The 71405-nt window shown below is 41.3% G+C and overlaps 7 protein-coding genes across 7 annotated transcripts in view; 2 read left to right on the forward strand and 5 right to left on the reverse strand.

The window, feature by feature from the left end:
• The window catches only part of LOC137834068 (uncharacterized), a 2370-nt gene extending 1463 nt beyond the window's left edge, over positions 1-907 (reverse strand). The window contains exon 1 of the mRNA XM_068642134.1: positions 1-907. This exon is cut by the window's left edge and continues 1463 nt beyond it. Coding sequence (XP_068498235.1) covers positions 1-907 — 907 coding nt within the window.
• A 974-nt stretch (positions 908-1881) lies between these two features.
• LOC137834069 (uncharacterized) lies at positions 1882-3621 on the reverse strand. The gene has a single exon (XM_068642135.1). It carries the CDS (start codon positions 3619-3621, stop codon positions 1882-1884), a length of 1740 nt encoding a protein of 579 aa, XP_068498236.1.
• A 4018-nt stretch (positions 3622-7639) lies between these two features.
• Positions 7640-10525, forward strand: LOC137834070 (uncharacterized). Its single transcript, XM_068642136.1, has 2 exons — positions 7640-10093; positions 10349-10525. Exons 1-2 carry the CDS (start codon positions 7640-7642, stop codon positions 10523-10525), a joined length of 2631 nt encoding a protein of 876 aa, XP_068498237.1.
• A 586-nt stretch (positions 10526-11111) lies between these two features.
• On the forward strand, positions 11112-13076 carry LOC137834071 (uncharacterized). The gene is made up of 3 exons (XM_068642137.1): positions 11112-11918; positions 12324-12551; positions 12651-13076. Exons 1-3 carry the CDS (start codon positions 11112-11114, stop codon positions 13074-13076), a joined length of 1461 nt encoding a protein of 486 aa, XP_068498238.1.
• A 26782-nt stretch (positions 13077-39858) lies between these two features.
• LOC137834072 (uncharacterized) lies at positions 39859-40767 on the reverse strand. The gene has a single exon (XM_068642138.1). It carries the CDS (start codon positions 40765-40767, stop codon positions 39859-39861), a length of 909 nt encoding a protein of 302 aa, XP_068498239.1.
• Positions 40768-41766: 999 nt separating this feature from the next.
• LOC137834073 (uncharacterized) lies at positions 41767-42405 on the reverse strand. Its single transcript, XM_068642139.1, has one exon. The coding sequence runs from the start codon at positions 42403-42405 to the stop codon at positions 41767-41769; it is 639 nt and encodes a 212-aa protein (XP_068498240.1).
• Positions 42406-43008: 603 nt separating this feature from the next.
• Positions 43009-44421, reverse strand: LOC137834074 (uncharacterized). Its single transcript, XM_068642140.1, has one exon. The coding sequence runs from the start codon at positions 44419-44421 to the stop codon at positions 43009-43011; it is 1413 nt and encodes a 470-aa protein (XP_068498241.1).
• Between the last annotated feature and the right edge of the window lie 26984 nt (positions 44422-71405).

A 71405-nucleotide genomic window follows, 5' to 3' on the forward strand; every position in this document is an offset into this window, starting at 1 on the left:
TGGCGAGCAAGTCGGCTCTGGCATTTTGTTCTCTCGGCACGTGGATAAACTCAAACTCTGCGAAGGACACCTTCAAGGTGTGCACATACTCAAGGTATGCAGCCATCTGTGGGTCTTTGGCCTGGAATTCTCCCATTACCTGCCTGGTGACCAACAGGGAATCGGTTTTGGCCACTAAACTTCTCGCTCCCATCTCTCTTGCCAGCAACATACCGGCGATCAGGGCCTCGTCCTGGTTGTTGCTGGCTTTGAAGGCGAAACGTAGAGACTGCTCGATCAGCACTCCGTTTGGGCCTTCTAGGATAACCCCCGCGCCACTCCCCTGTTGGTTGGAGGAACCATCCACCGACATGACCCATCGAAAAACCGAGCCCTCCGATGGTGCAGCGCCCGACGACAACTCGACGACAAAGTCCGCAAACACCTGCCCCTTGATCGGTCCTCGGGGCTCGTATCTGATATCGAACTCAGATAACTCTACGACCCACTTTACCATTCTCCCGGCCACATCTGGCTTCTTCCGCACCTTCTGGATGGGGAGATCAGTCATTACTACGACTGTGAAGCTGTGAAAGTAGTGGCATAGCCTCCTCGCCATCTCCGCTAGAGCTGCCTTCTCCAGGGCTTGATACCTTACTTCAGGACCTTGCAGCACCTTACTTACGAAATAAATAGGTCTCTGGACCTGGTCTTGCTCTTGGACCAGAACTGAACTGACCGCCCTCTCCGTTACAGCAAAGTACAAACGGAGAGGGGCGCCCACCTGTGGCTTGCACAGTACCGGCGGGCTTGCCAAATATTCCTTTAGCTTAACGAATGCCTCCTCACATTCTTCAGTCCAAACGAACCTACTATTCCGCTTGAGACATTGGAAGTAAGGATGACCCTTCTCTCCTCCAGCGGACATGAATCACGACAATGCCGTCAGCCGACCAGTGAGTTGCTGCACCTCCTTCACCGACGTTGGGCTCCTCATTGCCATGATCGCTGCACATTTCTCGGGATTCGCCTCGATCCCCCGCTCTGTTAAGAGGAAACCTAAAAACTTCCCCGCTTCCACACCAAAAATACATTTCTCTGGGTTGAGCTTCAACCTGTACTTGGCGATTGTTGTAAATAATTCCTCCAGATCAATGACATGTTGCTCCTTCCCCCGTGAGGTCACCACCATGTCATCGACATAAGCCTGCACGTTCCTCCCCAGCATCGGCGAGAGCACTCTATCCATCAACCTCTGATAGGTGGCTCCCGCATTCTTCAACCCGAACGACATTACCTTATAACAGTAACAAGACCGCTCGATCATGAACGCGGTCTTGCACTCGTCCAACGGATGCATCCTGATCTGGTTATAGCCCGAAAATGCATCCAAGAAACTCATAAGCTGGCATCCTGACGCGCTATCCACCAGGGCGTCTATGCTGGGCAGGGGATAGGAGTCCTTGGGGCATGCCTTGTTGAGATCGGTGAAATCCACGCACATCCTCCACTTGCCGTTTGACTTCTTCACCAGCACCACATTGGCCAGCCACTCTGGGTACTAGATTTCTCTGATATGCCCCGCGGCCAAGAGTTTGTGGGTTTCCTCGTGGATCACCTGCCTCCTCCTTCTTTGGCGCACCGGTCGGACCTGAGGGTCCATTGCAAGACGATGGCAGAGGAAATCCGGGTCAATACCTGGCATGTTTGAGGCTGACCATGCGAACGCATCCATATTCTTCTCAATCACCCCGGAGATCTGCTGTCGCGTGTCCTCGCTGAGCGGTCCTCCCAGCTTGAACCTTTTTCCCCCGATCTCTGTCTCCACCCACCCCTCAGCCGGGTGGGGTCTTCTTTCACTGGCGATGACCGCCCTCGCGATCCCAGACTCGCGAGGCGCGATCACGCTTTCTCTCTCAGCTTTATCTTGGGCATTCCCCGAGCCCCGAGCACCGCTTCCTCCATCTCCACGTCGCCCTGTGTGCCTCTTACCAATGTTGCGACCTCCGCTCGCCTCTCGTCCACTCCCGGCGGCGGCGTTGAGGTAACATGGCACACATTTCTCCGCTGCTTGAGGCTGTTCTCGTAGCAGCGGCGGGCTTCCTTTTGGTCCGATTTAATGGTGATCACCACTCCTTCCATCGATGGCAGCTTCAACTTCATGTGCCTCGTCGACGGTACGGCTCCCAACTTGTTGAGCGTCGGCCTTCCCAACAGTATGTTGTAAGCGGATGGAGCATTGACCACCAAGTACTTAATTTTCTCGGTGCGGGCCACGATACCATCCGTGAATGTAGTCCTTAGCTCTACATAGCCTCGCACCTCCACCTGGTCCCCTGCGAAGCCATACAAGCACCCCGGATATGGCTTCAGATGGTCAGGGGACAACTGCAGCTTGCTGAACGTCGGCCAAAACATTACGTCTGCCGAGCTTCCCTGGTCCACGAGGACCCTGTGCACCTTCCTCCCTGTCGTGACGAGGGAGATAACTATTGGATCGTTGTCGTGAGGCACAACGTCCTGGAGATCTGCCTTGGTGAAGACAGTGTCGACGTCGGGGGAGTGATCTTCCTCCACCGAGTCGACTGCCATTACCGAGCGCGCGTACCTCTTTCTCTGAGAGGCCGTACACCTTCCTCCAGAGAAACCTCCCGCGATCGTGTGCACCTCCCTGTGCACCAACACTTCGTGCTGCGGATCCTTTGCTGGTGCCCCCGATGCTCGATCACCTTGCGTCTCCCGCATGTAATCGCTCAGAAAGCCACTTTTCACCAGCTCCGCGAGTTGGTGCCCCAACGCCAAGCACGTGTGGAGTGGGTGGCCATAAGCCTGATGAAATTCACACCACACGTTCTTCTTTCGCCCCAGTACCTTGTCGGTCTTCTCCGGTGCTCGCAGCCTTGTTGCTATGGCTGGAATGGCGATCAGCTCCGCCAATTCCACCACAAAATCAAACCTGGGGGGCGCGTTGCTCTCCCTCGGACGTCCTTTGTTCTGGTCCCTTTGAGGCTCGTAAGGGCGAGGTTTCCCCTGAGCCTTCTTCCCTTCTTTGGCCTCATGCACCCTCATCGGCTGCTGAGTCCTGCTCGGTCCTGTGCGCGACTTGGTAGAGATCGCGCTCTCCCTCTTCTCAGAAACTGCTGTTTCTGCAGTGATGTGCGCCACAGCACGACGTCTAATCTCCGCAAAGGTGCTGGGGCGATTCTTGATCAAAGATTCACTGAAAGGGCCGGCCAGAACCCCTTTCTTCAACGCATGCACCAGCATGTCCTCATCGTTGCTGGGCAGCCTTACCACTTGAGCCCCAAAACGGCTGAGGTAGTCCCGGAGGGACTCGCCTTGGCTCTGGCGGACGTCGAACAGGTCATACGACACCACTGGAGGTGCCCTGTTCACAATATACTGCTCCATGAACAGCTTCGAGAATTGTTGAAACGAAGTGATGTGGCCATCTGGTAGGCTTACGAACCACTCCAGCGCAATCCCGCTCAGGGTGCTCATGAACAGTTTGCAGTACACTGCATCTGAGCCTCCAGAAAGCATCATCTGGGTGTGAAACGCCGTCAAGTGCGTTTCTGGATCCTCCACCCCTGTAAATGAGGCCTTCACCCCCACCAAGCTTGGTGGCACCACTGCGCCCATTATCTCATATGAGAATGGCATGGGGAAGGTCCTGGGGGAGATGGTGGCGGCGACACTCCTTCCTCCGCCACCCTTTCTTTCTGCGCCTGTAAAGTCTTGCGCAATTCTTCGTTAACTCGATTTAATTCTTCATTCCTGCCTTGCGATGTAGCCAAGTCCTCTTGCATCCTTTCTTGCTCCACTCTTGATGCCGCCACATCATCTTGCAGCGCTCGCATTATCTCCAAGACTTGCGCCATTGTCACAGCTCCTTCTTCAGCTGATGGCGCGGGCGAAGTTTGCCTTGTCTTCCTCATTCATTCGGCAAAGAATCTAAAAAACAAACGAAATCTAACAGCACAGTGGATGGGATCACAAATTCACACGAGCCCCACGGTGGGCGCCAAATGATCTTGCAGGGGACTCGATCGTTGAAGGTCTTGCCACGTCGATCTTTGTCTTCCGCGATAATGTTCCCAGCACTTCCCAAGAAGCTCCCAACGAACCTGCAAAACACAACAAACGGCGCCTCTAGCGGCCGATTGCACTCCGACACTCAAGTCAGCCACCCAAGACCACCAAAGAACTGTTTACTAGGAATCTTAGTGAGACTCGTGCACTCCGTGATTCTCCTTTTCTCTGTGTGTGTAAAAACCAGTTACTTGCCACAATGAAAGCGTACCTTTGTAATGAGCGTGGAATGCCTTTATATACTCTGCCGTGCGCCCAAGTTGTTCGTGTACGAAGTAACTTAGCGTGTTTCCTTCACTGGGTGTCTCGTGCAGCCTCAGCGTGAGTACCAGGTATCACCTATCGCGTGAACGATCACCTCTGTTTTGCTCCATGCACGTTATGGGCTAAGAGAGCACCAATCACCGACCGACTGCTAGCTCCCTTAGACCACTCTCATGCATGGTACTGCAAAGCGCATAACCTCTCTGATCTCTGATACTCTGCCACGCAAGGCTCGCATGCAACGCTCTCGCCGGGAATCCCTTCTCGTTCCCAGCTTAACTGCGTGTGACACGACGACCGATCGGCCTCGTGGTACTTATCTTGACAATGATCGCGCATCCCTTCTGATCACCGATCACCCTTCAGGTGACCTTCTTTAAGAGACATCAGCTTCCCCGGCCCATGTGTCCCACTAAGAACGGCCCACGTGGCCATCAGTCGCTGACGTCACCCTAAACCGATGACCGACCGGATCAGATTGGCTGAAAAGTCAAAAGCTTGATAATGTAAGGAGGCTGCTCAAAGATCAATCTCTCAGAAAGTTCCTGGAGATGAAGGGAAACATTTACCCATATTTGGTAAGGGTGTTTTACACAAACCTAAAGTTTGAGGGAAACAATCTAGTTTCTCATGTGAAAGGTGTAGAAATGGAGATAACTCATGAAGTATGGACTGTTGTTGTTGGTCTCAAGTTCTCTGGGCTTAGAATCAACAAGGGAAACCTTGGTGTAGTGGAGGATTTTAACAAAATCCAATACTACAAGAGTTGCTTGAAGAATCAACATGCTCAAGTGAGAACATGCTCGGTTGGAGGTCTAAAGGTTGATGAAAGATTGCTTGCTCTCATTGTGACTTGGATTTTAACTCCAAGGGGGAGTAATCATTCTATTCTTACTGAGGAAGATCTAGTATATATTTTTTGCATCATGAAGAAGATCAAAATCAATTGGATCCACATCATCAAAGAGCACATGCAAAAGGCTATGAGGTTATGTGACTATCACTATCCATATGCTGTTTTGGTATCTAAATTTCTACTCTATTTTGAAGTGAACCTTGAAGATGAAACATCTGAGTTGGTCAAGTCAACTCAAGAGTTGAACAATGGATCACTTAGCAAAATGGGTTTTACCAAAATATGTGGCAAATGGATTAGCAAAGATGGTGATCTTGGTGCCTCATCTAGTGGTGTTGTTGATCTTGAACAAGATGAGCCTGCTGATATGGATGTTCAACATGAAGATCCACCTTAAGATTATCAAGATGCTGGACCTAGTGCTGGTGCTGGAAATCAAGAAGAAGGGATGCAAACCATGTCTCATTTTGAAAGACTCATGATGAATAAGCTTGATAGCTTTGGGGAGAATCAAAGAAACCTCCATGATCTTTGTGTTAGTAATTTCCAGAGGATTGACAACAGGTTTGACAACATAGATGCATGCTTCATGACTCTAGAAGAACAGATTGAAACTGTCCAGAACCAAATCTTTGATCTTCAGTTTGCTGATAATGATGAATGAGGAAAAACAACCGGTTGATGTATTGAAACAACCAATTGTTTTTGGTGGTTTTATCTGTTTTTACTTCTGCTGTTACTGCTTTAATTCTGATGTAATCAAAACAATTATATCTTGTTTTATCTCTTCTCTTTGTCTATTTGTGAAGATAAATAGGGGGAGATATATATGTTGTGTTTAAATTTATGTTTTTTTTTAGTTGTTAAAACAAGTTTGGATGAGTAATATTTGTTTATGATATTAAGCTCTAAACTTTAATTCTTATATCTGTGCTAACCAAATATCAGAAGTTTTATGCTTTGTTCAAAACTGTATCTTGCAGGAACTACTTCAGATTCAATCAGGTACAACACAAGCATCAGGGATTTGTCTTCATCAAATAGGGGGAGATTGTTGAACCAAGTGGTGTTCAAGTTTTGAAGAATCCAAACCCTTTGAAGGATGTTGAAGCCTTGGCTGTGCTTGCTGTTGCTGTGCTGGTTTAGTTTAGTTCTGGGGTAGTTTGAGTGTTGTAATCCACCCCTTGATCGAATCTAAAGCATAGGCATTCTCAATCTTTATTAAAGTAAAATGTTTTTCAAACTAAGTTAAAACAACCGATTGTTTTGTCGAAACAACCAATTGTTTATACTTAGATGTTTTGAGAAAAGATTGAAAACTGTTTTTCAAATGGTTGAGCTGTGAAAACCAAAACAACTGATTGATTCAAGGAAACAACCGATTGTTTGTTTTGGGACTGTACCGACCAGGTCATCGGGTGTGATGACGTGGACAAGTGAAAGGTAGGTGGTAAAAAAGTAAACATAGTCGCCGTATGTAGAAGCGGCGACTGGATATGCATAGTCGGTTATCGCCGAGACGTGTCGCTATCCGAGAGGAAGACATCACCTAAACGGACATCGCCTAAGTAAGACATCGCCTAAGTAAGACATCGCCCGAAGAGTCAACCCGCATGACGTAAGCATTTCACAGAGAGGGGGCCCACACGATGGGATAACCCTAAGTTGGGTGGCGGCACTGTGGGTCCCTCCGCACAGAATAAACGATCAAGTCAAAAGGGCACGTGACAGTGCCCACGTGCTCATTAAAGATCTTCAAGGAAGGCTGCATGCATGACACGTGTTTAATTAGGGCACTCGAACAGTATGATGGCGCGAGAAATACAGCGCTCAAGTTAGAGCCCAAGTGGCCATAAGATTATACATTGCACTCCAGATAAGGGAAGCCTATGGGCCGGATACGCTAAGATCCTAAAGATAGCGGCGCAAGGACTCCAAGGAACCCTAGATAATAGCAAGCAACGCAGAGGTAAACCCTAGTTTTCACCTATATATAGGGCACGAATAAGCCCTAGTGAGGGACGTTTTTTCACAGTTGCATGAGTTCTAACCTAGTTTTCATAAAGTTACTCAGAACAGTAGTCCCTAGTTGTTCTTGACGGCACACCCAGCTGTGAGCACAAGGCAATTAGGGCCACACAGTTTCAGTCATTGAGACAATCATACAGTCTCTAGTCACTTTGGTGTTTCTCGCTAGCTGACTTGATCGTCGGAGTGCAAACGGCCGCGAGGGCGCCCCTTTGTTATTCTTTTTCAGGTACACACAGACGAGGCAGAACGAAGGTGCCCTAGCTCGTTAGAACAAAGCCACGCATAAAGACGACCCAAGTCAACCGGCCAGAACATCTGGCGCCCACCGTGGGGCCGATATAAACATCGGTTCCACCACACAAGCTTTCAGTTCCCGATTCCAACACTCAGATAAGTCAAGAGGATCCCCAGAGAGCCATGACCACCCGACCAGCACGCGCTAGAAGTGAAGAGATGACCCTACAGCAACTCATGGGCATGGTGCACGGGCTACAAGACGCAGTGGCAGCCTCGAAAGTAGAACAGGAGCGCATGCAGGAGGACCTGACAGCTTCTCAAGCAAGAAGCGAGGAACTCCACCGCACCAACGAGGAGTTACGCCATAGATGGCGTGGCAGAGACGAACCGGAGGCCGCATCCCCACCCAGGGAATTCACAACACCATTTTCACAGGCGATCTTGGAGACGGCAATTCCCAATACGTTCACAGGACCCAAAGCGACCTTCACGGGAATGGAGGATCTTGAAGCACACCTCACGGCGTTCCACACACAGATGTTGCTGGTAGGCGGTTCAGACGCCGTTAGGTGCAAGCTTTTTATGAGCACCCTGACAGGGATGGCCATGGATTGGTTCATCAGCCTCCTAGAGGGCCACGTCACGTCCTTCGCCCAGCTTTCACAACTATTTAGAGAACAGTACCTAGCCAACAGAACTCCCGCCCCAGTCTCGTACGATCTTTTCGACGTCAAGCAGTTCCAAGGCGAAACCCTAAAAGAGTACATAAGCCGCTTTGGGGCACAGGTAGTGAGAGTAGGCACCAAGGAGGAACCCATGATTGTATACGCGTTCAAGAAGGGGGTGCGTCCCGAATCTTTCAGTAAAACGCTTAACCGCAGTCGCCCCAAAACCTTCGCCGAGATAAGGCGACAAGCGGTAGAACATATTGCCTCGGAAGGCGAAACGTACGAGAAATGCACAACCACTGCGCCAACGCGCCCCAAGGCACAGATACGCACGCAACCTGTTCGGGTTCACCAAGCCGCCACAGAAAGGAAACACTTTGACAGGAAACGCGCTTACGAGCCACGGAGGACCCAACCTAAGGGTCGAGTAGAGGAAGGGAGAGAAGCAAGCAAGCCGCCGAGGCACAACTTCGTGATGGAACTTAAAGATCTGATTGCGGTACCCAGCATAGCCGACAGGTTGAGGCCGCCGATTAAAGCTGACAAGGTGTTGGGACCTCGCAAGGAGTCGTGGTGCGAATTCCACGAAGCATTCGGGCACCATATTAACAACTGTCTGGCGCTTGGCTATCAGTTGGACGAGGTCGTGAAGAATGGTTTCCTGAAGGATTACTTGATGGAGAAACAGGCGGGACGACCGTCAGGCTCGCAACCGGGGGGCAGTGAGGGGCAGCAGCATGAGGCGCCCGTTCTCGGTGAAATCCACACCATAGCTGGTGGGTTCTCGGGTGGCGAGTGTACGGCGTCGCAGCGTAAGAGGTATGCAAGGTCCGTAATGTCAGTGGAAGTTTTTGAGGACCATTCGCCCGATGTGGACATCACGTTCACTAAGGAAGACCTCAGGGATGTTGTGCCGCATGACAACGATCCCATTGTGATCTCGCTCGTCACGGCAGGGAGGACGGTCCATCGGGTCTTGGTCGATCAAGGGAGCTCGACAGACGTGATGTTCTGGCCGACCTTCGAAAGGCTACAACTATCTACGGACCAACTGAGGCCATATGGGGGCTGCTTATACGGTTTTGCGGGTGATCAAGTCGAAGTCAGGGGATACATTGAGTTAAGAACAACGTTCACAGATGGGGCCGCCTCGCGCACGGAGAAAATCAAATACCTTGTCGTGAACGCCCCCTCAGCATATAATATCCTATTGGGAAGGCCAACACTCAATAGGATAGGAGCCGTACCCTCCACGAGGCACATGAAGGTCAAATTACCTTCAATGGAAGGGGTGATCGTCACCATCCGATCTGACCAAGAAGAGGCAAAGAGATGCTACGAAAACAACCTCAAGAACAGGCGATCAGTGTGCCATGTGACCACAACACCACCTCTTGGTACGGGGAATGAGCATGAAAACCGACGGGCTATGGATGCAGCATCAGAGGGGACCGCCGAAGGCGACGTGGTTATGGATGTGGCATTGGAAGCAGCCACCAAGGGCGACGTAACCATGGAAGATGTCGAGCCGAGGTCTGAGAGCAACGCTGGAGTAGAGGAAGAGGAAAACTGCCCGGAAGCCGCCAGGGAGTCAAGCATTGTGAGAGCATTGCTCGCTAGTGAGAAGAGGCCTCGGCCAGTTGGAGATTGGCTCGAAAGGGAGATCGGCGGAAAAACTTTTAAGTTGGGGAAAACTTTAGACGGCGAGACACAGGAACAGATCGCCAAGGTGATAGGCAGGCATCTGGACGCGTTCGCGTGGTCTGCCTCGGATATGCCGGGAATCGACCCCGATTTTTTATGTCATCGTCTAGCAATGGACCCTCAAGTCAAACCAGTCCGACAAAGAAGAAGAAAGTTCAATGAAGAAAGGAGACAGGCGATTAGAGATGAAACGCAAAAACTCCTCGACGCGGGCCACATCAAGGAGATACAGTATCCGGAATGGCTCGCTAATGTTGTATTGGTAAAGAAGAGCAATGGGAAATGGCGAATGTGTGTCGACTTCACAGATCTAAACAAAGCCTGTCCAAAGGATTCCTATCCTCTGCCAAGTATAGACGCCCTAGTGGACAGCGCAACAGGGTGTAAATTGTTAAGTTTCTTAGACGCATTCTCGGGGTACAACCAAATTAAGATGCACCCCATGGACGAGGAAAAAACTGCCTTCATGATGGAGAAGTCGTGCTATTGCTACAAGGTGATGCCTTTTGGGCTGAAGAATGCGGGGGCCACGTACCAGAGACTGATGGATAAAGTGCTTGCACCTATGCTTGGGAGGAACGTGCAAGTTTACGTTGACGATATGGTCGTAACATCCCTGGAAAAAAACCAGCATATTGCCGATTTGGAGGAGCTTCGTTACGATAGCCAAATACAAACTGAAGCTGAACCTTGAGAAGTGCATTTTCGGCGTGGAGGCGGGAAAGTTCTTAGGTTTTCTCTTGACCGAAAGAGGGATCGAAGGAAACCCTGACAAGTGTGCGGCCATTTTGGCGATGAGGAGCCCTGCTACAGTTAAGGAGGTGCAGCAGCTCACGGGTCGGATGGCCGCCCTGTCGCGATTTGTGTCTGCTAGTGGAGAGAGGGGTCACCCGTATTTCCAGTGCTTGAAAAGGAATAATAGGTTTGTCTAGACGAAGGAGTGTGAAGAGGCTTTTGTGAAACTCAAAGAGTACTTGGCGAGCCCGCCGGTTCTGTGCAAACCTCAAATGGGAGCGCCCCTCAGGTTATACTTCGCCGTAACCGAGAAGGCGCTGAGTGCGGTGCTTGTCCAGGACCAAGATCAAATTCAGAAACCCATTTATTTTGTCAGCAAGGTGTTGCAGGGCCCAGAAGTGAGATATCAGGCTTTGGAGAAAGCAGCACTGGCAGTAGTGTTTTCGGCGAGGAGGTTGCGCCATTACTTCCAGAGTTTTACAGTGTTGGTGATGACCGACTTACCTATCCAGAAGGTTCTAAAGAAACCAGATGTGGCTGGAAGAATGGTAAAATGGGCGGTAGAGTTGTCGGAGTTCGACATCAAGTATGAGCCCCGGGGGTCGATCAAGGGACAAATCTTCGGTGACTTCATGGTCGAACTATCTTCTGAAACAGTGCAGAACGCCGGAGATGGTTTTCGTTGGGAGCTCTCAGTGGATGGGTCCTCTAACCAGTTGGGCAGTGGGGCCGGGATAATTCTGGAAGGACCCAACGGCGTGTTGATAGAACAGTCCCTAAGGTTTGCCTTTAAAGCCAGCAATAACCAAGCGGAATATGAGGCTTTGATCGTTGGTATCTTGTTGGCAAAGGAGATGGGAGCAAGGGTGCTGATGGCCAAGAGCGATTCATTGCTAATCACAGGCCAAGTAACTGGCAAGTTCCAGGCTAAGGATCCGCAGATGGCAGCTTATCTGGAGTATGTGCAGGAGTTAAGGAGGTCTGTTGTTTTGTTCGAAGTAGTGCATGTGCCAAGAGAGCAGAACGCCCGAGCTGACGTGCTAGCAAAGCTCGCCAGTTCGGGCAAGGGGGGCAGGCAGAGGACCGTCATACAAGAAACCCTGAAGACACCTCGAGCGTTCGTGGCGGACCACCAAGTTCTCCAAGTCTGCAAGTCAAGGGAAGGGATGGCGAGGGGTCATAAGTCTCTATCTCAGGAGACCTTGAGGACGCTAAGGGTTAGAGCGCATCCAGTGGGAGAGACAAAGATGACACAAGTTTGCGCCGTCCACGAGCCGGACACATGGATAACGCCATACCAGCGCTACATGGCAGATGGCGTACTCCCAATGGACCCGACGGAAGCTAGGAAGGTAAAAAAGAACTCCAGCAAGTTCACCCTCATCGATGGCGAGTTGTACAGGTTTGGGTTCACACACCCCCTTTTAGTATGTGTGCATGGAGAGAGGTGCACGAGAATTATGGCCGAGCTCCATGAGGGGATTTGCGGGAGTCACATCGGAGGTCGAGCCTTGGCGACAAGAACCATCCGTGGAGGTTATTATTGGCCGATAATGAGGGAAGACTGCAAGAGATATGCCCAACGTTGCAAGCAGTGCCAGGAGCACGCCGATTGGCACAAGGCGCCTCCGGAAGAGTTAAAGTCAATCTACAGTCCCTGGCCTTTCCACACATGGGGAATCGATATTCTGGGACCCTTCCCATTGGTGATTAGGCAGATGAAGTATTTGGTTGTGGCAGTCGAATACTTCACGAAGTGGATTGAAGCAGAACCAGTAGCCCAGACCACCGCGCACAAGATTCAGAATTTCTTATGGAAGAATATTGTGTTTCGTTTCGGTGTGCCCAAACGTTTGGTATCAGATAACGGGACTCAGTTCGCAAGTCACCTGTTGAAGAAGCTGTGCGAGGATGTTGGAACTCAACAGGTGTTCGCTTCTGTGGAACACCCACAAACGAATGGGCAGGTGGAGTCAGCTAATCGGGTTTTACTAAGAGGTTTGAAGAGGAGATTGGAGAAGGCCAAAGGATCTTGGGCTGAGGAAGTTCCCCGTATAATATGGGCATATCATACCACTGAACAGTCAGGAACCCGCGAAACCTCGTTTAGCTTGGTATACGGGTGCGATGCGATGATCCCAATCGAAATCCAGGAAAGCTCGCCGAGATTCCAGAACTTCGTGGCAGAAGACTCGAATGCAGAAAGGAGGATGAACTTAGATTTGTTGGATGAGGTCAGGGAGGAGGCAAGGGTAAAGGCCGAAGCAATAAAGAGAAAAGTCGAGCGCAAGTACAATTCTAGGGCAAGGCCAAGGCAGTTCGGAGATGGTGACCTGATAATGAGGAAGGCCCACCTGTACGAGATGCAGAATAAATTGTCACCCAAATGGACAGGACCATTTAGGATAACTGAAGCACTCGGGAACGGCGCCTACCGCTTTGAAACACTGGAGGGAGGGGCGATTCCTCGCACTTGGAACGCCACCCATCTCAAGTTTTATTACAGTTAAAGCATTGTAAGTAGCAGTTAACTCGAACAGTTAAATGAAAACAGTTTTTCAAGGTGGCGCTCTTTTTCCCTAAGGAGGGTTTTTTAATGAGGCCACCCAATAAAGAAAGTTCGAGTTTATCAAAGTTTCCCAGTTATTGAGTTTGCATGATTGTCATTTTAAGTTTTCAAAGAAAAGACTTTGTCGTCCTTGTGTAATTTAGGGCAGATTCAGATCGCATGCATTAAGTCCAAAGTTTTAAGACCTCATCGCCACCTCGCGATCGGAGGCAAAGGTATAAAGTTTTAAGCCCTCATCGCCAGTTGGCGATTGGAGGTAAAGGTTAAGTTTTAAGTCCTCATCGCTGCTTGGTGATTGGAGGCACAAGTCAAGTTTTACGTCCTCATCGCCACTCGGCGATCGGAGGCACTAGTATAAAGTTTTTTAAGTCCTCATCGTCGCTTGGCGATCGGAGGCAAAGGTTAAGTTTTTCAAGTCCTCATCGCCACTCGGCGATCGGAGGAACTAGTATAAAGTTTTTAAGTCCTTGTCGCCACCTGGCAATCGGAGGCGAAAGTTAAGTTTTAAGTCCTACTCGCCTAGAACGAGTATAGGCAAGAACATAATAAAAAGTCCTACCCGCCTAGAGCGAGTATAGGCGAGAACAGATCAGAAGTCGTACTCGCCAAGAACGAGTTTAGGCGGGAACAGATTAAGAAGTCCTACTCGCCAAGAACGAGTATAGGCGAGAGTTCAGAGCAAGATAACAGTTAAAATCCGGGCGCCTAGTCCTTGAGAAGGGGTTAAGGGATTCCTTCGGGACGCCCCCTCCTCAAGTATGAATAGCTAGCCCCGGTACCAGATAACAGTTAAAATCCGGGCGCCTAGTCCTTGAGCAGGGGTTAAGGGATTCCTTCGGGACGCCCCCTCCTCAAGTATGAATAGCTAGCCCCGGTACCAGATAACAGTTAAAATCCGGGCGCCTAGTCCTTGAGCAGGGGTTAAGGGATTCCTTCGGGACGCCCCCTCCTCAAGTATGAATAGCTAGCCCCGGTACCAGATAACAGTTAAAATCCGGGCGCCTAGTCCTTGAGCAGGGGTTAAAGGATTCCTTCGGGACGTCCCCTCCTCAAGTATGAATAGCTAGCCCCGGTACCAGAGAAAGTCCTCCTCACCCTCGAGTGAGTTCAGGCAAGATGAGATTAAAAGTCCTCAGTGCATCCAAGGAAAAGGTAGCCCCTGGGCAAGTTGAGGCACCAGATAAAGTCCTTCTCGCCGTCGAGCGAGTTCAAGCCAGATAAAGTCCTTCTCACCTCAGAGTGAGTTCAGGCAAGAACAGAATACAAGACCTCTTTGGTTAAGCAAATTGAGGCAAGTCCGAAGGTCCTCAGTGCAGAATCAGGCCAGCCCGGCTTAGGCGATGGCCTAGAAATACACATGTCACCTGGCAGATCGCCTAAACGGACATCGCCTAAGTAAGACATCGCCTAAACGGACATCAAAGCAAGACATCGCCCGAAGAGGAAGACATCACCTAAACGGACATCGCCTAAGTAAGACATCGCCTAAGTAAGACATCGCCCGAAGAGTCAACCCGCATGACGTAAGCATTTCACAGAGAGGGGGCCCACACGATGGGATAACCCTAAGTTGGGTGGCGGCACTGTGGGTCCCTCCGCACAGAATAAACGATCAAGTCAAAAGGGCACGTGACAGTGCCCACGTGCTCATTAAAGATCTTCAAGGAAGGCTGCATGCATGACACGTGTTTAATTAGGGCACTCGAACAGTATGATGGCGCGAGAAATACAGCGCTCAAGTTAGAGCCCAAGTGGCCATAAGATTATACATTGCACTCCAGATAAGGGAAGCCCATGGGCCGGATACGCTAAGATCCTAAAGATAGCGGCGCAAGGACTCCAAGGAACCCTAGATAATAGCAAGCAACGCAGAGGTAAACCCTAGTTTTCACCTATATATAGGGCACGAATAAGCCCTAGTGAGGGACGTTTTTTCACAGTTGCATGAGTTCTAACCTAGTTTTCATAAAGTTACTCAGAACAGTAGTCCCTAGTTGTTCTTGACGGCACACCCAGCTGTGAGCACAAGGCAATTAGGGCCACACAGTTTCAGTCATTGAGACAATCATACAGTCTCTAGTCACTTTGGTGTTTCTCGCTAGCTGACTTGATCGTCGGAGTGCAAACGGCCGCGAGGGCGCCCCTTTGTTATTCTTTTTCAGGTACACACAGACGAGGCAGAACGAAGGTGCCCTAGCTCGTTAGAACAAAGCCACGCATAAAGACGACCCAAGTCAACCGGCCAGAACATCTGGCGCCCACCGTGGGGCCGATATAAACATCGGTTCCACCACACAAGCTTTCAGTTCCCGATTCCAACACTCAGATAAGTCAAGAGGATCCCCAGAGAGCCATGACCACCCGACCAGCACGCGCTAGAAGTGAAGAGATGACCCTACAGCAACTCATGGGCATGGTGCACGGGCTACAAGACGCAGTGGCAGCCTCGAAAGTAGAACAGGAGCGCATGCAGGAGGACCTGACAGCTTCTCAAGCAAGAAGCGAGGAACTCTACCGCACCAACGAGGAGTTACGCCATAGATGGCGTGGCAGAGACGACCCAGGTCAACCGGCCAGAACAGGGACCATAACAGAAAAACTGTTTTATCTTTGACTGAGCTTTAAATGATTTAACTGCTTACGCTCCAGTCATTAAATGCTTTGACCAATCTTTTAATGCAATTTAAGAGTTTGTTAAGATTTGATAACAAACAACATCTTTGAATAAAATTCAGCATAACAGATTTGAGTAACAATCATTTACAATATTTTGAAAAGAGTTTTTGAGTTTTTAAAAGAGCTGAGATTGCTTAGAGTTTGTGATTGATCAAAGTGTGTGGAATAGGATTCTGCTTGTATTGATTTCAGATAATCTTTTGTAACAAGTGTAATCCTTGTACTCTGCTGAACAAGTTTCGTTTCTGTGTTTGCTGAGATTGGCTGTGTGTTCTTGAGGGGATCAAGATCAACAATTTTAGTGTTGGTGTGTTGGCCAAGAAGAGTGTGTGTTTTGAGGTGTTCAAGGTCACTTTCTTGGTTTTGGTGTAAGTGATCTAGGTGTGATTGCTTAGTGGATTTCCTCAGGGTTTTTGAGAAGACTGGATGTAGCTCTGGATTTGGAGTGAACTAGTATAAACATCTGTGTGAAATCTCTCTATCCTTAAACTCTTTAAATTCAGTTTTGTTTGTTGTTTGCTGGTATAAACAACTGATTGTTTCTGTGAAACAACCGATTGTTTTTCTGGTACTGCAGCTTTTGCTTGCTGCTTTGGTAAACTGAATTCTTTATCAATTGCTTTCTTCAGATAATTTCATTCTTGTTTTAAAAGTTTGTGAAAACCCTCTTTAAACTTTTCACGCCCTCTAGTTTAAAGCCATCCATTCTAACATCATCTTCTAGGTTCACTTCAAAATAGAGTAGAAATTTAGATACCAAAACAGCATATGGATAACGATAGTCACTTAACCTCATTGCCTTTTGCATGTGCTCTTTGATGATGTGAATCCAATTGACTTTGATCTTCTTCATGATGCAGAAGAAGTACACCAGATCTTCCTCAGTAAGAACAGAATGATTGCTCCCCCTTGGTGTTTGAATCCAAGTCACAATGAGGGCTAACAACCTTTCATCAAGTCTCAAGCCACCAACCGAGCAAGTACTAACTTGTGCATTTTGGTTCTTGAAGCAGCTCTTGTAGTATTAGATTTTGTTGAAATCCTCCACTACTCCAAGGTTTCCCTTGTTAATCCTGAGACCAGAGAACTTAAGACCAGCAACAACAGCCCATACCTCATGAGTTATCTCCATTTCTACACCTTTCACATGGGAAACTAGGTTGTTTCCCTCAAACTTGAGATTTGTATAGAACACCCTTATCAAATCTGAGTAGATGTTTCCCTTCATCTCCAGGAACTTTCTGAGAGATTGATCTTTGAGGAGCCTCCTTACATTATCAAGCTTTTGGCTTTTCAGCCAATTAAAGCACACAACCTTGGGATTGTTTATCACTTTTGTGCTTGTTTCAAACCTATATCTCTCAATTAGATCATTGTCTCCAGAAAACCATCCTTCTAGCCTTCCTCCAGACCTTACAACTCTGGTTTTGACTCTTCTTGAGGTGGGAGGAGTTGAATCCATGATGGCAGAGAAGAAAACAGAGAAAAGCTTCACTCACAGATTTTGCAAGAGATGTTGCAAGAGATGTCTCAAGAGATGTTGCAATTGGTTGTTCTTGTGGAAGAGATTAGCTGCAATAGAATTTATAGCAGTAATAGAATTAAAAAGCATTCAATGTTATGAGTGGGTACCAGATTTTCAGAGAGAGAGGACTTGACTCTGCACTGCACAGAAAACGTTAGAAAAAAGCTGAAAATCACATGGTCTTCACATGTGATCTTTGACTAGTCATTAAGGCTCTTGAGTTTCCAAGATTTTGGAATATATTCCTTTATGACTGTTGTAACTTCTTTCTGAACGTGATCATCTTTCAACACTGGTTCATTGACCAAGGATTCTCTCTTTAAATTGATCTGCAACGGATAGAAACTCAAAAAGAAATTAAATTGATTTCTTCACAGTGCTGTCAGGCTCAAAACAATTGGTTGTTTCGAAGAAACAATCGGTTGTCTTTCTGCAGCAGTTAAAACTGATTTTGAATTTTAACCATGAGCAGAAAGAGTTCAAAACAGATGAGGTTAAGCATTTTAAAGAAGATATTTAATCATGAGAAAGAACTTAAAAACAGAAATTAAGAACTGAGAAATGAAGGTCTTATCCTTTATGTTGTTCTTTCAATGAGCCATTTTTCTTTGTGGTCAAGAAGCTTTAGTTTGACTGTTGAAGGCTTGTGGACAGATAAATCATTGATTCAGCTTCAATGTTGGTTTGTTCCTTTCAAGAACTTGATCAAATGGCTCAGTCCTTCACACTTCTTTCAGAATTCCTGCACAAGCATGAGTTCAAGCAACAAGATTTGGTCCCTTTACAAATGTGGGTCCAATTGATTTCTTTTTCTCATTTGGAACCTCACATCCTTTAGGAATCCATTTCATGAAGCCCCTGGGAACAAAAAACTTTCTTATTTTGCAGAATCTAACCGAATGGCCCTTTTTCATGCAATAAAAGCATGTAACAACCGGCTGTTTCGATTTAAAAATCGGTTGTTTTACTAGCTTTCTTAAAAAAAAATTGAAAACTTATCTTGTTGGTTCTGTGGATTGAAACCTAAACCAACCTTTCCAAATACACAGCTTTGAGATTCCAAGACATTCTCAAAGTTAGATTTCCCTTTTGAAAGCTTGTCCACAGTGTCAACAAGATAATGAACGTTTCTCTCAAGATTTTCACAATTTTCGCAAATGAGAGTGTCACACTTGCAATAAGAGTTTTTGAAATGATTTTCCAGATTTTTGAAATCATTTTTAGATTTTTCTATCTCATCTTCAAGTGATTTCACTCTCTTTTGCAGCCAGCTGTTAAGTTCTTTCAATCAGTTGTTTGAAAGAACCAATCGATTAGCTTCATCATGAGTTTCTTGAAAAGCTTCAAGCAATTCAGTATAATTTTGTTCATTTAGAGAAGCACATGAACTTACCTCAGTTGAGCTACAAGATTCATCATCTTCTTCAGCAATCAAGCAGATGTTTGCTTTCTCATCTTCACTTGATGAAAAGCTTGATGATGATACTTCATTTTCATCCCAAGCTATGTAGGCTCTCTTTGTCTTGCCTTTCTTTTCCTTGTTGCTAGGCTTTTTCTCCTTGCTTTTGTTTGGACAATCTTCCTTTATATGACCTTGCTCATCACAGCCAAAACAAGTATAGTTATTAGAATTAAAATAATTTGATTTCTTGTTTCCATGCCTATCTTTGTTGTTGTCCTTGTTGCGGTTCCTCTTCATGAATTTGCTGAACTTTCTTGACAGCAAGCTAAGGTTTTCCTCATCACTATCATCACTGGATTCTTGCTTTCCTTTGTGCTTGGAAGCTTTTAAGGCTATGCTCCTTACATGCTTGTCTGCGATTTCTTGAACATTGAGTCGATTCATCTCTAACTCATGTTTCCTAAGCTTACCAAACAAAGAAGCCATACTCAAGGATGTTAGATCTTTAGATTCGGAAATAGCAGTTACCTTGGGTTGCCATGCTCTATCAAGACATTTCAAGATCTTGATGTTTAGCTCTTCTTTTTCAAAGGTCTTGTCAAGGCTCATGAGATGATTGATGATGTGCGTGAATCTTTTCTGCACTTAAGCAATTGTTTCACCTTTGAGCATTCCGAACATCTCATACTCTTGGATTAGAGCATGTTTCCTAGCTCTCTTTACTTCATTTGTACCTTCATGAGTTACTTCTAAGGTGTCCCACATTTCTTTTGATGACTTGCATTGAGAGACCCTGAAAAACTCATCAGAATTTAAAGCAAAGGTTATTATATTTTTGGCAATGCAATCGAATTTGGCCTTCTTGCTTTCTGAATCAGTCCATTGAGACCATGGCTTTTCAATGAAAGATCCATCTTTTTCAAATTTTGGCACAAAAGGACCATTTTCAATTGCATCCCAAATTCCTTTGTCAAGTGATTCCATAAATATTTTCATTCTTACTTTCCAAAATTGGTAGTTCAAACCACAAAACAGAGGTGGTCTATTGATTGAAGCACCTTCCCCAAAAGGTAGTCTATCAGCCATTTAAAAAAAAGTTTTAGGATCAACTTGAATAAATTTCAAGAACCAAGCTCTTGATGCCAATTGTTAGAATGGATGACTTTAAACTAGAGGGGGGGGGGGGGGTGTGAATGGTTTAAAGAGGGTTTTCGCAAACTTTTAAGATAAGGATGAAATTATCTCAAGAAACAATTGATAAGAAATCCAGTTTTCCAAATCAACAAGCAAAAACAACAGCACCAGAAAAACAATCGGTTGTTTCACAGAAACAATCGGTTGTTTATACCAGTTTGCAAATATCAAAACTGAATTTAAAGAGTTTAAGGATAGAGAGAATGCACGCAGATGTTTATACTGGTTCACTCTAAACCCAGAGCTACATCCAGTCTTCTCAGAAACCACCGAGGAATTCCACTAAGCAATCAAACCTAGATCACTTACAACACAACCAAGAAAGTGACCTTGATCCCCTCAAGACACACACTTCTCTTGGCCAACACACCAACACTAAGAATGCTGATCTTGATCCCCTCAAGAACACACAACACTTCTCAGCAAACACACAAACAAACTTGTTCAACAGAATACAAGGATTGCACTTGTTACAGAAGCAAATATGAAATCAATACAAGCAGAAATCCTATCTCACACTCTTTGATCAATCACAAACTCTAAGTAATCTCAGCTCTTTGAAAAACTCAAAAACTTGTATTCAAAAGATTGTTACTCAAATCTGTTTTTCAGAATTTATTCAAAGATATTGTTTGTTATCAAATCTTAACAAACTTATTCATTGCATTTAATGATTGGTCAAAGCATTTAAAGACTGGAGCGTAAACATTTAAAGCATTTAAAGCTCAGTCAAAGCTAAAACAGTTTTTCTGTTATGGTACCAAAACAAACAATCGGTTTTTTTATTGAATCAATCGGTTGTTTTTGTTTTAACAGCTCAACCATTTGAAAACAGTTTTCAATCTTTTCTAAAAACATCTAAGTATAAAACAATCGGTTGTTTCGACAAAACAATCAGTTGTTTTTCACTTAGTTTGAAAAACACTTTTTCTTTTAAAAGATTGAGAATGCTTATGCTATGGATTCAATCTAGAGTGGATTACAAAACTCAAACTATCCCAGATCCTAACTAACACAGCTCAGCAATAGCAAGCACAGCCAAGCCTTCAACATCCTTCAAAGGGTTTTGGATTCTTCAAAGCTTGAACACCACTTGGTTCAACAAGTGTTATCTCTTCTCCCTTGGTCTTATCTTTATGAGAATGAAGCTCTCAATTGGCGGCCTTCCACTCGATGGTTACCACTCATCAAGTGGCATGAATATCACTCTCATTTTCCATAAGTTTTCTTCTTCCGTTCTCCTTCATTTCCGCCTTCCATTCTATGTTCATTGTCTTTGTTTCCTTCATCATATTGTTTTCGATTTTGGTCTTTATCATTTGAGTTTTGCATCCATTCTCACCATATCTTGTCTTTTGATCTTTGCCTTTGTGAAATGAACATTCACATCTACTTAACCATTTCGTTAAGTTAATGTCCAGTGGGGACTTTCCTAAGGTTTTCACTCTTAAATTCTTAAAACCTCAATCTAAAGTGTCACACCATAAAATGAACAAGCCTAAAATCAACTCACATCGTGTGGTTATCAGAGCTTAGGTTCTTGAGTTTATTTTGCTTTGAGTTGATTGCTGATCCTGCCTGTTGACCGGAACGCTGGAAACTGCCTCGTCAAAGGATCGACGTGCGCACCGCTTCTCACCTCCGTTCCTCTTCGGGATCTACCTCAAGAACCTGCAAAGAAACAGAGCGGCGCCGCTGCGGCCGATCGCACTCCAACGCTCAAGTCAGTGACGGTATCACCAAATACTAAGAGAACAAGAACCGTGCAAATCCTCTCTCACAGTCAGCTCTATCACTCGCAAGCGTAAAGAGTATAAACTGAACGTGCGTACCTCAGAAAGTTTGTTGAGAACTCTTATATACCTGGTTGTTTTCTCTCTCCTGGCAGTTACAGACCTGGACACGTGGCTCGCATCCAGTCGTACACGTGCCATCATCTGGAGCCTCCTTGACTTGGCGCTGCTTCTACTCTCATTTTGGCTAAGTTACTTATGCATGGTACTGCCCAGTGCATAACTAACTTGGGAGTGCGATCTCTACTGGAACTGGCGAGTTAGGGTGTTCTCATACACCTTCCCTGTGGTCTCGCCGGCCGCCTTCATAATCTGCTTCTCCTTCATCTTTGGCGATGTGCTTGCTCTGGCGATCTCCGATGATTAGGTCGCCTGAAACTACATCTGGCGACTTCGTCTTTAACCTGGTGATCGCCGATTCTGGTAAGCTGGAAATCGGATCACGCTAATTTAACAACTGGCGACTACACGAGCCCCCCAACTTCCTTCCTTCTTGCCAACCTGGCGCCTTGCCAACACGCTTATACTGTAGCAGGATGCCACGTCATCACTCCCGACTACCAGGGCGGTACAATTGCCACTTTACATTCTTTACATTCAAGCACCTTTAATTTCTTGTCTTTAAATTCTAGTACCTTTAATTATTGTCTTTAAATTCAAGTACCTTTAATTCTTGTATTTACATTCTTCCAATTTAAATTTTCAGCCCTTTATTTTCTTGCAATTTTCATTTAGCCATTTTATTTTCCATAGCTTTGTTTCGCTTTTGGATTGTTATTTTGTGTCTTATTGTGTTCTTGCCTTTTGCTTTGAGTCATATGTTCAATAGTGTTCTAGGAGTCCTTACTTTGATTCTACTTACTTGCTTTTAATTTTGAAAATTTGAGAAATAATTAGAAACTTGTTTTAGTAAAAGTAGATTTAAGTTCCAAACAAAAGAATTCAAGTGTTCAATTATATTGAATCCCAGAGTTTTTGTGAAAATTGGAGTTATTGAAAATTATACATGATTAAAACTATGGACTTTCATTTCCATAATTCAAAAAAAAAATAGTATAAAAAAAGTGAAAATGCAGGAATGATTAGTGAGCTTAGGGATACTCAATCCCTATTTTTCCATTTGCAACAACAAACTCTTTGACTTGTTTTCTTGTTAATTTTTGCCATCATAACAACTTTCAACACATTTTTATTATTCTGTTTTATATTCAGCGAATATTTTACTTGATTATTCAACTTTTCCTTGTGGGTTTGATATTCGTCCTTAGGGATACATTATTACTTCTAACAACGCGGTGCACATGTCGTAAAAAGTCATCAATGCCCTAACCATGGATTTGAAGACATGGACCTGCTAAGTATCTTTCACAATGGTCTGAAGCCTGACAGAAAAAATATCTTAGATAAAGCAGTAGGAGGAATTATGATGGTTGTTGATGAAAAACAAGCTACAATAGTTATAAATGCTTTGACTTCAACAAACTACATGTTAGAGTTAAAGGCCTTAAATAAGAGGGGGGTATTGTTTAATGTAAGATTTTCCAAAAATTATGGGCAAGAATGAATTTAATGCAGAATCACAAAAGAAGCAATCAGATCAGTCAAACAATAAAACTGTTTTAATTTAATTCCAGAAGATCAACCGATTGTTTTTATCAGCACTTTGCAAAAACACAGATCAAACAGTTTTAATAACAATGAGGGATAGAGAGTGTTCCTGCCGGTTGACCGAAAGATCTTCGTGCGTTGAACTTGACTCGCGAACAAGGACTCCTTCTTCTCCAACTCAGATCTCTGCCTTACTCCACCGTGAGTACCTGAAATGAAGTGAACAAAGGGCGCCCTCGCGACCGTTTGCACTCCGACGATCAAGTCAGCAAGCAACAACATCAAACACCTCTGTATCGGAGCACCGTAACTGAATGCGTTGAAGGTGTGTAACTGAATCGTAACTAACTTTTCTCTCTCTCCAACCACCCGTGCGTACAGTGAATAAGCAAGCGAAAGATCAAAAAGTGTGTAAACTCTGTGAAAACGTGCAACTGATAAAAATTACCTTACTAAGCTTCCAGAGAAGCTTATATACCTTGGTGTTTCAGTGCTTACTGCCACATGGCCTTTCTGACTTAAACATCACTTACATGTGGAAGGCCTTACAACACTGTAACCCAACTTAGGGAAATCCCGGGTGTAAGTCTTCCTTCCCTGGAGTGCATCTGGGCGCAAGGGGCGACTACCTGGGTGCCAACTCAAGCGCCCCAGCCTCTAGTCATTCGCCCTGGGAGTGTATCTGCCCTCCTCTCGTATCACGCACATGGTTCACCCCTGGGCGTGGCCGTGTCTGTCCCAGGGATTCTCCAGAGGTGGCGTGGATACTTCACGAGTCAAGTTACTCCCTACCGGTACTGGGGATATGGCCTTGAAGCCACCTTTCTCTTTCCCTTATCACTGTACTAGGGTACCGGGGCCTGAGGCCTCCTCATCCGTACCGTGGCCTCTAAACGTGTCGTCCCCTCCACGGTCTTCCCTACTCGTGGGTATCGGGGGATGACAACATCGACACCTGATTCTGGCGACGCCCGCGTACGACGACACCCATACCTAGCGACGCCCATATCTGACGACGCCCATGCCTGGCGACACCCACACCTGGCGACGCCCAAAGTGGTCAACCTATTGAATTTCTCCCTTGGGGCCCTTAGTGGATCCCACCATGTGTTTGACTTTGACTTTGGTCAACGCCCGGGGACGGGCACAAGCCCCCTAGTCTTGAGCTGACACTTGTTTTCAGCGAAAAGACTGAGGCCTCGCCCTACCATCCACGTGGCACTTCTGATGACGTGACATTCTCTGCACAGTTGACATGACACTCTCTGCGCTGGTAACGTGACACTTTAAGTCATTCTTTCTAGATTCACACCACCCCTCACTTGGCTTTTCTTTTTCTTTTTCTTTAGCTTCCCTTTCGTCTTCCTCTCTTTTCTTTTGTATCTTTCTTTCCTTCTTTACTTTATGGGAAGCAAAAAAAATTTCTACCCTCATTTCCCAATCTAAGCAAGCTTTTTCTTTTCCATGGAAATGGGGTAGGTCTACTCTAACCTCTCTTGGGCTTTCTTGTTCTCTTCTATCTCTTCTATTTCTTCTAGGCGGTGCTTGATAATAATCATTTATTCTAAGGCTTCCTTCCCGAAAAGAATCATGATCTTTAGAGATAGATGCATGAGAAGGTAATTTTTTTGAAATGTGAGACTTCTCATCCTTTGCTTTAGTCAATTCATTAGTTTTGGTCTCATTCTCCAATTGTTTAGATGAAATTGATTGAATATCCTTGGAAAGTTGTTTTAAAAGAGATTTCAAGGATTTCACATCACTTTTAAGAGATTTTGAGGAGTGAGAAGACATGACTAAAGCTTTGTGTATAGAAATGTTTTACTTTAAGAAAGATGAGGAAAGTTAATGAAGGTAGTTTTCCAGGTAAGAGAGGTGAGTCACAATGGACTACTTAAATACCAAGTCTTTGCCTTAGCCAAAAACTATCCCTCAAGATCTTCACACAAACCTTTCTTTAGGTAAATCACTTAAAACACAATGAGGAGTGAGAAATCAAATTTTTAATGCAAAAAAAACTATGCAAGCTATCTAACAACCCAAGGAAAATTATCAAAGCTTTAAACAAGTCAAAAGAAACAATTAAGCGTAGCTAACTAAAGGCAATTGGCATAATTAAAGCAAATTAAGAAATGCTAAGCTAGATAGTTTTAAGCTAGTCGGCCCTAGGTGAGGCTTCTTAGACACTTAGAGCCCTTGAAGACACATTCACCGTCTAATTGCGTAATTAACAAGTAATTAACAAGAGTTAAGTTGCAAAGAAATTAGATGGAACTCCCTTTGTGGATTTTCTATTTGCACTTCTTTTGTTGTCTCTTCTTTGTTGGGCCTTCCAATGTATGTGGTGTATTTAGTATGTGTTTGTTTCTGCCCCTTGCCTTTGATCCTCTTGGGATTAGGTAATTAATTCTTCAATCCAGCACCTATTAAGCACAACTAGACTTCCCTCAAGTCAATTCCCACTCAACAAGTACCAATTGATAATTAATCCACCACCAAGCTTAGAGGTCAAAGAAATAAAGCAAGAAACAAATTAGTTTGAAAAATAGTACCACACAAATGGAATTAAATGTGACACAACTTAGAAAGAGTTCAAAAGAATATTAGACAAGCAAATAAAAAGGGTACTCAAAGAAAGGATGGCACACAAAATGGAACCTATGGAATAGCACTAGATTTGATTTCAAAACCAAAAAACAACACCACTGAAACAAATTGTTGTGGTCCAGAATGCTTGATTTTCACAGATTTATGCTGAGCTGGCCTTTTAATATTTGCTTCTGAAAATTTATATTCAAACAAATCAAGATCTCAACAAAATTTTGGCGTTGGTTTCACTCCAAACGCATGCACCATTTAATTTTAATAATTTTTCTAAAATCAGTGCTCAGAACCGCCAGTTGTAGCTTCAGATTTGCACACTATTTTTGTAATATTTATCTTTTTTTTCTATTTCTTTTTTTGAACTGATTCTTTTTTTGTCCTTTCTCTAACACCTCAATCTTGCAAAATCCAGAGGCTCAGAATTTTCTTATGTGGAAATTAATTTTCATAAGCAAAATCAACCAAAACAGAATGGTGGAAAACAGAGGAAGACGAAAAAGAAAAAGGAAAAGAAAAGCATACTAAAGAAAAAAAAAAGAAAAGCCAAGTGAGGGGTGGTGTGAATCTAGAAAGAATGAGGAAAATATTATAACACCCCTTACAAGCATATTAAAAATAGAAAGCAAGAGAAAACCCTTGGGAAACAAAAGGCGTGGGAGAAGAGTGTTCCTTCCCACAAGGTCATTCAACAAGTCAAGCAAATTAAAAATACCTTTGAAAACATGATTCTTGTTGAACAACCTAGCCTTACCTCTTGTAAAGGAACACTTGCAAGCATAATAAGAAAAACAAGAGTCTGTAAAAGAAGCTTGTATAGATAAAGATGAAGTGGATTATTTCTCATATGTGCTAGGATATCACCAAGTGAATGTCAAGTTATCTATAAGCATCTACAAAAACAAATTTTTATGTGAGGTAGTGCCTAAAGAAACTTGTCATGTCTTATTGAGACAACCATTGCAAAGTGTACAAATTCTCATAAACAATGGTTGTAACAATGAGACTATCTTTACACATAAGAGAAAAAGTCTTCATGAAGGAGAACTCATGGGCCAAATTAGAGTTGATAAAACTCTAGAGCTTTTAAAAGGAAAATTTTTGTCCCCCATGAGAAAAGATGTTCAAAGACATTACCCTAGATACATATCTTGTTTTAAAACTACACCTAAGGCAATGTCTCATGAACTCTATACTCCTTCACCTTTTACAAATGATCCTTGGGAAGACACAAATTTCATATTAGAGCTTCCTAGGACAACAAAAAGGTTTTGATTCCTTTTTCATGGATGTGGATAAACTCTTCCTTAGAAAAGTGACAAGTCTCCATGATTCATCTTCAAAAATAGTGATGGATAGAGCTCCAAAACTTGAAAACATAGCTCTTTCTACTATGCTTCGAGAAATCATGAGAGACACCCACAATTCTTGGGATGAGTATCCTCCTCCTATTGAGCATGCATACAATGGAGTAGTCCACAAGATTACTCATATTTCTACATTTGAAGTTGTATGTGAACATAGTCCTCATTCCCTTTTAAAGTTGTTACCACCTTCTAAAGGAGTTATGCCTAAGGGAAAACTAACTACTTTTGGAAATTTTACAAAACATAAGAGGATTAGAGGACACATACAACCATCAAAGAGAAATATTGTGAGAAGTTGCCAAAAACAAAAGAAACACAAAAATGGCAACTTCATACAATTAAGTTTTCTCCAATTGCTCACACTAACTCCTTTGCTTTGTTTCAAGATTCCCATAGATGGACGTTTGACCCAGGAGGACAAGCCTTGACAAAGCAAGAGGCTGCTATCCGAGATCAAATCTGTAGATCTGAGGATAGATCTTCTCAAGAGGGAGGAGATGATGGACACCATCCAGCCACTTTCATCCTCCTAGTTAAAGAAAAAGCAATGGATTTGAGGACAAATCCTTTTTCAAGAGGGAGGGGATGATGGAAGAGGACCCAGCACCACTTTTCATAAAGGGCACCCACAAGAGGGTCTAGGACAACCATTGCATGAAGGCAACCCAAAAGGAGCGTCTAGGACCACAAAGGAGTGTCTAGGACAACCATTGCATGAAGGCAACCACAAAGAAGCATCTTGGACAACCTTGCATGAAGGGCAACCACAAAGGAGCGTCTAGGCCAAGAGCAAGGGCGTTACGAATAAAAGGGAAACATGCCCAAGGAGCCCATCAAGTGTAGCTTAGTCTTAATTGTGGTGTAAATAGCATAACCTTATGAACTTTTGTTTAATTTCTGCAAATTAGGATTAAGAAAGGGTTAACCTAGATTAGTCACGATTTTCTAGAACCTACCACTAATCTAGTGTAGCCATGTGAAGGTTAGGAGGCCATGTGCTCCCATGTGCCATGTGCTCCATGTGCCTCCATGTGCTCTTTCATTTGCATGTCATTTAGATTACATTTCATTTGTATTTGGCTCTTCAAATTCCAGCCCTCCAATCCTATATAAGGAGGTGCTTGGCTCTCATTTTGTAAGACTATTTTGAGTAAAGTAATGTTGCCCAAGTGCCATTCAAATTACTCCCTTGCCAAATTCTCTCTAAAATTAGGTTTTTAGTCTTCAACCTTCACCCCCAAATGGAGATGGCCGAACCACTCCAACCCTCACTACTCCTCATGCACCTTCAAGCCCACCACACCTCTTAGGAATGCCATCGCACGGCCACAACTCAACACCTCTCGTGCTCCTCAAGTTTACGTTATATCTTTCGAAAACGCACGCTCCCAGTTACTGTTTCATCACTCTTTCGCATTCCTCTGCACTGTTCATCTTCTCAAAGCTTCCTCTGCATTCTCTCTTCGAACCTTGAACTTCCCTCAACTCGATCATCAAAAGGTATGATTTTTCTCCTCCGATGGCTCTTTCCCTCAACACTTGTACTGATATAAATGCCTAGGCCTGTTTACTTCTTTCGCATTCGCGCTCTTCTTCCTCATTTCTCTGTTTCACCTCTTCTCGATCTCTCGCGTGGGTAGGGTTTTTCTTAGGGTTTCTTTCCCCTTTTCGCCTTAACCGCCATTTGCTAAACCTTTTCTCTTCTTCATTCTTCAGCTTTCCTCAATGTCGCGTACTAAAACGACGGCCAATCCTCCAACCCCAAGGGTCAACTACAAAGCCCTTTACCCTGGGCCCCCGATGAGCTGCTCGATGAGTGCTCAAGCCTAACCTCCATGAAGGATTGGAGGGATCATATTGACGGACCAAGCGTCTACCAGCATCGTGCCTTTGCTAGGAGGCACGACGAGGACATAGTTGTGCTTCCCTGTACTCCAGGCGAGCCTGTCTGTGGGGATGAGAGGTCCAACAGCAGGGTACCCTTCTTCTACTTCTACCATACAATCTTCAAACACATTGGAATGCGTTTACCCTTTTCTGGGTTCGAGAGGGAGCTTCTCACAAAGATTAACGTTGCCCCTGCCCAGCTTCATCCCAACAGCTGGGCTTTCGTCAAGGCCTTCGGGATTCTCTGTGAGTACTTCGGGCAACCTACTTCGGTGGACATATTCCTTCACTTCTTCGAGGTGAAGAAGCAAGGAAAAAGCTTGTGGGTGAGCTTCAGCAGCATCACTGGAAGGGTCATCCTCTCCCTATTCCAGCAATCTTACAAAGGCTGGAGGGGAAAATTCTTCAAGGTGTGCTGCTCTGAGTACGACCGTGCCGCCTTGGATGGCTTCCCCCTGTACTGGGTGGAAAAAGTCAAGCTGACAAAGCCTAAGTCCCTAGATGAGCTGCCCTCGACTGATCGGGAGGTTTGCCAAATCCAGGCCAGCGTGGGGGTCTTCAACACCTCCATTCTGATAAGTTGTGAATACGACGTTGAAGCCCTTGCTCGTTACATAAGTATGAGAATCGCCCTTTTTTGACTATTTACTTTCTGCTTTTGCTTGTTTTTGCTTGTACATGAGTTATCTGCTCTTCTTATGTAGCAACTTAGCTTGTGCCTAACTCTTGCCATGTTTGTCTTCTTGGTGCAGATTCAAAAATGGATAAGCAAAGGAGATGGAAGCTCACCCAAGCCTTGAAGTCTAAGGGCGAGGCTTCGTCCAAGGGGGTTGGGGATTCCATCCTCCCAACCTCTGAAACCGCTGCTACCTCTCCAAACCTTCCTCCCCAAAACCCACCTACAACAACATCTCCCCCACCTCTTCCTTCTCCAAACCACCCCCCATAGCAGCCATCTCACTAGCCTTGGCCGCAACCACTGTTGAACCAGCCCCCCTTGACAAAGGCAAAAGGGTGGTGGTGGTTCCTTCTGAGGACGAAGATGAGTCTGCTGAAGGACAAGTCTTCAAGAGAAGAAGGACCACCCAGGCTGCCCCCCAAGCTGTTACCTCCATATCCTCCTCAAACCATGGGGCTGACTCGCTAAGGGAGCACCCTCCAAGCGCCACCTCACCTCCACAACAAATGGCCTTGGAGGGCGGGACTGAAACTGAGCCCACATCTACTCCGCCACCTGCTCTAGAGCTTCCCCGGGCAGTCCAAGAAATACTGAGGGGTTACCTCCAGAAAATCTCAGGGGGTCCAGCTGAGGGGGCCAAGAAGGAAGGCATGAACTTCTACCTTGGTGCCTTTGCTACTTGTGCCAACACTTGGCGCGGCCAGGCCAAGGCCAGGGTAGACGAGCTTTCTACCCTCCAAGCTCTTGAGAAAGAGAACGCCTCCCTGAAGGAGGAGAAGGAATGCCTGGCATGCCATTGGGCCCGCCAAGAGGAGGCCTACAAGGATTCCCTAAGGATAGCCCAGAAAGCCAAAGAAGAGGCTAGCAAAAGGCTGCACGAAGCGGGGCAAGCCCATGTTGAACTCTTGGCGCAGATGGTGCCTCTCCGAGTGCAAGTGGCGGATCTCAAGGACACGATGGAAACTTCCAAGGCACAGCAGAAAAAACTTGAAGACCACTGCATCGACCGGGAGCAAAAGCTGGCCAAAACTGAGGCTTACGATCTGCTAACTGCTGAAATCACAACGCTGCGGGCGGAGATGGTTAAGGCTTTGGAGGCTAAAGACCAAGAGCTGGCCTCTCAAACTGAACAATTCAAGAAAGCAGAGCAAGAGCTGGTGCAAGAAGCTGCTACTGGGTTCGCCGACGGGTTTGCTGAGGCCCTTGTCCAAGCGGCTTGCGCGAACCCTGGCATCGACGTCTCAGAGTGCAGCCCCTTCAGCGAAGTATTCGATGGCAAGATCGTGCCTTTGACAACTCCTGAAGACTAGCCTCTCTTCACCCTTTAGCAACATGCTTGTAATTTTGTAATTACTGTGAACATCTTCTTCCAAGTATTTTGTATATAATTTGATCTTGGTAATTGCTGTGAATGCCTTCTTCTGCATATTGTTAATATAATTAATCTTTGGCTTCATACTCTTGTATATTCTTTTATGCTCTTACTGCTTTTGATAACTTGTGTTCACGTTTTATTTGCCATCGTCACCCTTTACTATTCTGGTCTACGCTTTCTTTTTGCTCCTCGAATTTCTTCTGCTTCTCTGACTTGCAATAATTTCAACTTACTCTCCGCCTAATTTTCTTCAACCCTAAGGCGCTTACTGCCAAAGGTATTGTTGGCCTCGTCATCGCTTAAGATGAAGGAGGTTTCATCTCTTCTATGGCCTCGACGTCGCTCGAGGGCGAGGGAGGACTTACCTCTTATGTGGCCTCGACATCGCTCGAGGGCGAGGAGGGCTTATATTACCTGCACTGGGTGTCCACGCTCAAGGAGAGACCTGCTGAACGCGAGGTCATATCGTCCTCAGCATGTCTAAACACTTGGGACAAAGTCACACTTTGGTGCCCACGCCCGAGGAGAAGCCTACTACAACAGCGCCGTATCGTCCTCGGGGTGTCTAAACACCAAGGCAGCTTAGCCCTTATCTCTGCGCACTTGGTGCCCACGCCCGAGGAGAGGCCTGCCCAAAGGCAGCGCCGTTTCGTCCCCGGAGTGTCTAAAAACACCAAGGCGATCAGTGTTCTTGGTGCCCATGCCCGAGGAGAGACATGCTGAGAGCAGTGTCGTATCGTCCCCGGTGTGTCTAAACACTAAGATGACCAGGGACTTTGGTGATTACGCCTAAGGAGAAGGTTTCGCTAAGGATGGCACTTCTCCTACATGACGTGTCTCTGCACCAAGTTGCCTGGCTCTACACTGCTCAAAACTTCCTCACTGCCCGACGCCCACTGATGGCATTCCTTTGAGCTCTTCTTTGTGATTTGGAAATGAACTTGCGGAAGCTTGTGGAGGAGATGAAGCAAGGCCTTCCTAGGAAGTATGGGTGCCTTGAAGGTGCATGAGAGTGGGGAATTGGGGAGGTTAGGCCAGCCCCTTTGAAGGTGATGAAGTGAAGATTAAAACCTAGATGCTAGGCAAATAATAGTGTATGGCACAAATTGGGCAGCATTACAATACTCTATTCAATCTTACAAAATGAGAGCCAAGCACCTCCTTATATAGGATTGGAGGGCTAACATTTGAAGAACCAAATACAAATGAAATGTAATCTAAATGACATGCAAATGAAAAAGCACATGGAGGCACATGGAGCACATGGCACATGGGAGCACATGGCCTCCTAACCTTCACATGGCTACACTAGATTAGCGGTATGTTCTAGAAAACCGTGACTAATCTAGGTTAACCCTTTCTTAATCCTAATTTGCAGAAATTAAACAAAGGTTCATAAGGCTATGCTATTTACACCACAATTAAGACTAAGCTACACTTGATGGGCTCCTTGGGCATGTTTCCTTTTATTTGTAACACCCTTGCTCTTGGCCTAGACGCTCCTTTGTGGTTGCGCTTCATGCAAGGTTGTCCTAGATGCTCCTTTGTGGTTGCCTTCATGCAATGGTTGTCCTAGACGCTCCTTTTGGGTTGCCTTCATGCAATGGTTGTCCTAGACCCTCTTGTGGGTGCCCTTTATGACATGTGGTGCTGGGGCCTCTTCCATCATCCCCTCCCTCTTGAAAAAGGATTTGTCCTCAAATCCATTTCTTTTTCTTTAACTAGGGGGATGAAAGTGGCTGGATGGTGTCCATCATCTCCTCCCTCTTGAGAAGATCTATCCTCAAATCTACAGATTTGATCTCGGATAACAGCCTCTTGCTTCGTCAAGGCTTTTCCTCCTGGGTCAAACGTCTATCTATGGGAATCTTGAAACAAAGCAAAGGAGTTAGTGTGAGCAATTGGAGAAAACTTAATTGTATGAAGTTGCCATTTTTGTTTTTCTTTTGTTTTTGGTAACTTTTCACAATATTTCCCTTTTGATGGTTGTATGTGTCCTCTAATCCTCTTATGTTTTGTAAAATTTCCAATAGTAGTTACTTTTCCCTTAGGCATAATTCCTTTAGGAGGTGGTAACAACTTTAAAAGGGAAAGAGGACTATGTTCACATACAACTTCAAATGTAGAAATATGAGTAATCTTGTGGACTACTCCATTGTATGCATGCTCAATAGGAAAAGGATACTCATCCCAAGAATTGTGGTTGTCTCTCATGATTTCTCGAGGCATAGTAGAAAGAGCTAGGTTTTCAATTTTATTTTGACCATTCTTTTGAGGATGATAAGCATTTGAAAAGAACAAATTAGTTTTAAGTTTTTCCAAGAGAATCCTCAAATGATGGTTTTCAAATTTTGGAGCTCTATCCAACACTATGTTTGAAGATAAATCATGAAGATTTGTCACTTCTCTAAGGAAGAGTTTATCCATATCCATGAAAATGGAATCGAAACCTTTTGTTGTCCTAGGAAGCTCTAATATGAAATTTGTGTCTTCCCAATGATCATTTGCAAAAGGTGAAGGAGTATAGAGTTCATGAGACATTGCCTTAGGTGTAGTTTTAAAACAAGATATGTATCTAGGGTAATGTCTTTGAACATCTTTTCTCATGGGGGACAAAATTTTTCCTTTTAAAAGCTCTAGAGTTTTATCAACTCTAATTTGGCCCATGAGTTCTCCTTCATGAAGAATTTTTCTCTTATGTGTAAAGATAGTCTCGTTGTTACAACCAATGTTTATGAGAATTTGTACACTTTGCAATAGTTGTCTCAATAAGACATGACAAGTTTCTTTAGGCACTACCTGATGAGAATCAAATAAAGGAGGCTTTTATTAATGGAGGAAGAGGACATCCACCCTCACATTTTAAGTTCTTCCTTCTAGTCTTCTCAAAATTAAAAGAAGACATAAAATAAAGATGAGGCCCAAGCCCAAAGCCCAAGCCCAAGCCCAAGAAGGCCAAAGCCCAAAGAGCCCAAGTCCATCCCATGAGGGGCAAGGCCAAGCTTTGAAATACTCTTGTATAGTTTTAGGAGGTTTGGTTATTAAATAAAGGAGTGTGAAAATGTAAAATAAAGTCACATTGTCCATGTGACTTAGGAGAGTGGTGTAGGTGTAGTTTTTAGGAGGTGTCATAGTAGAAAAAGGTCACACCTCCCATGTGACTTGTTTTTGGTGGGAATTTCAAATGAGTTTATTTGAATTTTCCCACCTATTTTTCAGCACCTCTAGGCTATAAATAAAGGTGCTTAGCTTGTACAATTCAGATTTGAATTTTGATTAGAGAAACTATACTCAATTTTTGAGAGAGCATTGGAGAGCTTTGTGCCTTCTTCACTAGTCTTATCTTGATGGTTCCATGGTTACCTCAAGTGGCGGCTTGCACACTTATCTTGGAGTCTCCATCCTCCTAGTGGCGTGATCATCCAACCATTCTTCCATCTTCATGAGCTTTCTCTTCTCCTTCCTTCCTTCTCTTTTGATATTCATGTCTTAGCTTGTGTTCTTGTCTTTTGGTTCGGTTATTACACTTTTCAGCAAGTTGTTCTTCTTTGTTTTGTGTTTTGGTTCGGTGCTTTTTCATTTCCAACACTTCTTTTCAGTATTCTTGCCTTTTATTTCATTTTGATCGGTTCATTTTAGTTCTATGTCAATTCTATTCGGTGCAATTGCTTTTCCTCTCATTTTAATCGGTTCAATTTGACAATAATTGGAACTTCCACATGAGTTTGTGTTTTGGCACTAGTTTTGGTGAGTTCTTTTTCATAGAACCTTGATCCAATTCTATGATAAAGTGTCTATCTCATAACCAACTCAAGATGATTCCTAAGAATGTCAAGAATCATTCTAATTGGGCTAGTGGAATCACATCACTACCTCACATAAAATTTTTTTTTTTTAGATGCTTATAGATAACTTGACATTCACATATGAGAAATAATCCACTACATCTTTATCTATGCAAGCCTCTTTTAAGGATTCTTTTTTGACTATGCTTGTAAAGAAGGTTGTAAGATATTCCTTATTCTTTCTAGATTCACACAACCCCTCACTTGGCTTTTCTATTTCTATCATCACCTTTTCTCTCTTTTCTTTCTCTTCCTCTTTTGATCTTTTCTCTTGCATCTTTCTTTCCTTTCTTACTTTATGGGAAGCAAACAATTGTTCTACCCTCATTTCCCAATCTAGGCAAGCTTCTATATTTTCTTTTCCATGGAAGTGGGGTAGGTCTACCCTAACCTCTCTTGGGCTCTCTTGTTCCCTTTTATCTCTTCTATGTCTCCTAGGGGGTGTTTGATAATAATCATTTATCCTAAGGCTTCCCTCCCCAAAAGAATGATGATCTTTAGAGATAGATGCATGAGAATGTTTTTTTTTTTTTTTTTAGATTTCTCTTCCTTTGCTTTAGTCAATTCATTAATTTTGGCCTCATTATCCAATTGTCTATTTGAAATTAATTGAAGGTCCTTGGAAAATTTTTTTAAAAGAGATTTTAAGGACTTCATATCACTTCCAATAGATTTAGAGGAGTGGGAAGACATGACTAAAGCTTTGTGTATAGAAATGTTTTACTTTAGGAAAGATGAGGGAAGTTAATGAAGGTAGTTTTCCAGGTAAGAGAGGTGAGTCACAATGGACTACTTAAATACCAAGTATTTGCCTTAGCCAAAAACTATCCCTCAAGATCTTCACACAAACCTTTCTTTAGGTAAATCACTTAAAACACAATGAGGAGTGAGAAATCAAATTTTTAATGCAAGAAACTATGCAAGCTATCTAACAACCCAAGCAAAATTATCACAGCTTTAAACAAGTCAAAAGAAACAATTAAGCATAGCTAACTAAAGGCAATTGGCGTAAATAAAACAAATTAACAAATGCTAAGCTTGAAAGTTTAAGCTAGTCGGCCCTAGGTGAGGCTTCTTGGACACTTGGAGCCCTTGAAGACACACTCACCGTCTAATTGCGTGATTAACAAGAAATTAACAAGAGTTAAATTGCAAAGAAATTAAATGGCACTCCCTTTGTTGTTTTTTTTTTTCAAATGCACTCCCTTTGTTGTTTCTTCTTTGTTGGGCCTTCCAAGGTGTGCGGTGTATTTAGTATGTGTTTGTTGCTGCCCCTTGCCTTTGATCCTGTTGGAATTAGGTAATTAAATTCTTCAATCCAGCACCTATTAAGCAAAGCTAGACTTCCCTCAAGCCAATTCCCACTCAACAAGTAGCAATTGATATTTAATCCACCACAAAGCTTAGAGGTCAAAGAAAGAAAGCAAGAAACAAATTAATTTAAAAACACAGTACTACACAAATGGAATTAAATGTGACACAACTAGAAGGAGTTCAAATGAAATTAGACAAGCAAATAAAAAGGCACTCAAAAAAATGGATGGCACACAAAAGGAACCTAAGGAATAGCACTAGATTTTATTTAAAAACCAAAAACAGCACCACTGAAAAATGTTGTGGTCTAGAATGCGTTACTTTTAGAGATTTATGCTGAGCTGGCTCTTTTGTATTTGCTTCTGAAATTTGATACACAAACAAATCAAGATCTTAACAAACTTCTGGCGTTGGTTTCACTCCAAACGCATGTACCAATTAATTTTGATAATATTTTTAAAATCAGTGGTCAAGACCGTCAGATGTAGCGTCAGGATTGCACACTTTTTTTGTAAGATTTATCTTTTTTTTATATTTCTTTTTTTCAACTGATTCTTTTTTTGTTCTTTTGCTAACACCTCAATCTAGTGAAATCCAGAGGCTCAGAATTTTCTTATGTTGTATTTAATTTTCATAAGCAAAATCAGCCAAAACAGAATGGTGGAAAACAGAGGATTCTGAAATCTAAAATCAAAACAGAAAGATATACTTTAAAAACATAATGGAATTTGTGTAATGGAATTTGTGTGGATCTAGCACACAAATAAGAACTCAAACTAAAAATAAAAAAGCACCAAAGGATCAAAACTCAGCAGATTTCAGATCAAGCGTTCAAACCAAAAACAAGAAACAATTAAATCAAGAAGAGTACTACTAGGATTTGTTGACAAATATGGAAACACATGACTTAGACAAAACTTATGGATTCATAAAATGAAAAGACTCAAGAACATCATATGACCCAAATGAAATTTCAAGCAAGACTCAAATACCTAAAAATAAAAACAGAAACACAAAGATATCAAGAATCCTACACAAAATTGAAAATAGATGTTCAAGCACAATTTTGAACAAAACTCACCGATTGAAATGAATAAACAAGCATTCAAATCATATTAAAACACAAAAACAGCAAGACAACTTGCAATAAAGATGAACAACTTGGAGAAAGAAGAACTCAAAAAGAAAAATGCAAAGAGATACTCATCTTTGAAGAACCTTAGCTCTAGATACCAAAAGATGGCATTCCTTTGAGCTCTTCTTTGCGATTTGGTTATGAACTTGCGGAAGCTTGTGGAGGAGATGAAGCAAGGCCTTCCTAGGAAGTATGGGTGCCTTGAAAGTGCATGAGAGTGGGGAATTGGGGAGGTTAGGCCAGCCCCTTTGAAGGTGATGAAGTGAAGATTAAAACCCATATGCTAGGCAAAGAGTAGTGTATGGCACAAATTGGGTAGCATAACAATAATCTATTCAATCTTACAAAATGAGAGCCAAACACCTCCTTATATAGGATTGGAGGGCTGGAATTTGAAGAGCCAAATACAAATGAAATGTAATCTAAATGACATGCAAATGAAAGAGCACATGGAGGCACATCGAGGCACATCGAGCACATGGCACATGGGAGCACATGGCCTCCTAACCTTCACATGGCTACACTAGATTAGTGGTAGGTTCTAGAAAACCGTGACTAATCTAGGTTAACCCTTTCTTAATCCTAATTTGCAGAAATTAAACAAAGGTTCATAAGGCTATGCTATTTACACCACAATTAAGACTAAGCTACACTTGATGGGCTCCTTGGGCATGTTTCCCTTTTATTCGTAACGCCCTTGCTCTTGGCCTAGACGCTCCTTTGTGGTTGCCCTTCATGCAAGGTTGTCCTAGATGCTCCTTTGTGGTTGCCTTCATGCAATGGTTGTCCTAGACGCTCTTTTGTGGTCCTAGACGCTCCTTTTGGGTTGCCTTCATGCAATGGTTGTCCTAGACCCTCTTGTGGGTGCCCTTTATGAAAGGTGGTGCTGGGGCCTCTTCCATCACCCACACTCGAAGGAAACGCTCCCCACCACTTCCTTGCGAGGTGTCTAAATGTCGGACACCGGGGCTAGCTGTTCTTACCTGGGGAGGGGGCGTCCTGAAGGAATCCGTTAACCCCTGCCCAGGGACTAAATGCCCAGATTTTGAAGTTTACTATACGTACCTTCCTAACGTGTCGCCCATATCTGGAGAGTGCGCCCCTCCCCTCCCTTTGGGGTGTCTACACGTCCAAGCTGGCTCGTTCGCTTGGCGTCCACGCCCACACTTGGCGTCACCCACACCTGGCGACGCCCGCACCTGGCGACGCCCATGCCTAGCGACACCTACACCTGGCGACGCCTTCCCTCTAGCGTTTCCTTACATTACAAGAAAAAAGAGTAGAGGGAGATGAGATAAAGTATTCTTTAACTACTTTTTTACTTGGGTGACCTCATTAAAAAAACCCCCGAAAGGGAAAAAGAGTGTCCCCTTTTAAACTGTGTACTACATAGTGTTTTTAACTGAAATAAACCTTTAAATTGGCCGCGTTCCAACTGCGTGGGATGGGGCCTCCTTCCAGAGTCTCAAGCTTGTACGAACTATTCCCCTTGGCTTCGGTTACTCTGAAGGGTCCGGTCCACTTGGGAGACAACTTATTCTCCAACTCATAGGAATGAGCCTTCCGCATAACCAGGACAGCAACTTGGAACTGCCGCGGCTTCACCTTGGAGCTGTACTGATACTCCACTCTTCTCTTTACGGCTTCAGCCTTTATCCTTGCCTCTTCTCTGGCCTCGTCCAACAGGTCTAGATTCACCCTTCTTTCCTTATTGGACTCCTCTGCCACAAAGCTTTGGAAACAAGGGGAACTCTCGTGAATCTCTTCCGGGATCATGGCGTTTGACCCATATACTAGGCTGAACGGCGCCTCCATGGTGGAGGATTGAGGCATGGTGTGGTAAGCCCACACAATCCTTGGTACCTCTTCTTCCCACGCCCCTTTAGCTTTCTCAAGTCTTCGCTTCAACCCCCTCAACAAAATTCTATTCGCGGACTCCACCTGTCTGTTCGTCTGGGGGTGTTCGACAGACGCGGACACCTGCTTGATGCCTACTTCTGCACACAACTTGCTCATTTGCAGGCTGGCAAACTGAGTGCCATTATTTGAGATGAGACGCCTCGGCACACCAAAACGACATACAATATTCTTCCATACAAAATGTTGTAGCTTATGTGCAGTGATCTGTGCCACTGGTTCTGCCTCTATCCACTTCGTGAAGTACTCGATGGCGACTATTAAGTACTTCATCTGCCTTATCGCAAAAGGGAAAGGCCCCAGAATGTCGATTCCCCATGTGTGAAAGGGCCACGGGCTATAAATCGACCTCAGCTTCTCTGGAGGCGCCTTGTGCCAATCAGCGTGCATCTGACACTGCTTGCATCACTGGGCGTATCTCACACAATCTTCCCTCACCGATGGCCAATAAAACCCTGCGCGAATCACCTTGGAAGCTAATGATCTTCCCCCTACATGGCTTCCACAAATCCTCTCGTGGAGCTCTGACATGATCCTCGTACACTCGTCACCACTCACACATGTCAGAATTGGGTGCGTGAACCCATGCCTGAATAGCACTCCATCAACAAGAGTGTACCTTGTGGAGTTCTTCTTTATCCTCTTTCCCTCTCCAGGCTCCGCTTGGAGAATCCCATCTGCAAAGTATCGCCTATAAGGCGTCATCCACGTGTCCCCTTCTTCCAAGGCCCACACCTGCACACACTTCTCTTCTTCGGGCGAGGCCGCATAAGCGTTGACACGGGGTGCCCTCGTCGTATCTTGAATTAACGACCGATGACTCCTCGACTTTCCTCTCGTCGTGCTGATATGAAGAACATCCACCCTATTATCTGCCACAAACTTTCGCGGCGTTTTGAGCGTTTCCTGGATGACTGTCCTCTGCCTTCCCCCCTTGCCTGAGCTGGCCAGCTTGGCGAGCAGGTCAGCTCTGGCATTTTGTTCTCTTGGGACATGCACCAGCTCAAACGTAGTGAAAGCTCCCTTCAACGCTTGGACATACTTCAGATATGCTGCCATCTGCGGTTCTTTTGCCTGATACTCCCTCGTCACCTGCCCCGTGACCAACTGTGAGTCACTTTTCGCCAAGAGGCTTTGCGCGCCCATCTCCTTGGCCAAAAGCATTCCAACAATCAAAGCTTCATACTCAGCTTGGTTGTTGCTTGCCTTGAAGGCGAAACGTAGGGCTTGCTCGATCAACACCCCTTTAGGCCTCTCAAAGACTATCCCCACACCACTTCCCTGTTGATTGGAGGATCCATCTACTGAAAGCATCGACTGTGAACCCAAATCCACTTCCTAGGGGACGCCTCCCGGTGTGAGTTCTGCGACGAAGTCTGCATAGACTTTCCCTTTGATGGATCCTTTGGGCTCGTACTGAATATCGAACTCTGACAGCTCCACTGCCCAGCGAACCATCCTCCCAGCGACATCTGGCTTCTGCAGTACATTCTGAATGGGGAGGTCCGTCATCACCACCATTGTAAACCTATGAAAATAGTGACGGAGCCTCTGGGCTGAGAACACCACTGCCAGCGCCGCCTTTTCCAACGACTGGTATCTCGTCTCTGGGCCTTGCAAGGCCTTGCTCACGAAGTAAATGGGCCTCTACACTTGATCTTGCTCTTGGACCAACACAAAGCTGATGGCCCACTCCGTTACTACAAAGTACAAACGGAGGGGCTCGCCTCCCCGTGGCTTGCACAGCACGGGAGGCGTTGCCAAGTACTCTTTCAGCTTGAGGAAAGCTGTTTCGCATTCTTCCATCCACACGAAACGGCTGTTCCTCCTCAAGCACTGAAAGTATGGGTGGCCTTTATCTCCACCAGCTGATACAAACCTTGATAAAGCCGTCATGCGCCCCGTCAACTGCTGCACTTCCTTTACCGAGGCTGGGCTCCGTATGGCGATGATAGCTGCACACTTGTCGGGGTTCACCTCTATTCCCCTCTCAGTGAGCATGAAACCCAAGAACTTCCCCGCCTCGACCCCAAAAACACACTTCTCCGGGTTCAGCTTGAGGCGGTACTTGGCTATTGTGGCGAATAGCTCCTCCAGGTCAGCTGTGTGTCACCCTCTTTCCTGGGAGGTCACCACCATATCGTCGACATAGGCCTGCACATTTCTTCCCAGCATAGGTGCGAGGACCCTATCCATCAGTCTTTGGTAGGTGGCGCCTGCATTCTTCAGCCCGAACGACATGACCTTGTAGCAGTAGCTACACGTCTCAGTCATGAACGCCGTTTTGCTTTCATCTTGTGGATGCATCTTTATCTAATTGTACCCCGAAAATGCGTCTAAGAAACTCAGCATCTTGCATCCTGAAGCGCTATCCACCAATGCGTTGATGCTAGGTAAGGGGTACGAATCTTTAGGGCACGCCTTATTCAAATCCGTAAAGTCGACGCACATTCTCCACTTTCCATTCGCCTTCTTCACTAAGACAACATTGGCCAGCCACTCAGGGTATTGGATCTCCCTGATGTGCCCAACACTTAGCAATTGCTTCGTCTCCTCCTGCACGACGAGGCGCCTCTCCTTGTTGAACTTCCTCCTCCTCTGTCGTACCGGGCGGACCTTGGGATCCATGGTGAGGTAGTGGCTTAGGAAGTCTGGGTCGATACCTGGCATGTCTGAGGCGGACCATGCGAATGCGTCTAGGTGGCGCGAGATCACCGCCGCCACTTCATCCTGCTCTTCTTGGCTCCGCAAGCGTCCCAACTTGAAAACCTTGCCACCAATCTGCCTCTCAACCACGTTGTCTACTGGTTGGGGTCGCCTGTCTCGCACACTCTCTGCACGAGACTCGCTTCTGCAGCCTTCTCTTATATGCGTCGCCCCATCGGGTGCTTCAGGCGAGGTCTCCTCTGATACTTCCTCCATGGGCGAGACACCCTCGGATGCTTCTTCCATGGGCGAGGCCTCCCCATGTGTTTCTTCTAAGCGCAGTCTTTCCTAGGCGTCCCCTCCGCGGGCGTCGCCTCTTCCAAGGGCTCTACCTCCATCGGTGTATCTGAAACGGGCGGGCGTTCCATCACCATGACCACGCCCCTCTTCGTTTTTAAGCTATTCTCATAGCATTTTTGGGTCTCCTCCTGATCGGACTTGATCACGATCACCCGACCACTAAGGTCTGGCAGCTTCATCTTCATGTGGCGCGTGGAGGCCACTGCTCTTAGCCTATTCAGTGCAGGCCTACCCAACAGAATGTTATAAGCTGAATTGGCATTCACTACCAAGTATCGAATGCTTTCGGTACGGAACGTCGTTCCATCGGTAAACGTCGTACTCAGCTCCAGGTAGCCACGTACCTCCACTTGGTCCCCTGCGAACCCATACAAGCATCCAGTGTAGGGCCTCAGCAGGTCAGGGGACAACTGCAGCTTGTTGAAGGTCGACCAGAACATGACATCTGCAGAACTGCCCTGGTCGACGAGGACTCGGTGCACCTTTCTTCCAGCTGTGACAACCGAAATGACCACGGGGTCATTGTCATGTGGGACGACATCTCGTAGGTCAGCCTTTGTGAACAAGGTCTGACTCCCATGGGTCATCCAAACCTTCCTCAGCAACTGAATTTACTGACCTCACATACCTCTTGCGCTGAGAGGTAGTGGGCCCTCCACCTGAGAAGCCATCAGAGATGGTGTGGACTTCCCCATGGATCGACATCTCGTGTGCCTGATCCTCCTCTTGTACCGCCAGAGCTGCGACCGTAGAAGACCCAGCCAAATAATCCTTCAAAAAGCCGTTCTTCACCAGCTCATCCAACTGATGACCCAGTGCCAAGCAGTTGTTGATGTGGTGCCCAAACGCCTCGTGGAACTCGCACCACGAGTCTTTGTGAGGTCTCAACACTTTATTTGTCTTCACTGGTGGCCTCAGCCTGTTAGCTATGTTAAGCACAACAATATGATCTTTAAGCTCCACCACGAAATTGTGCCTTAGCGGCCTATTTCCTTCCCTCGCCGGCCTATTTCCCTCTGCTCGACCCCTAGTCTGAGGCCTTCTCGCCTCGTATGGGCGCCTCCTCTCCTGATTCTTCCTTCCCGTCGTGGCCTCGTTGACCCTGGCGGGTTGTGCACGCGACGGTGCTCTTGGGCGTGTGGGTGCAACACTTGTGCGCTTCTCGCATACCTCGCCCTCAGTGGCGATGTGTTCCACAGTGCGACGCCTTATCTCAGCAAAAGTTCGGGGGCGGTTGCGGATGATTGACTCACAGAAAGGCCCAGGACACACCCCCTTCCTGAACGCGTAGACGATCATGGGTTCCTCTATGGTGCCAACCTTCACCACCTGGGCCCCAAAGCGATTGATGTATTCTTTCAAGGTCTCGCCTTGATACTGCTTCACGTCGAACAAATCATACGATACTGGTGGTGGAGCCCTGTTTGCTAGGTACTGCTCCCTGAACAGCTGTGAAAGCTGTGTGAAGGAGGTGATAAGGCCATCCAGAAGGCTGATGAACCAGTCCATGGCCATCCCAGTCAACGTGCTCATAAAGAGCTTGCATCTTACAGCGTCGGAGCCGCCTACCAGCATCATCTGCGTGTGGAACGCCGTGAGATGCGCCTCGGAATCTTCCATTCCCGCGAAAGTCACTTTAGGGCCTACAAACGTGTTGGGGATCACCGCCTCCAGGATCGACTCTGAGAACGGCGTAGAGAACTCCCTTGGTGGAGTGAAACATTCGTGCTCATCTGCATCACGCAGCCGTGAGTTGTTGCGCAGCTCGCGGCGCAACTCCTCATTCGTGCGGCATATCTCTTCATTTCTCGCCTGAGACGCCGCGAGATCCGCCTGCATGCGCTCCTGCTCAACCTTCGATGCCGCCATTTCTTCTTGCAAGCCTTGCATCATATCCATGACCTGCTGCATGGTCTTGTCTCCACTCTCAATGCGCGTCGAACTCGGCCTGGTGGTCCTCATTTTCTTGCAGTTCTTGGAAATCTTGAAGCTGTTATGGTGGTTCCTAACAACTTTTCCGGTAAAGACAAACGGAAATACGAACGAACGACAGAAACTTCCCAAAATCTAAGAACTAACAACTGAAACTGGTCAAGACTGAAGAGGAACGGTAAAAACATGGCAAACCACGAACAAACCACCAACAGAGGTGGTTCTTCAGCAAACTTCAAAGGAACTACGAACAAACGGTGGAAACTGAGCGAACTTCCACGATGAACGGCGAAAACTCGAATTGAACCGAAAGCGATCGGTGAAACTACGTACTCTTGACGATGAACGGTGGATCTTGGACAATTCTTGAAAAACTAACACGAAAACTGCGACTGAACCATTGAACACGTGCGGTGGGACTGAGGTTTTAAATCGGCCCCACGGTGGCTGCCAAATGTTCCTGCCGGTTGATCGAAAGATCTTCGTGCGTTGAACTTGACTCGCGAACAAGGACTCCTTCTCCAACTCAGATCTCCGCCTTACTCCGCCGTGAGTGCCTGAAATGAAGTGAACAAAGGGCGCCCTCGCGGCCGTTTGCACTCCGACGATCAAGTCAGCAAGCAAGAAACATCAAACACCTTCGTATCGGAGCACCGTAACTGAATGCTCTGAAGGTGTGTAACTGAATCGTAACTAACTTTTCTCTCTCTCCAACCACCCGTGCGTACAGTGAATAAGCAAGTGAATGATCAGAAAATGTGTAAACTCTGTGAAAACGTGCAACTGATAAAACGTACCTTACTAAGCTTCCAGAGAAGCTTATATACCTTGGTGTTTCAGTGCTTACTGCCACGTGGCCTTTCTGACTTAAACATCACTTACACGTGGAAGGCCTTACAAGGCTGTAACCCAACTTAGGGAAATCCCGCGTGTAAGTCTTCCTTCCCTGGAGTGCATCTGGCGCAAGGGGTGACTACTTGGGTGCCAACTCATGCGCCCCAGCCTCTAGTCATTCGCCCTGGGAGTGTATCTGCCCTCCTCTCGTATCACGCACATGGTTCACCCCTGGGCGTGGCCCTCTCCTGGGTCGTGTCTGTCCCAGGGATTCTCCAGAGGTGGCGTGGATACTTCACGAGTCAGGTTACTCCCTACTGGTACTGGGGATATGGCCTTGAAGCCACCTTTCTCTTTCCCTTATCACTATACTGGGGTACCGGAGCCCGAGGCCTCCTCGTTCGTACCGTGGCCTCTAAACGTGTCGTTCCCTCCACGGTCTTCCCTACTCGTGGGTATTGGGGGATGACAACATCGACACCTGATTCTAGCGACGCCCATACCTGGCGACGCCCATATCTGACGACGCCCATGCCTGGCGACACCCACACCTGGCGACGCCCAAAGTGGTCAACCTATTGACTTTCTCCCTTGGGGCCCTTGGTGGATCCCACCATGTGTTTGACTTTGACTTTGACTTTGGTCAACGCCTGGGGACGGGTCAGTACAGAGAGATTCAACACATAAGGTTTATACTGGTTCACTCTTAACCTGAGCTACATCCAGTCCCCAGAAACCCTTGAGTATTTCACTAGGCAATCAATCACAGATTACAGAAACACCAACACTAAAGAGGTGATCTTGAACCCTTCAAGAACACTCACCCTCTTTGAAACACAACCACTACAGGTCAGAACACCCTTTGACTGTAGACACCAGTATCTTACAATTTTACAAATATGAATTGAAAAACAACAAAGAATAGGAAGGATCACACCTTATACAAAATGAGTACAGTAGATCCAATTCCACTCTTAACCAATGCAAAGAGCCTTTAACAGTCTTGCAATCTTTGAAAAAAACATTACTTTTTTTTATTTTATCTTTCTCTCTTATTAGAGATTTAAAAACCATTTATATAGCCTCAAAAATAGCTGTTTTAGTCTTTCAATTAGGGACCAAAACAAATTTGAATCAATCAAAAATAGATTTAACCAATTCTATTAAGTTTTTAAAAAATTAACAGATTGAAAGTGAGAATCAATCGATTGAATTGACTTTGACTTTGAGGTCAGCCAATTTCAGTTTTTTCAAATCGTTTCCAAAACCACCAAGTGTAAAACAACCGATTGGAACGACAAATCAACAGATTGTTTTTCACTTACTTTGGAAAACACTTTTGTTTAAAAGAACTTGATTGATTCAGTTTTGGATTAAGATAAAAGTGGATTGACAAATTCTAATCTACCCAGAATCCATGCCCACAAGCAGTAACCTAGTTTTCAAGCAACCTTCATGGATTTGGAAACATCAAAGCTTCAAGTTCAACACTACCAAGCACAACAAGATAGAACTGTTAGAAATGTAGGCCTTAAACAAGAGGGGGTGAATTGTTTATGAAAGATTTTCACAAATATTGAAGGTAGATTGAAAGACAATGAGGAATCAACCAATTAGAAATCAGTTCAGCCAGTTCAAAATTGATTTTAATGTGATTGCAGAAAATCAACCGAATATTTTTACGAAACAATCGATTGTTTATACCAGTAGTGTTAAAAATAAAGCAAAAAAAAGTTTTAAAAGAGAGAAAGGATAAAGAGATCGACACAGAGAGTTTATACTGGTTCACTCTTTACCAAGAAGCACATCCAATCCTCAACAACCACTGAGAATTCACTAAGCAATCAATAACCTTGATTACACACAACACACCAAAGTGGTGATCTTGAACCCTTCAAGAACACACACCACCTTTGGCAAAAACACCACAAATTTTATAACAACCTCTGAATTTGCACAACAACAATTCTTACAGAAATACAGTAGTCAAGAGAGAAAGGAATGAGTACACTTGGGTGCAATCACAGATTAAAGCAAAATCAATACAACACAATCCTATTCCACTCTTAGAAAACTAATTTGAATAATTTCTCTTGAATTAATTCAAGACCAAGAGTGTAAAACAACTTATTTAAACTCCAATCAGTTGGTCAAAGCATTTAATGCAAGAGCCAAAACAATTTTTGTTAGAATTATAGGGTTAAAACAAGAAGGGGGTGAATTGTTTTTGAAACATTTTCGCAAGTATTGAAGGTATAGAGAAAAGCTATGAAGAATTAATCAATGGAAAATTTTTCCAGCCAAATATAAAATTGTTTTTAAGCTTGATACAGAAAATCAACCTGTTGTTTTTACGAAACAATCGGTTGTTTTTATCAGCAGTTTTTATAAAAACAAAGTTAAAGCAATTTAAAGAGTGTGAGAATAGAGAGATTCACACAGAATTTTTATACTGGTTCACTCTTAACCAAGAGCTACATCCAGTCCTCAGAAACCAGTGAAAATTCACTATGTAATCAACCCTAGATTACAAGCTACACACACCAAGAGTGATGATCTTAAACCCCTCAAGAACACACACCACTCCTTGACTTCTTACACACACAGTCAGAATAACCCTATGACTTTACAATTACACAGATTACAAGTATTCAAACTGAAAAAAAATTACAAAAGAATATGGAATAGATTACACCTGATTATAGGAAATCACAGTTGCTCATAATCCACTTTTTAACCAAAGCACAACCCAAGGCAATCTTGCTTTCTTGAATCCAAACTTTCACAAAATGTTTATGAATCACTTTTCTCTCATTTGAAATAGGAAGGGTAATCCCAACTTTATAGCTCATCAAACTAGCCGTTTTAATCAGTTAAACATGAGCCAAAACAGTTTGTAAATAACAGAAAACAAATATAACAAATTTATGAAAAGTTGTTAAGAAATTCAAAAATCAATTGGTTGAAATGTCGATTTAACCGGTTGAACTGGTTTAACAGTTAAAAAACCCTTCACACAAGTTGAGGGAAAAACAACTGATTAAAACGAAAAATCAACAACTTGTTTTTCACTTAGCTTTGAAAAACATTTTTCTTTTTAAAACCAAATTGATTCAGTTGTGAATTTGATTAAGAGTGGATCTAGCAAATTCTAAACAACCTAGAACTAAACCCTAAACACAACAACAAAGTCTTCAAGTTGTCTTCATGGATTTGGAGGCATCAAAGCTTCATTTTAACATTATCTCCCTATTTGATGAAGACAAATGCCTGGGTTGCTTTGGGAAGTTCTGTTTAGAATTTGGCACAACCTGCAATCACAGAAAGATGCAGGTACAAGAGGTAATCTATTCCAAATATATCAAGTATCACAAAACCAATTTCCACTAGGTGATTTCTAAAGAGGAAGATCAACCAAATTAGTGTGAAAACCAGTTACACACACATACATGCAGCAACATAAAAACAACCTGCTAAAAAACAGGATTAACCGGTTAATCCTCGAGATACTCCTTTAAGATGTCTTCTTTGACCAAACTGGTGATTCATAAACATTTTGTAAAAAACAGGATTACTCGGTTATCCGAGGTATGCCCAAATGCCTTCTGAAACTCGCACTAAGCATTTCTTTTTTTATCGCAAAAATCGATCTGTCTTTTGGGGAAACTTCAGCTTGTTCGCTACCCCCGACATGCTTAAGAGCTCTTTGCATGATACTCAAAATCTTGGCCTGATCGTTGTCTCCTCCCTGACCCTTATCTCAGACTCCTTCTTTATAGCAACGTAGGGGATATACCTTAGATCCGTTCTCTTCCCAATGGAGGCTTCATTGCTCCTGTTGGAACGGTCTCGACTATTTTCATTGTGCCTGGGCTGTTTCGAGCGCAAGCCGCCCTTTTTCCTGAGCACGACCTCCTTAGTTTCAATAGGCGGTAGCTCGCTGGCATACCTCGGATAGTGTCTCCGCCGGGTTCCTGATTAGTGAGTCACTGAACGGGCTCGCTAAGATACCTTTTTCAAAAGCGGTGACCACCATCTTCTCATCCTGTGTTTGAAGTCTTACCGAGACTGCACAGAATCTATTCAAGTATGCCTTAAGCGACTCTCCTTCGCTCTGTCTAACATTGAACAGGTCACACAGTCATGGTGGATTGACCTTATTCGCCGAGAACTGCTCTTTAAAAATTCTAGAGAGCTAAGGGAAAGAGGTGATATGTGTTAGAATTAATGGCCTAAACAATAGGGGGTGAATTGTTTAACAAAAGATTTTTGCAAAAATTGGCTAAGAATGAAGTTTTATCAAAAATCATAGAAGGAGCAATCAGGGAAGCCAAACAATCAAAGCAATTAAATATGTTTGCAGAAAAACAATCAGTTGAAATTTCGTTTTAACCGGTTGTTTATAGCAGTAGAGACAAAAATCAAATCAAATAGTTTATAATGAGTGTGTGTGTGTGTGAGAGAGAGAGAGAGAGAGAGATTACACAATCAATTTATACTGTTTCACTCAACCCCTGAGCTACATCCAGTCCCATAACAACCACTGGGTATTCCACTAGCAATCAATCACATATTACAAACACTCAACACCACAAAGAGGTGATCTTGACCACACAAGAATACTCACCCTCTTTGCTTTTCACACAACCACAATCAGAACACCCTCTGACCTTATAGGTTCACAAACTTTACAAGTATAGAAAAGAAACAATTACAAGAATAAAAAAGGAACAAATTACACCTGGTATTTCAGGAATCACAAAGCTCCTAAGATCAGTTCTTGAACCAATGCACAACCTTTAGGCAATCTTGCAAAACTTTAAATCAAATCTTTTCTAAAAAATGTTTTCAATCTCACTTTCTGTGTATTTTTTAATACAAAGAGAAACCATATTTATACCTCTTAAATCTAGTCGTTTTAAGCAGTTAATCATGAGCCAAATCAGTTTTAATTTAATTGAAAACAAATGTAACAGGTTTTTGAAAAGTTGTTAAGAAATGTGACCATCAACCGGTTGAAATGTCGTTTTAACCGGTTGAATTGGTTTTGACAGTTAGTCAACCAAGTCAAAAATAGTTTTGAAAACCTTCAAACAAGCTGAGTGTAAAACAACCGATTATATCGTGAATTCAACCGGTTGTTTTTCTCTTTGCTTAGAAAAACATTTTTCTCTTTTAAAACAGATTGATTTAGCTTATGCATAAGATTAAGAATGAACTTTACACAAATTCTAAATACCCTAGAACTAAGCTTCAATCAAAGCAGCAAAGCATCCTGCTCTCATCATAGACTTGGTTTCATCAAAGCTTCCATGTTCTACAATATGACCATCTGGAATCCCACTAAACCATTGCAGGGCTATCCTTGTGAATGTACTCATGAACACCTTACATCGAATTGTGTCAGACCCCCCGGAAAGGATCATTTGAGTTTTGAACGCCTTTAAGTGATTTTCAGGATCCTCTACACTAGTGAACAAGGTGATCTTGGATGTTATGTAATGGGGTGGCACAAGCTCGTCCATGATTTTTTGAGAGAACAACTTGGGGTTGTCCCTTGATGACAAATCTAGGGAACGTTCTTGAGCAGGACGTCAACCCTGTTGGCGCAAGCTTCTCCGCAGCTCCTCGTTGGTCCTGCACAACTCCTCATTGACATGTGCATGCTCCTCCATTGTCGTTCGAGAGGCCACGATCTCGGCCATAAGGCGTGCCTGAAGATGTTCTTGGTCATCTCAGGCCTCCGCTCATAGCCGCTCTTGCTCTTCCTTGGCCTCTTCTCGAATTTGCTCCTGCTCTCTTTGATATTCTTCGTTTGCCTCTTTGAGAGCCCTTATGGCCTCCATGATTTGTTGCAAGGTCGGGGCCTCACTTCCTTTTGATCCCAACGATACTTGCCTCGTTTTTCTCATTATGCAGAATGCTCATTTGCGAATATGGGTGGGATCAAGTTTTATCGAGCCCCACAGTGAGTGCCAAATGTTCTCGCCGGCTGACTTCGGTCGGTCTTCGAGTTGAGCTCCGCTTTGACTAGTCTCCACTTGGTGCTCCACTTGGAAAAAGGGAGCTCTACTTGTTTGATCACACTCTGACGATCAAGTTAGGGAGATCATTCAAACTATAAAATTGCTTCAGACTAGAGTAATTAGAGAAGCGTACCTTTACTCGGGGTCTGAAACCCCTTTTATAGACATTCCTTCAACAATTTTCATCAATGAGAATATAATCTCAACATCCAGAATATAATATTCAACAACAATAATATCATTTAACAATAATTTGTTCACCGTGTACCTATTACTTTCGGGTACAAACATTCTTAACCACTTTTACTTGCATTTAATAATATACTTCAACCAATTCAGTTATTCCTGTATTTAATAATATACCTCAACCAATTCCATTATTTCTTCTATTATTTTATTTATCTTTTTCACCTACACTTACCAGAAAACCTGGGTTGACCTCGTAACACACTTTTGGGCTCATTCCCGACCCAAGTCGAGCTATGCCTAACTCGCACAACTGAGTTGACCATGCCTAAACGCTTGGACCGAGGTCCCGAGCATCCCTGGCCAACACACTTTGAAAGGGAGAAAGTTTTATCTAAGACAAAAATTGAAAAAGGAAAAAATGATTTTTTTTTTAGAAAAATGGGAGAAACAAGGGAGGATTGCAATGAAAAGATACAACAACCCTTACCAAGGAAGGTTGATGCAATGTTGTTCTTGATTTTTGGAAAGGAGTAATAGAGGCAACAAAATCTTTGGAAAGGAGTAATAGAGGCAACAAAATCTTTGAGAAAGGAGTAATAGAGGCAACAAAATATTTGGAAAGGATGGAGGAATGCACAAAATGGATTTGGGAGAAAAGAAGAGGACTGAGCGGTTTTAGGTGCAAGGGCAAGGAAGAGGTTAGGCCAACTTCCTTAAGTTTCTACTATGCTTAAGAGCATATTAGAAGAAGAGAATTGGAAAGAGTTTTATTGAAAATTTATAAAACAACTTCATTCATCCAAGTTTAAAGATTATATGAGGGAAGTCTCTTATTTATAGGCTAAAGGAGCTTTTAACCATGCCTTTTGGATGCCTTCACCTTAGTTAAGTGGAACATAACTATGGTGAAGGTTAAAGGCAACCAAAACTGTGTATCTCTTTTAGGTGCTCTAGAAACCTTTTCTTAAAGGTTAAGTGAAGGTTTCTAGCGTGCCTTGGAATTATTTTTAACATATTATAAAATTTGGCTCAGAAATACAAAGCCAAAAAAAAAGACTATTCTACTATTTACATATTTATACAAAATAAGACAAATATTTATTCTGTTTATTTCTATTTTTGATCTCGTGCTCTTAGTCGAGAGTATGGTGGCTTGGAAGTGAAAATGATCATCCATCAAAGGTGAAGGATCTTGGAAGTTTCACAATCCCTGTGACTCTAGGAGACCTTCAAGTACAAAATGCATTACTAGATTTAGGGGCCAGTATCAATCTAATGCCTTTCTCCTTCATAAAGAAACTAAGAAAGATGACCATAACGCCAACTAGCATGACACTAAGAAGGGCTAATGGGAGTATGCAAAAGCCATTTGGAATCATTGAAAATGTGCTAGTAACAGTTGACAAGTTTTCATTTCTTACGATCTTGGTGGTCATGAAAATGGAGGAATGTAAGGAAGTCCCAACAATTTTAGGAAGACCTTTCCTGAAGACAACAAGAATGATTATAGACGTGGACAAATAGGATTCGTAGATAAATTAGGACTTACATACGGGTTTTACCTATGGATTATTATCTATAGGTAAAATCGAGTTACCTACAAATTTTTCTTATGTAACAGTGAAGTAGTTTGACAACAATCTATAGGTAAAATTCATATGTAATTTTGACGGGTTAGAGCAGGAAAATGTTGCCTACGGATATTACCTACTTATCCGTATGTAATATCCACATGTAATAGTTTCCCATAGAATTCACAACAATTATCTACAGATTTTACCTATGGACATTACCTACGGATTTATCAATATGTAATTATATACAAATTTATCCATATGTAATTATATACGAATTTATCCATATGTAATTACTTACGAATTCTTTCTTCTTTTCTTGTAACTTTGCAAGACTTGTATATTTTCCTCAAACTTTCTCAAATAAGAAACAAACCCAACCTGGTAAAAAAAGTATACTAGCAAGCCTAAAACCATTTACCCAATCTATTTAAAACACTGAATTAGGCCAATTTCAAAACATTTTCCTCTAAGAAAACAAAAACTTAGTTCTTGGCCTTCTCATTTACATACCCTAAGTTTCTTATATAACTCAAGTCACCTATACCATTGGATCCCTCACCTAATCTACAACATAACTCGAGTAATTCCTAACCAAATTTAACAAGTTTCAACCAAGATTATACCAAACAAATCATCTAGCTTCTACCATGATAACTTTCTATTTTGTTGTATTTCTTTAGCCTAATTGCATTCCCGTGGGATTATTTTGATCTTATTTACTATTTTTAGATTAGATTTGTACTTTCTGTGAAATTAAAGAGTTTCTACAAAAGTGACTTCATATAGCTTATATTTTGCTTGAACCGTCTAATGTAATATTTTGACCTTTTGCAGAGTTGATTTGAAGTTTGAGTAGACCTAAGAATCTTGGAAGAAGTTGTTGAAGAAGGAAGAGTTGAACACTAGGAGCTAAAATAATGAAAAAAAGTGTAGAAATAGGCTTTAGATGGTTAACCCTTTGCTGGAATCAGGAAGTAGACAATCAAAAGTAGTAGTAACTGGCTCTGGAGGGTCAACAATGCTTGAAAAGAGAAAGTTGCAAAAGTTAGTTAGGATGAAACTAGGAATTATGGGTCATTAACTCCAAAAGCTGAAACTCCTTGTAGAAACTCTATAAATAGAACTATTTACATTAGATATAGAGAGTTGGAAAATGAAGTAGGTTAGTTTAGTTTTCTGATGTTCATTTTTTGTTTTTGACGTTTCTAGTTTTAAAAAAAAGTTTTTTGTTTTCTTGTACACTTTTCTCTATTGCTTCTTCTTCTTTTGACATTATATGTTTTTGTAATCATTGTTTGAAGTTGAATTCAGTTTTGGAAATGGGTAATAGTAAAATGAAAATCATGTCATATGATGCTATATGTTAGTGTTTTCTTCTTCAAAATATTTTAGGGAATTCTATTTTTCATTTAAAGTAGTTTTTATAAGAACATACAAACTGATTGGTTGTTCTTTCTTCAATAACACAAAGGATTCCAGATTTGGATCTCTTGCGAATTGAAGATGAAGATTATTATATGGTTTTCACTACAAAAAAAACGCGAATTACATACAGATTATTACATACGGATTTCCGTATGTAAATATTGGCACCATAAAATAAAATTAGCAGTGAATGGGTTTTGAAGCCAGGTTCCTTCAGCAACCAATATTAACAATATTAACAATATTAACAATATTAATAACACTAACAATATTAACAACACTAACAATATTAATAACACTAACAATACTAAAAATATTAACATATGAATCACATTTAATTTATCTATAATCTACTTGAATCTAAACATAATTTATTATATTATCTATTAGTATGAATCACATTTAATATATGTCATACTCATAGTCATCATATTACCTATTACATTAAAATCAATTATCATATTAATTATTATTTTACGAACTTAATTAAGTTCATTATAGGTAGTTGATTTTACTTGTGTGTTATAGTAAAGAATATTGTCAACAAACAATATTATCTTTTAACATAGAATGATAACTTTTACATTAACTATTAATTAAATCTCTAATACAAATTACTAGTTAGCATATCATTATAGTTTAAACTATATTAATTATTCCATAAATCTATGTAAAAAGTTGTTACTAAATAACCTTTTCTACTAATATATAAATCATAATGACAAAGTGATTAAATAATTTATAATTTAAAATATTTTAAAAATTATACATTATATCAATTTTAATCTATGTAAGTAAATATTTGAAAATAAGACTTTTTTTATCGACAAAGAATAAAAAAAATTAAAGGAAACATTTTAAGGATATTTCAATCCTTATACAAGAATCTCAAATCAGAAAAGAAGTGTAAGATACAAGCACCTATATAGCCATCTAACAAAAACTTCACAACTACCTATAATAACCTATATTTGAAAATAAGATATCAAATAATTTTATATTTATATATATATATATGAAAGTAAATTTAAATTTAACCATGAGTTTTAAAAAATTAATGATTAAATAAAAAAATATATTAATCAATATATATGTATTTATAGTATTAAAGTTATATTAATATTATATAATTTCTTCCTTTTTCTCTCTATCTATCTATATCCGGATAAAAGTAATATTACTCAAGTCAAATAAATTTACTATACACACACAATAAATATCTAAATGTATATTTATATCAAAATTAATATTAATAATATGAATATAATATTGATAATATGAATATAATATTAATAATATGAATATTAATACTAATAATATTAATTATAATATTAATAAATATTAATAATATGAATAATATTAATAAATATTAATAATATGAATATAATGTTAATAATAATATTAATAATAATATTAATAAATATTAATAATATTAATAATATAAATATATTATTAATAATATGAATATAATTTATTTTATTATTATTATTATTAATTATATTAATATGTATAAATTATATTAATATGTATAAATTATATTAATATGTATAAATTATATTAATATGTATAAATTATATTAATATGTATAAATTATATTAATATGTATAAATTATATTAATATGTATAAATTATATTAATATGTATAAATTATATTAATATGTATAAATTATATTAATATGTATAAATTATATTAATATGTATAAATTATATTAATATGTATAAATTATATTAATATGTATAAATTATATTAATATGTATAAATTATATTAATATGTATAAATTATATTAATATGTATAAATTATATTAATATGTATAAATTATATTAATATGTATAAATTATATTAATATGTATAAATTATGTTAATATGTATAAGTATAATAAAAATGATAATATGATCAAAGAACTTGTCTGGTCTAGTAGTCAATGCTTCCCCTAAGTCACTGGAAAGATTTGGGTTCGAATCTTGGTTGCTGCTGCTGCTGTTTGCTTCCAATATTACTTGGGTTCTAGTTCTAGGCCTCTAGATTTTGACGGTAGGTAATTCCAATTTTTCTTATAGTGTTTTGTTCCCTATTTTTCGTTCTAAACCTCGAATTTTACTTTTTCGTTTTTAATTCGTTTTAATTTTTGTTCGTTTAAGTTTTTGCACTATATATTTCTTGTTAACAAGTTTTTCTCAATTCAATCACAGTTTAATTCATTGTCATTTATTTTCTATGATGTCTTGTTTTATGTTTCAACAATTTACATTTTTTTACCGTTTACTTTTCCTATACTTTAAGTTCCTGCAATTTACATTTATCGCAATTTACTTTATTGCAATTAAATTTCTCACAATTTAAGTTTGAAGTCATTTACTTTCTTCACAATTTTAGATTCTGCCATTTATATTCTTCGTCATTTCCATTTTCGTTTCTTTTTCCCTTTTCTTTCATTTCTTCATTACCCATTAGACAATCTAGTAAGTGATTACTTACTAAAATGTTTAATCGTTGTGTGAAGAATCTTTTGTTGTAATTCATTTAATTTTTTGTACATCAACCCTCAAATGGTCTAGCAAGCAATGCTACACTAAATGGTCTGACATGTGTTTTACTAAATTTGGTTTCATTTATTTTGTAAAAAATTAAGGTTTTGTTTGGATTAGAGGGTGTGGGAGAGTGGAAAGTTGAGGGTGTGGAGAAGTGGAAGTGTGAAGATTTGAAAAGAAAGTGTGAAGAAAGTTGAGGTTGTTTGGATTGGGATATGTTAGAGTGCATGTGTGAGGAAAGTTTATTGAAATACATGAGTGATATGATAGTTGTAAATTGTAAGATTACAAATTTATCCTTGTATATAAGAAAAGAATAAATAATTATTAATTTTGTGCATATTTTAGTTAATTAAAATAATTTAAAGTTTCATTTATAAAAAAAATATAAAATTCAAAGAAATAATTAAATATAATTTTAAATGTAAGTATAATTTTATTATTTTCCACTTTATTAATTTAAATTATTTTTGTTACTTAAGTTAATTTATTTAGATAATTTTAATATTATTTATGATTTTTTAAATTATGTTATATATATACAAAATTATTATTAAAAATGATTTTCATTATTATTATTAACAAAATTAGTATATTTTAAAAAGTAAATGGATATTTAGAACATATTAAGTAGTTAAATATATAATATAAAACCTATTTATTTTTAAATTAAAAAGGTGATATAAAATATAAAAGGGTACGGGAAGAAACAAAGTAATGTAATTGTTTTTTGAAAAGTTGAATCACATAGTGCAAAAAAGGAAGCCCAAGTTAAAATGAAAACCCAAATTTGAAGGAGAAGAGACCAAGAGAAGAGAAGTCGCAGCAGAGGAAGAAGAAAAAACATGGGGCGCGTGAGGACAAAGACGATGAAGAAAAGTAAGGGTACGATGGTATTTCATTATATCCTACGTGGCTTCCCTCTCTAACCACTCTCCTTTTTCTTCATATTTGAGAGGAACCGAAAACCACCCATGTTTCCACTCAATCTCACCCTCATCATTTCCCTCTCACAGAATCAAGCGGGGTGACACCCTCAAATTCGTCTGCGTTACAGTGTCACCCCCTAATCCAAACACATGCTAAAAGTGGAAGAACATAGGTTATTTAGTAGCATAAAATTGTAAAAAAGCATTTATAAATGAACTTTTCTTTAGTTTCAATAAATAGAAAAATATATGCTTTATTCTTTTTTATAACAATTGTCCACATATCTTTTATATAAATATTTTGTCAAAATTAATACTTTAAACGGAAAATAAACATACTATAAGATGTGAAAGAAATTATATAATCCCATCCACCAACTTTTTACAAATTGAAGGGAATATTCCCCAAACCCAACTAATTCTACCGTTCATGAAAATAATTTTATGGTTTTACAAATTGATCCCCAAAGGGCCAATAGGAAAAATAAAATAGGGTAACAATTAGTTTGAAAACCGGCGCAGGTTAACTGAAAGAGCATCATAGACTCACCCTTTACCCATTTCAAATGTTCTTCTCCAATTGGCATCTAAACTAATCCAACCCTCATTTTCTATTAGCTATTGTTGTTGCTGGGCACGGAATCGGAGATGAAAGTGAAGATCTTGCGTATCCTTTTCAAAATCCCACTTTAAGTCATTTCCCCATTTATCATTTTATTGATGTTTGCGTCTTTGTTTTGGTATTGTATGCTTTTCAATTTTTCTTTGCAGAAAACAAATTAAATAATAAAAATGAAGTTTTTCTTAACTACGGTCTCTGTTTGGGTACCTGCTGATTTTCTAAACAGAGTAAGTTCTCTTTTTTATCTTCAACATAACCTAACATGCAGATGAATTTGTTTTGCTTAGTTTATCTTTCAAATATTTCATGGCTGATGGTTTGGCCTATGTGCAGATTACAATGTTTGAATAGTTAAGGTTAGAGAAGAAGATGAAATAAGGAGGGAGTGAAAATAATTTTTAGGAGGACAAAATTTGTTGTACTGGTGTGAAATTGAGTTCCATTGCCTTTTCACTTGCTCCAAATTTCTATTAAACATGGAGAATTTAATTTAACCCTGTTTTTGTTTTGAATTGACAGTCTCCTTAATTATTTCTTCTAGTCTTTTGTAAATAAATAATCGCTTCCTAAATTTTTGGTTCCCTTTTGGTAAATGTAGATGGCACGGTGTTGCTTCTTGGACTTGGGATGCTCAGGATGAAACATGTGGGATCTGTAGAATGGCCTTTGATGGATGTTGTCCTGACTGTAAACTTCCAGGGGATGACTGTCCACTGAGTAAGCTACTGAGAATTTTATGTTGTGGACTGCGTTGTTGTTATGTTTGAACCGACTTGTCCTAGTTAAATTTCTGGATTAATAATTGTGCTTTGGGTGTCTAGGTTAGTTATATAGTCTTAAACAGAACTACACATTGTGTAATTGTTTGTGATTTTATTTGTTAAGAGTCTCACACTGAGTAGAATGAGCCTTGAGACTCTCCTACTTAATGGACTACATTTTTAGTCTGGAATCTCTTTTTGTATTTGAGTCGTAACGATTGTTGCTTTTACTGATTTATATTACGGGAAAAAGGCTACTTGTAAGCTAGATTGTGGTGCAAATCAAAGAGAAAAGAGCTACCATCTGCTCAGTGTCAAAGGTGTGAAACCAGTATAGACATCAGGCCTTAAAGGGGTAACAATGTTAAGAGTGTCACATTGAAGTAGGATAAGCTGTGAGCTCTCTTACATAATGGACTAATCTTTTGGGTTGGACTCTCCTCTTGTGCTTAAATTTTAATATATTTGTTCTGTTATTTGAATTTGTGTGGGCAGTGGTCCTATTGTGACTTCTGAAGGAGGCCTCAGAAAAATGTTTTAGCTGTAATATCACTGCTTGGGCCTTCTTTAACTAACCATCAACATCCTGTAAATAAATCGACGAAGCTTCCAAGTTTTGCTTATAAGTTTGTAGGATTATGAAAAAAGGGTTCTTATATTTGGTTTTTTCTTTTCTCCCTCCACACATAGTACATTGAATCACTGTGTCCAAATTTTGTTAATTTTCTAATTATCTAAAAAATTACATCGTTTGTAGTCCAAATTTATGATGAAGATGTATGTAAAATTCAAACTTCTGTCCGCCTATTTGAATGTGTTGAACTGCTGCAAAGATAGTTGTTGCTCACGTACGTGACATGAGATTCATGCGAAATATTTACTCTTAGCAATGTATGTTACATTCTTTCTAACATACTCTACTATTAGGTGAAATTCACGAGAATTTAGACTCACACAAATTCACTCAACAGTAGTGTTAGTGTTACTGTTATTTTTGGTTTATGCCGATGCAGTTTCACAGGATTGAGAACTTTTTAAGAAATCCGTAAGGTGACAATATTTTATTATGGGCTATAAATTCGTGCTTGACTCCCCTTGAAAAAATGTTGTATTAACGAATGAATAATGTCTTTTTCTCGGTATCAGGATTTGGTTATCAAATTGCAGTGTTATGTAATTCTTTTGACAGAAATGAGTAAAACTTATTCTTTCTTTTTCTTGCAGTTTGGGGTGTATGCAATCATGCGTTTCATTTGCACTGTATCCTGAAATGGGTGAATTCTCAGACATCACAAGCGCATTGCCCCATGTGCCGTCGTGAATGGCAGTTTAAAGGATAAGAGCATTGGTTTTTCCTCTCAGGGTTGGCTACTGAACATTGTAAATGTGGTCTTCTTAATTTGAAGACACTTCTTCCTCAATTTATTTTACCATGCATATAAATGTACTGGTTTGTGATTAGATATTGAAGAGTTTAGTGTTAAATTATGCCTCTTATTTGAAGGGTTATTGTTTAAATTTAGTTGTTTTTTTATAATGATTATGCCAAAATTAGGGGTGTCAGGCTTGACCTCTTATAATTTATTTTGTGAATTAGACTATTTTTCTCAGTACAGATGTATGAATAGGGTCCTTTAATAATTTAAGTTTATTTATTCATTATTTAAAGTTTACATTATCAGAATCCTCATGTTACTTATTCTAAATGTTTGACATTATATATATAGGAAAGTATATTTTGAAAGTTTGGTACATTAATATGTTGTTGAATAGACATTTCCCATTCCAGTGGTAACAATGAAATTAAAGTTTCATTAGCTGAGTACATTATTTTTGGTAGCATTGGAGGAACTTTTCATATTTTCCTATTATATTGTATGAGCGATTGTAATTATTGAAATTAAATTCCTAACTACATTTCTAATATGTAAAATATTTTGTTAGTTTTCTATTATTAACGATATTATTTTTCGTTTTTTCAACAAGGCTCCTGAGTTGTGACAGTAGTGGCCCGGAAACAAAGAAAATCTAATCACAAACAGAGTATGTTGCGATGAAACACTGATCTACAAAATTGTTAAAAGTAACATCATCTCGTTGGACATTATAAACATTTTATATATATATATATATATATATATATATATATATATATATATATATATATATATATATACTAGTACTTTACCCGTTCAATGTACGGGATTTATTAAAAAAAATGTTTAAAGTACAATATTAACAAAAAATAAATAAAATAACGAAACATAATACCATTCTTGCAATTAATACAAAAATTCTGTAATTATAAAAAATAAAAGTAGAAATTAGATGTATGAATAATAATTAGAATTAATAGATATAACTATCAAATTTTAAGTGTTGGTTATATGAAACTATAAAGTCAAAACATTTGAAATAACACAATCCATAACATTTAAACAATTTAAACAATAAAATTGTAAAAGCAAACTCAAAAACAAAAACATAAAACCATATTTGTAGAAATGTAAGTGTCAAAATATACACGTGTAGATGAAACAATATTACTTTTGAGCACATTGAATCAATAAATTTGAAATAAGACATATTAAAGGATACAGAGACCAGAGTGACAAAAGGATCATAATATTAATTGGGAGTCTTTTCTAATTATCAGTTGTTTCTCTTTATAGAGAAGAATAATTAGGTGTCTTTTGTAATTATCAGTTGCTTCTCTTTCTAGAAAAGAATAATTGAGTGTCTTTTCTAATTATCAATTATTTCTCTTTATAGAAGGGAATAACCTTTATTTTATCTTTGTGTGTTATGATTCTAGTATTTAATATTGATTATTTCCTTCTTTAGTTAAACCCTATAATGAGTGTACTACTTGTATATATTCAGACCATTTGTTTTGATTTGAATAATAAGAAAGAAGAGATATTCATTCTCATATCTTTTGTCTTCAGTTTACTCTTTTGTTCATCTCTGTTCCCTTTTGTTCATCTCTGTTCTATTTTGTAATATGGTATCAGAGCTCTGATGATCAGAGCTCTGCTTGCTACATTTATTCATGGATGAAGTTGATGATCCCTCACAAGATCTTAGTTCACCTTACCATGTTAGTTCATCAGATAATCCTTCCTTTCTTATTGTCCTTATTATTCTTGAGGGACCAAATTATCATTATTGGTCTCGTTCGTTTCAAATTAGCCTAATTTCAAAGAACAAAATAGGTTTCATTGATGGAACTATAGAAGCTCCCAATCGTACCAAATCATTGTTTCCAACATGGCAGAGAACCAATATGTTGGTTGTTTCGTGGATTCTCAAGGCTGTTTCTCAATCCATCGCGTAGAGCATCATCTGTATGGACAATGCCTTTGACATATGGAATGATTTAAAGGAAAGGTTCTCACAAGGAGACATGATTCGTATTTCTGATATCCAGGAGATGATTTCTTCTTTTAAATAAGGTGAGTTGACTGTTACAAACTATTTCACTCAGTTAAACATTCTTTGGGATGAACTTGATCTTTTCTGCCCACTATCCGCTTCTTCATGTGCCTCTAAATGCAATACTCTTGTGAATGTTTCTAAATATAAAACACAAGACCAGATTATGAAATTTCTAAGGGGGCTAAATGATAATTATTCGACTGTGAGAACTCAAATTTTATTGATGGACCCTTTGCCATCCTTGAATAAAGTTTGCTCTCTTGTTACACAACAAGAGAGGCAAATATTTGGTGATCAATCCAAGGCAATGATTGCTACTAGCAAAGGAGGTTATAAAAACAATGCTACAACCTATGGCATAGGTGCTGGATATACTTCCAAAATTTGTAGTCATTGTGGAAGGACAGGGCATACCATTGATACATGTTATAAAAAGCATGGCTTTCCACCTCATTTCAAGTTCAAAAATCAGAATCATGATCAGAGTCATACTAATGCAGTTTTTCAGAATACAAATTTCAATAATAATGAGTAGAATCATGAAGGTTCAAAGTTAGAAGTGAAGTCTCAACAAATTGGTTTTACTCCTGAGCAGTATCAAACATTGTTAGCTCTTTTACAACAGACCAAATCCAGTGGCAATGCTTCTAATCAAGTCTCTATTATTCCCTCCAATCCCTCCAATCAAACAGGTAATAATTTTATTTCTTCTTTTAGTTCTTGGATTATTGATAGTGGTGTTACTGATCACATTTGTTCATCTTTAACTTATTTCACTTCATATCATCAAATTGATCCTATTTATGTCAAATTACCAAATGGAAATCAAGTCATTGCCAATTATTCTGGAAGTGTTTTTCTCAATCAAAATCATGTCATAGACAATGTTTTGTACATTCCTTGCTTCAATTTTAATCTTCTTTCCGTAGCAAAATTGATTGATAAACTATCTTGTGTTCTTACCTTTGACTCTAATGGTTGTCACATTCATGACAAAATAACAATGAAGATGATTGGAATCGCTAAGACGCAAGATAGACTTTATATATCAGGATCCCATCTTACTAGAAATTTCAAATTAAACCCCTTGAATGTACACACACCATCAATACTGTTAATGTCAGTGCTAGTGATCTAGAAACCCTTTGGCATTTTCGATTAGGTCATATTTCAAATAAATGTATTGATGTTATCAAGAATAAATTTCCTTTTGTTAAATATAAGAAATCTTTTGTTTGTGATGTTTGTCATTTTGCAAAGCAAAAAAGACTTTCTTTTCCTATTAGTACATCTAAATCAAAAAAAATGTTTTGATTTGATTCAAGTAGATGTTTGAGGACCATACTCAATACCATCAATTCATGGTCATAAATATTTTTTGACCATAGTTGATGACTATTCGAGGTACGCATGGATTTTTCTTTTGAAACAAAAATCTGAAGTTGTTAAGGTTTTGGAAAATTTTGTTATTTTTGTTCAAACACAGTTTGAGACAACAATAAAAATAATAAGAAGTGATAATGGAACTGAATTTTTCATGACTAATTTTTTTGTTAGTAAAGGAATAATACATCAAACATCATGTGTCAATACTCCACAACAAAATAGTATAGTTGAAAGGAAACATGGTCATTTATTAGATGTAGCAAGAGCTCTTATGATACAATCTCATTTACCCAAAATTTATTGGTCATATTCTGTGATACATGCTGCGCATATTATAAACATGCTTCCCACACCTGTTTTAAACTATTCTTCTCCTCATGAAATGCTTTTCAAAACTGATGCAAATTTTAATGGATTAAAGGTGTTTGGTTCTTTATGTTATGCTAGCACCTTGTCAACAAATAGAAGAAAATTTGATCCAAGAGCATCAAAATGTGTTTTTATTGATTTTCAACGGGGGACAAAAGGATATATTTTGTTGAATATTCAATCAAGAGAAATTTTTGTGTCTAGGGATGTTGTATTTTATGAACATGTTTTTCCATACCAAAGGGTTCAAGATACTAGCAATGAAACTAACAATCCTGACGTTAATGATCAAATTTTGTTTGCTGAAGATCAATTTGGCTTAAGTCAGCCATCACAAGCCATTCTTGCACCTTGTGATAATGTTGAAAATAGCAGTGATAATAATTGTGAGTCACAAATTGAGGTTTCAGAAGAAGATTGTGCCCATATAGACCAAAACCTCAATGAAAATCATGATATAGAACAAAGTTCTGAATCAGATCCATCTGTCCGAATGAGCACAAGAATAAAAAAATCACCTGAGTATTTAAAGGATTATCATTGTAATCTTAATGTTTCCAGTACATCTTCAAGCGTTAAATATCCTTTGAATTCTGTTTTGTCTTATAGCAATTTATCACCTTCTTACAAATATTTTGTTATGTCTCTTTCTTCACATGTTGAGCCAAACACTTATTCTGAAGCTGTGAAACATGACTGTTGGAGAAAAGCTATACAATGTGAGATATCTGCTTTAGAGTCAAATCAAACTTGGGAGACTGCTCTTCTGCCTCAGAACAAAGCTGCCATAGGTTGCAAATGGGTATTCAAAATAAAATATAAGGCTGATGGAACAATTGAAAGGTATAAAGCAAGGTTAGTGGCAAAGGGATATACACAAACAGAAGGCATTGACTACCTCTATACTTTCTCTCCAGTAGCAAAGATGACCACCATAAGGTTGTTTCTTTCTTTAGCTTCTATTTATAATTGGGAATTGAAACAATTAGACATAAACAATGCCTTTTTACATGGAGATTTGAAAGAAGATGTATACATGGTTGCTCCTCCTGGATTGACTTCTATTCCACCAGGAAAAGTTTGTAAACTAAAAAAGGCTTTATATGGCCTTAAACAAGCCAGCAGAGAATGGTTTGCCAAACTGTCATCATTTTTGCTTTCTATGGGATATTACTCAATCTATGAATGATCATTCCTTGTTCATTAATTCTTCTGAAGGATCTTTTACAGCATTATTGGTATATGTGGATGATATAATATTGGCAGGAAATGATAAAGAAGAGATTGTTCGAATCAAACAAGCCTTGAATCAGACATTCAAGATTAAAGATCTTGGGAATTTAAGATACTTTCTTGGTCTAGAAGTAGCAAGAAGTAAGACAGGAATAATGGTAAATCAAAGGAAATATGCATTGGAATTATTAACCGATGCAGGTCTTTTAGCCTGTAAACCTGCACCCACTCCTATTGATAATCAAGAGAAATTCTCTTTTACTGGAAGTATTCCTTTCACAGATATTCAAGCCTACAGAAGATTGATTGGAAGGCTTATGTATCTCACTAATACCCGACCTGACATAACATTTTTTGTGCAACAACTTTCTCAATTTCTTGCTAAGCCTACAATTGTTCACTATCATGCAGCGATTAGAATTCTCAGATATATCAAAGGGACTCCAAGTCTTGGTCTCTTTTTCTCTTCCACTACTTCTGTTCATCTCAAAGCCTTTTGTGATAGTGATTGGGGCATCTGAAGTGATTCAAGACAATCAGTGACTGGTTTTAGTGTGTATCTTGGGAATTCTCTCTTATCTTGGAAATCAAAGAAGCAAGGAACAATATCAAAGAGTTCTTGTGAAGCTGAATACAGGGCAATGGGCACTGTTACATGTGAAATTCAATGACTAACTTTTCTTCTTCACGATTTCAAAGTTCCTTTTGAGCAACCATCTCTTTTATACTGTGACAATGACTCAGCAAGATACATTGCAGCAAATCCAGTATTTCACGAGCGTACAAAACATATAGAAATAGATTGTCACGTGGTCAGAGAAAAATTAAAGAAGGGTCTCATCCATTTGCCTCCCATTTCCACCACAAAGCAACTGGCTGATATTTATACCAAAGCTTTAAGTCCTCAATCTTTTAAGAATATTTGTTCCAAGCTGGGTCTCATCAATATTTGCTCTCCAGCTTGTGGCGGGGTATTAAAGGATACGAATACCAGAGTTACAGAAGGATCATAATATTAATTGGGAGTCTTTTCTAATTATCAGTTGTTTCTCTTTATAGAGAAGAATAATTAGGTGTCTTTTCTAATTATCAGTTGCTTCAGAGTCTTTTCTAATTATCAGTTGTTTCTCTTTATAGAGAAGAATAATTAGGTGTCTTTTCTAATTATCAGTTGCTTATCTTTATAGAAAAGAATAATTGGGTGTCTTTTCTAATTATAAGTTATTTCTCTTTATAGAAGGGAATAACCTTTATTTTATCTTTGTGTGTTATGATTCTAGTATTTAATATTGATTATTTCCTTCTTTAGTTAAACCCTATAATGAGTGTACTACTTGTATATATTCAGACCATTTGTTTTGATTTGAATAATAAGAAAGAAGAGATATTCATTCTCATATCCTTTGTCTTCAGTTTACTCTTTTGTTCATCTCTGTTCCCTTTTGTTCATCTCTATTCTATTTTGTAATAAGACAACATATGATTAATGACAACAAAGCAATGATCAACAAATTTATGGTCTAATAGATAACGATATTTACAAAAACTTGCAATAAGTTGCAAAATATAAGAACAAAAATCAATGTAAGTGATAAAACATAACAAAACCAACAAACTAGCAAATGAAATAGATAGGTGTTTTTCTTTAGCTGTCATAACTTGAGTGTTGAGCAATATGAGATTATAATGTCAACACATTTCAATTATCACCAGATGACTTAAATGTAAAATTGGGGAGAAAAAGAAATAAACCTACAAATCAAAGTAACCCCAAATAACATAATTTACATAGAGTATAATATATGAAATATAGGAGACTAATTTTGTACTTGTTATATTATAGTGTTACCACTTAGAAAAGAAAAATTAGTAAGCAAAGTATTGTTTATTCCAAAAGCAAAAACATGTTAATAGAGAGCAATATGCAATAGAAGATTTTTATAAGACATTATATTTATTTAATTCTTTGAAGTGCAAATGCACAACTATGATTACAAAACACTATACGAGCCTGCAAATTAAGATAAGAAATAGTTAGTAAAAAATAAAATAGAAAATTTGAATGCTCGTGTACACATTGGCCAAAAACATAACATAAATTAGAAAATGAAGTGAAGATTTGTACCTGTGATTATTTAAGTGTTATTTTCATGTAACAAGTCAACAAATTATGAGTTAAAAAATAGAAATGAGAATGATAACTATTTGTTGGTTCAAAAGCACATTTGTCATTAGAAAATAGTATGGAAGGACATTATTAGCTTATTTAATAAGAAACTAATGTTCATACATTGTATTTATAATGTAATTTTCTCGTATGACTAGATGTCATGTATGATTGAATGTCATGTAGGTTGTGTTTGAAAACAAAGATGTCATACCAAAGAGCATAGAATGAAAATATCATTCCATTCAAATAACTAAATAAATAATTATATAGGAGGCACATGAACAAAGTTTTCTAAGTCCTCATCGCCATATGGCGATCGGAGGCACAAGAATAAAGTTTTTTAAGTCCTCACCGCCTCCCGGCGATCGGAGGCACAAGTATCAGATTTCCTCCCGGCGAGGAAGAGATTTAAAAGACCTCCTCGCCTTGAGTGAGTGCAGGCGAGAAAGAGATTTAAAAGACCTTCTCGCCTTGAGCGAGTGCAGGCGAGAAAAAGATTTAAAAGACCTCCTCGCCTTGAGCGAGCGTAGGCGAGAAAGAGATTTTAAAGTTCTCCTCGCCCTGAGCGAGCGTAGGCAAGTACAGATCACAATACCTCTTTGCGTGAGCGAATTGAGGCAAGTTGAAAGCCCTCAGTGCATCCGGGGGAGGAGGAGATGTAACCCCTGGGCAAGTTGAGGCATCAGGAAAAGTCCTTCTCACCCTCGAGTGAGTTAAGGCAAGATGAAACTGAAAAGTCAGGGGTGTTAACGATCTCAAGTATGGGAAAGGAGGGTTGGAGAAGGACTCTTTTCCCCTTGAGAGAGACACCAATATTGACCTAGTAAGACCAGTTAAATCGGAGGCGAAGGGTGGTTGGGGAAGGTTCGCAGAGGACACCCCACCACCCAAATCATTGTTCTGAAACTCAGGGAGGTAGAGAAGGATCCGAAAGGAGGCTCTACCCCCAGATGAGGGAACAATGGTGTAAGTTATCTTAGGGTAAAGGCTCGGGGAAGGTAGAGAGCGATCCGAAAGACAGCTCTTCTCCCAGGTGAGCAAAGATGAAATCAGAAGGTGGTCCCGCAAGGGACGTTTTCAGTAAAAGGGAAGATGACGTCGCCAGAAGCCCATGGTTTGGGATTGAAGTAGAAAGAGAATCGCACGGCGGAGGCCACGTCAGCGAAGTTCTGAGCGAGGATGTAGAGATGCCTTTGGCCCTTGGCAAATCGGGCGAGAGAAGTTTCAGATGCTAAGTAAGTGATTTCGTATTAAACATTATTGTTTCGAATTAACCGTTTGTTTAAGTTAAGGTGGTTTGCAGAAAGTTAAGTACCGGTTGGTGCAAAGTACGTTGAGTTGAGAAAAAACCATCCAGTTAAACCAGTTGATTGCGCAACAGATAAATTAGAAGATTATATATATATATATATATATATGTGTGTGTGTGTGTGTGTGTGTGTGTGCACATGAGTATCGAACAGTTCGAACAGAATGAAAATTATTACATACAGACCAAGGTGAAACATAAGAGTTTTCAAGGCGATAAATCAATTGGGGGTACGATCCTGCCGTCCGCCACCTCGTTGTATACCGAGAACTCGGAGAGATCAAGGTCGGGGTATTTGCAAGCAAACTGCTCCAAAGCAGCGCCAATGCCGGAAGTGAGAAACTGGGCAGCCTCAAGCTGAAGCTCGTCGATCTTCGTCTTGAACCCACTGTTCTCTTCACGAACTCGGGTGACTTCAAGCTCGAGCTCGTCGGCCTTCTTCTTGAGCCCGCTGTTCTCTTCGCGAACTCGGGCAAGCTCAGCAGCGGTTTCACTTAATTCCTGGGAAGCCTTATCCCGATCTTGCTCAACCTTTCCCAGAAGAGTCTCCCTCTCGATTGACCTCTTCTCCAAGTTGGCCATCTTTTGGGCATCAGTTTTCTTTGCCTCCTCCAGCGTGGCAATCTTCTCCCTCAGAGGGACGATTCTATTCTCCAGCTCGACGGCGTCTTGGAGTTTGTCATGAAGTTTCTTGCGCAGTTCTTTGTTGTCTTTGCGCACGCTTTGGAGCTCGTCCTTGAGGGAGTTTTCGACCCGCGAAAACTCGAGGCCTTGCATCAGCATGTCGCATTTGGTCTTCTCAGCTTCGGCTTTCGCGGTGCTTGCCACCTCCTGATTGATCCGGTTATCAAGTTCGAACTTCTCCAAGTAGTCCCTTAGCCCTTCGCCGACGATTTGGGGAAGACAATCGTCAACCATGGCACTTAAGCGCACGGTGAAGGACTTCAAGGCTTCTTGAAGAGGGGCTGGGAGGCTTGAGCTTGCTGGAGGAGGTGGAGGTTGGTGCTCACCACCACCCTCACAAGGTTGGATGGCGGGGGGAGCTTCGAGGCGTGGTGGTGAGGCAGGGACTCTTTCGGCGACTTGGGAGGAGGCTTGCGTATCAGCAAGTTGCTCAGGAGCGGCTTCAGCAACTGAGGCGTTTGAAACGAGAACATCCCCAGCGGACTCGAATGGTGTGGAGGCGCTGGGGGGGTTCTCGAAGAAGTTTGGGGCGACCCTCTCAATTGCTGGGGGCTCGATCACAACCATCCTTTTCCTTTTGCAGACTAGCCCGTCCTCGGTGCTTTCGTCCGCCTCTTCATCTGACACTACCCTGGGAGCTTTCCTCTTAGCCTTCTTGAGGGGTAGTTTCTTGCGTTGGGCGGCTGGAAGAGCGGCAGCTGCGGGTGGGCCAGCTGGTGGAGATTGGCCCTGGGCGGCGGCGATCTCCGCAACAGAGTTCGGGATCGTTTGGGAGCCCGCCACAAGTTTATGGGACTTGGCTATGGCGCGTAGCTCAGCCATCCTATCCTTCCCCAGCATCATATCTGCATTAGTGGCCCACAGTTACCAATCAGCACAAAATTTTGACAGTTAACAATGCACAGAAACATAAGCAATGTAAGACAAGGCATGGGGAAAGTTAAAATTGCACACAAGTCAGAACAGCAACATCAAAACAAAGGCAGGGCGACGCAAGTATAAGCTAAGGGAACTCAAGGACTTAAGGACGAACCTATATGGACGTCTAGTTGGCCTTCCAGAAACTCGTAGGCGATGATGAAGGAAGTGGGCAGAACCACGTTGGAAGAGGCGACTCTTTTCCAGAAACCGCACAAGTCCTTGTCAAGCTCTCCCATTTTTTCTGCCCCCCTGGCCTTCCTGAAGCTTGACTCCTTCTTCCCCTTGTTCACCCAATACAAGGGGAATCCGTCGAGAAGGGAAGGGTCTTGATCGCTGCAGCATACACGCACGAACTTCCCCTTCCAATCCTTATAGGATTGCTGGAAGATGGAGAGAATAGACCTCCCAGCGACCCCATTTAGGCTGACCCATAGACGATCGACCGGGTTCTTCGCTTCGAACAAGTAAAGGAACACATCCACCGAGGCCGGGTGTCCCAAGTGTGCGCAGATGATTTGGTAAGCCCGTACGAACGCCCAGCTGTTGGGATGGAGCTGGGCGGGGGCTATGTCGAGCTCGGTCAGGAGCTCCCTCTCAAAGCGTGTGAAG

The sequence above is a fragment of the Phaseolus vulgaris genome, chromosome 5, assembly GCF_000499845.2.
Source record: "Phaseolus vulgaris cultivar G19833 chromosome 5, P. vulgaris v2.0, whole genome shotgun sequence".
NCBI classification, from domain to species: Eukaryota; Viridiplantae; Streptophyta; class Magnoliopsida; order Fabales; family Fabaceae; genus Phaseolus; species Phaseolus vulgaris.

What these genes read in the sequence shown, in the direction of transcription:
- LOC137834069 (XM_068642135.1), bottom strand. Translation starts at nt 3,621, where the DNA reads ATGGGCGCAGTGGTGCCACCAAGCTTGGTGGGGGTGAAGGCCTCATTT.
- LOC137834070 (XM_068642136.1), top strand. Translation starts at nt 7,640, where the DNA reads ATGACCACCCGACCAGCACGCGCTAGAAGTGAAGAGATGACCCTACAG. An exon ending in GGCTCGCTAATGTTGTATTG is followed by an intron (nt 10,094 to 10,348) that starts GTAAAGAAGAGC and finishes TTTGGGCTGAAG; the next exon opens with AATGCGGGGGCCACGTACCA.
- LOC137834071 (XM_068642137.1), top strand. Translation starts at nt 11,112, where the DNA reads ATGGTAAAATGGGCGGTAGAGTTGTCGGAGTTCGACATCAAGTATGAG. An exon ending in ACCCGACGGAAGCTAGGAAG is followed by an intron (nt 11,919 to 12,323) that starts GTAAAAAAGAAC and finishes TACTTCACGAAG; the next exon opens with TGGATTGAAGCAGAACCAGT. An exon ending in AGGTGGAGTCAGCTAATCGG is followed by an intron (nt 12,552 to 12,650) that starts GTTTTACTAAGA and finishes ACCACTGAACAG; the next exon opens with TCAGGAACCCGCGAAACCTC.
- LOC137834072 (XM_068642138.1), bottom strand. Translation starts at nt 40,767, where the DNA reads ATGCTTTCAGTAGATGGATCCTCCAATCAACAGGGAAGTGGTGTGGGG.
- LOC137834073 (XM_068642139.1), bottom strand. Translation starts at nt 42,405, where the DNA reads ATGGAAGAAGCATCCGAGGGTGTCTCGCCCATGGAGGAAGTATCAGAG.
- LOC137834074 (XM_068642140.1), bottom strand. Translation starts at nt 44,421, where the DNA reads ATGAGGACCACCAGGCCGAGTTCGACGCGCATTGAGAGTGGAGACAAG.